General features: G+C 39.8%; 1 protein-coding gene across 2 annotated transcripts; it reads right to left on the bottom strand.

The window, feature by feature from the left end:
• Nucleotides 1-7,687: 7,687 nt before the first annotated feature.
• Nucleotides 7,688-51,991, bottom strand: LOC107801477 (protein TIC236, chloroplastic). 2 transcript variants are annotated; one of them, XM_075246016.1, is made up of 24 exons: nt 51,693-51,991; nt 48,569-50,774; nt 47,919-48,117; nt 47,730-47,789; nt 46,940-47,044; nt 46,466-46,606; nt 45,847-45,909; nt 44,308-44,538; nt 44,147-44,230; nt 39,353-39,510; nt 37,900-38,428; nt 27,431-27,598; nt 27,290-27,349; nt 26,572-26,694; nt 19,666-19,941; nt 19,079-19,144; nt 18,838-18,969; nt 17,212-18,036; nt 16,719-16,999; nt 15,390-15,646; nt 10,096-10,334; nt 9,747-9,938; nt 8,979-9,251; nt 7,688-8,093 (listed from the first exon to the last, which is right to left on the bottom strand). In XM_075246016.1, exons 2-24 carry the CDS (start codon nt 50,665-50,667, stop codon nt 7,947-7,949), a joined length of 6,708 nt encoding a protein of 2,235 aa, XP_075102117.1. In that variant the 5' UTR covers nt 50,668-50,774; nt 51,693-51,991; the 3' UTR covers nt 7,688-7,946. The 2 variants fall into 2 exon arrangements, with proteins under 2 accessions (XP_075102117.1, XP_075102118.1); XM_075246017.1 differs by lacking the exon at nt 39,353-39,510 and having other exon boundaries at nt 44,147-44,169.
• Nucleotides 51,992-72,089: the final 20,098 nt, after the last annotated feature.

Genomic DNA, 72,089 nt, shown 5'->3' on the forward strand with positions numbered 1-72,089 from the left:
GAATTCGGACAATCTCGCGAATATAAACCTAAGCCAGGGCTCTAAAGAATAAGTAGTCACCACTGGATTGAAATGAGCCGACTTGGTCAACCTATCCACAATCACCCATACTGCATCAAACTTCTTCTGAGTCCGTGGGAGCCCAACAACAAAATCCATGGTAACCCGCTCCCATTACACTCGGGAATCTCTAGCCTCTGAAGCAATCCACCTGGCTGCTGATGCTCATACTTCACATGCTGACAATTTAGGCACCGAGCTACATACTCCACTATGTCTTTCTTAATTCTCCTCCACCAATAGTGCTAGCTCAAGTCTTGATACATCTTGGAGTCACCCGAATGAATGGTGTACCGTGAACTGTGGGCCTCCTAAAGAATCAACTCATGAAAACCAACTATATTGGGCACACATAGCCGGACCTGAATCCGTAACACACTGTTATCCCCAATAGTGACTCCTTGGCATCGCCATGCTGAACCGTTACTTGAGGACAAGCAAATGGGGGTCATCATACTGATGCTCTCTGATACGATCATATAGGGAAGACCAAGAAACCACACAAGCCAAAACTCGAATCGGCTCTGAAACATCCAATCTAACAAACTGGTTGGCCAAGGCCTGAATCCAATGCTAATGGCCTCTCCACTGCCGGTAGATATGTTAAACTGCCCAAGCTCTCCGCCTTATGACTCAAGGCATTGGCCACCACATTGACCTTCCCGCGATGATATAAAATAGTGATATCATAGTCCTTAAGAACCTCTAACCATCTCTGCTGCCGCAAGTTAAGATCCTTCTGTTTGAACAGATGGTGTAGACTCAGGTGGTCGGTATAGACCTCACAAGGGACACCGTACAAATAGTGCCACCAAATCTTCAAGGCCTGAACAATAGCTGCTAACTCAAGGTCGTGGATAGGATAATTCTTCTCATGTACCTTCAACTGTCTAGACGCATAGGCAATCACCCTACCGTCTTGCATCAACACCGCGCCAAGGCCAATCCACGATGCATCACATTACACAGTGTAAGAACTCGAACCCGTAGGTAATACCAACACTGGGGTTGTAGTCAAAGAAGTCTCGAGCTTTTGAAAGCTCTCCTCACACTCCTCGGTCCATATGAATGGAGCACCCTTCTGGGTCAATCTGGTCATAGGTGCAACAATAGATGAGAAGCCCTCTACGAAACGACGGTAATACCCCGCCAAATCAAGAAAACTCCGGATTTCAGTAACTGAAGACGGTCTGGGACAACACTGCATTGCTTTAATCTTCTTCGGATCTACCTTGATCCCCTCACTCGACACTACATGACCCAAAAACGCCACCAAATCAAGCCAGAATTCACACTTTGAAAATTTTGCATACAACTTCTTTTCTCTCAAGGTCTGATGCACAATCCTCAGGTGCTGCTCATGATCCTCCCGGCTCCGAGAGTACACCAATATGTCGTCAATAAACACAATGATGAATGAGTCAAGATAGGGCTGGAATACACTGTTCATCAAGTGCATGAATGCTGTTGGGGCGTTGGTCAACCCAAATAACATCACAAAGCACTCGTAATGACCATACCGAGTCCTGAAGGCAATCTTCAGAATATCTGAATCCTGAATCTTCAACTGATTATAGCCTAACCGCAAATCAATCTTTGAGAACACTCTGGCATCTTGTAGCTGATCAAATAGGTCATCAATGCATGACAATAGATACTCGTTCTTCACTATAACCTTATTCAACTGCCGATAAGCAATACACATGCGCATAGAACCATCCTTCTTCTTTACTAACAAGACCGGAGCACCCCAAGGTGATACATTGGGCCAAATAAATCCCTTATCAAGCAACTCTTGCAACTGCTCCTTTAACTCCTTCAACTTCGTTGGGGCCATACGATATGGTGGAAAAGAAATAGGCTGAGTACCCGACAACAAATCAATACCAAAATCTATATCCCTATTGGGTGGCATGCCAGGAAAATCCACTAGAAATACATCTGGATAGTCCCTCACTACCGAAACTGACTCAATGGCAGGAGTATCAACACTGACATCTTTCACAAAGGCTAGATATGCCTCACACCCCTTCCCAACCATCCGCTATGCCTTAAGGAAAGCCACCACCCTGCTCGGAACATAATCCAAAGTACCCCTCCACTCCAACCGCGGCAAGCCTGGCAAAGCCAACGTCACTGTCTTGGTGTGGCAATTAAGAATAGCATGTTAGGGCAACAACCAGTACATTCCCAAAATAAAATCAAAATCTACCATACTGAGCAACAATAGGTCATCTCTGGTCTCAAAACCACCAAGAACAACTAAACACAACTAATACACACAGTCAACAATAATGGAATCCCCTACTGGCGTGGACACATAGACAAGAGTACTCAAGGAATCACGGAATATACCCAAGTATAGAGCAAAGTAATATGATACATAGAAATAAGTGGAGCCTGGATCAAATAAGACTGATGCATCTCTATGACAAATCGGAGCAATACCTGTGATGACTAAGTCGGATGCAACTGTATCCGTCCTAGTCGGAAGAGCATAACATCTGGCCTGGCCTTCCCCTCTAGGGTGACCCCTACTTGCCCGACCTCCACCTCTAGCTAGTTGTGCAGTTGGAGTGTCAACTGGCGCGATAACCACGACCTGAGAAGTCTGGGGACACCCTGTGGAATACGAGAAGCCTGAGTAGTCTATGGAGGTGCACCCCTACTGAGTCTGGGGTAGTCCCTCACCATATGACGAGTATCACCACACTCAAAATAAGCTCTCGGAGGACGTGGCTGCTGAGACTGGCTCGGGCCTGGTCAGCTGGACTGACCACTGAAAGCACCCCATGCAGGAGGTGCACTAGATAGTGGCAGTGCATAATCGGCGACCTAAGACCTGGGAGTAGCCGGAATACCACTAGAAGTTGGAAGTATTGAATAAACAAGACAGCTCGCATAACCTCTACCATGACGGGCTGCAACTGGGCACGGACACCACTATATGTGCCAGAATCTCGAGGCCTTTTGACCTCTCTCTCCTCTCTCTCCCATCCCCACATACCCTCCAATCTCTGAGCGATCTCCACCACCTGCTGGTATAGGGTATCAGTCTCCAACTCTCGAACCATGCTAAATCTAATACTGTGGTTGAGCCCCTCAATACTCGCTCTCTGACTTTAGAGACTAAAGGTGGTGCATGTCTGGACAACTCTCTGAATCTGACGACATACTCCGACACGGTCATAGTACCCTGGCGCAACTGCTCAAACTCTGCGCGCCATGCATCCCGAAGACTCTGGGAACAAACTCTCTCATGAACATCTCTGAGAACTGAGCACATGTGAGTGAAGCTGCCTTGGCCGGGCTACCCAACTCGTACGCTCGCCACCACTGATAAGCCGCTCCCTTAAGCTGGAACATAGTGAAAGCAACCCCACTCGACTCCACAATACCCATAGTATGGAGGATACGGTGGCACTCCTCAAGAAAACCATGTGCGTCCTCTGTAGCTAGCCCGCTGAATGTAAGAGGATGGTACTTCTTGTACCTCTCGAGCCTGATTTGCTCCTCCTTAGATGTTGTTGCCCTAACCTCAGGCTGAACTGGGACAACCGGATGCACTGGTATGACCTCTGGGACCTGGTCAACCTGGACCTACTGCTTTGGGGTACGGGCTGCGTGAGTCTGTGATCTTCCCCCATCCTGAGATATGGCTGATGCCAGTGGGATCAACCCTGCCTGAGCTAGAGTACCAAACATGCTCAAGAACTGGGCAAGGGTCTCTTGAAGTGCAGGGGTAGTAACAGGCGTCTCAGGTGCCTACCCCCCCCCCAACTGGAGCTACTGGTGGCTCCTCTGTAGCACCTCAGGCAGGTGCTCTAGATGCACCACTTGCCCTTCCTCGGCCTCTGCCCCGACCTCTCGCGGCTCTAGCAAGGGGCGCGGGTGTCTGATCATCCGATCCAGCTATATGTGTCCTCACCATCCGGGAGAGAACAGAAAGATAGAGATTTAGGATTTCGAAGTCAACAAATTCGCACGATAAGGAATCAAAGAAGTGAATTTTTTTCTAACAGTTCCATAGCCTCCCGAGGATAAGTACAGACGTCTCCGTACTGATCCGCGAGACTCTACTAAACCTGTTTGTGACTTATAACACCTATGAACCTAGAGCTCTGATACCAACTTGTCACGACCCCAATTTTCCTCTGTACGATGTCGTGATGGCACCTAATCTCTAAGACTAGGTAAGCCTAACATACATGCGGAATATAACAGAAATAATAAATAACTCTCAAATACTCAACAACTATAATAAGAAAACTCCGCAACTCAGCATATACAACTTTCTCAAAACATGGTGAAAACAAATCACAAGCTCTACGAATAAGTATTGATCATCCATATACAACAATGTGTCTATAAAGGAAAAGAAAATAAAGTAGACTAGATAGAGGGGGGCACCGGCAGGTATACCTTGAAGTCTCCGAATCTGAGCTCGTCTCACCTGGACTGATAGGAGGTACCTGGATCTGCATAAAAATATGTGTAAAAGCGTAGCATGAGTACACCACAACGGTACCCAGTAAGTGCCAAGCTTAACCTCGGTAGAGTACTGACAAGGTTAGGTCAAGGCCCTACTAGAATAAATAAGAAGTTGAACAGGTATATAGCAGTGAAATTATGACAGCAATAGAAAGGAGACAATAAAGAAATACACCGAGATTAACTACATTGAACTAAGGCAAATAATGCATCACGGAAGGAAGACAAGGTAATGCTATGACACGGAACAAAGCAACAAAACACAAGTGAGGTAATGGAAAAGTATCAACAAGAATCACTACCGAGATATTGTCTCGTAGTCTCAAATTACAAAGCATTTCACAATCTTTCCTTATATCACTGCGGGAGCTTGCATTTAGTTTTGAAATTATTTTTTTCGAAATAGCTTCCCGCGTTTTAGCCCACCTTATTACACCGCATGGCTTCAAGTAGTTCCCCTACTAGCAACACGCGTATCAAGCTCACCTTATCTCACTGCATGCGTTTCAACCCTGAAATCTTATACCACCGCATGCATATCACTATCACAACGTATCATAAATCGCACCTCAAGTGCCCAATATCATAACTTGCCAAAGAAATCAACAATAACGGTATTTTCACAATAAACAGCCCATGACTCAACCACAATATACACAAGTCTCAACAATAACAACCGAAAGTGAATAACTCAACAAGAATAGTATTTCACAACTTAACACTTTGTCTTAATGTGAATCATAGCCTTTATAACTCAATACCAATTTCAACAACAAGATATTCCAAGAATAACAACTTCAAGTAAAGAATTCAATGGTTAAATAATGAATAAGGAATAGAGGAAACCAAAACTTCAACTAAACATGTAGATCAATTAACAAGTAACAGATAAGACAAGTAGATCATGTGAAGATAGACTAATGATAATGGATATAACATGTTATAGTAACTCAATTAAAGGCATGAAATGAATCTACATGGCTAAAATTGGGCAATTACCATATTTAGCCCATGTACACACTCGTCACCTTGCGTACACGGCTTTCACATATCACAATTAACGCAAACCAACACTAATCATAAGGAAAAAAATTTCCAGACAAAGTTAGGCAAGACACTTACTTCAAAACACGCTAACTCAATCCACTAGTAAGCCCTTTCCTCGATTATCTAACTCCAAACGACTCGAATCTAGCCAAAACAACTTCATACCATAAATAAACTATAGGAAACTATTTCGAACAATAAAGTTACGATCTTTACAAAAACAAAAAAAAAAGTCAACCCGGACCCACGTCTCGGAACCCTACCAAAATTACAATATCCGAACACCCACTCGATAACGAGTCCAACCATACAAGAACTACTCAAATCTGACCTCAAATTACCTTTCAAATTCCCAAAATTTAGCCTAGGAAGTTTTCACTATTTTCCCCAAATTTTCAACTCAAATCACTAATTAAATGATGAAAATAACAATGGATTCGTGTAATATTGTCAAAACCGAGTTAGAATCACCTACCCCAATGAATTTCGAAAATCTCTCGAACAATCGCCACAAATCGAGCTCTCTAGGTCCAAAAATGGATAATGAAATGAAGCCCTCGAACTTAGGCCTTTTCTGCCCAGGTGTTCCTCTTCGTGATCGTAGAAAGTCCCTCGCGATCGCGAAGAACAAAATTCAAGCTGCCCTCAAAGTACTCTTCGCGAACGCGAACCAACAGTCGCGAACGAGATACGCAGACACCCCGACCTATGCGATCGCGAACCACCTCACGCGATCGCGAAGAACAAATCACGTGAACTCCAGTCTCCCTCTTTCTTCTTCGCGAACGCGGCCCAGCTCACGCGTTCGCGATTCACTGACTCCCAAAGCTTCGCAATCGCATACACCTATTCACGAACGCATAGCACAAATTTCCCCATCTGCCTGCAACACTCTTAGCGATCACGATCGATCCCCCACTCGCGATCGCATATAAGGTAACCAGCACAGAAAAATCAGCAGTCCCCAAGTTCAAAATGCGCCGAACATGATCCGAATCACACCCGAGGCCCCAGAGACCTCAACCAAACATACCAACAACTCCTAAAATATCATACGAACACGATCGAAGCGTCAAATCACATCAACAACATTAAAACCACGAATCTCGCATTTATTCAAGCCTAATTAACTTATGAACTTCTAACTTCCAAAACTAATGTCGATTCATACCAAAACAACTCCGATTGACTTCAAATTTTGCACACAAGTCATAAATGACATGAGGACCTATTCCAACTTTCGGAATCGGAATCTGAATCCGATATCAATAAAGTCAACTCCCGATCAAACTTCTTAGCCTTCCAAACTTTCAACTTTCTAACTTTCGCCAATAAGCCGAAACGACCTACGGACCTCGAATCAAGTCCGGACACGCTCCTAAGTCCAAAAATCACCATATGGAGCTATTGAAACCGTCAAAACTCCATTGCGGAGTCGTCTACACAAAAGTCAAACTACGGTCAACTCTTTCAACTTAAAGCTCCCACTTAGGGACTATGTGTCTCATTTCACTCTGAAACTCACCTGAAACCGAAACCAAAACCAAACACCCCCGGCAAATCACATAACCATAATACAACATAGAGAAGGCAATAAATAGGAGAACGGGGCTAAAATGCTCGAAACGACCGACCGGATCGTTACAGGGAGCCTTGGTGCAACGGTAAAAATTTGTCACGACCAGGCGGTCACGAGTTCAAGCTGCGGAAACATCCTCCTAAAAAAAATACAAGGTAATGTTGCGTCTAGCAGGACCCAATGAGGTTTGACCCCTCGAGAACCCCGCAAATAGCGGGAGCTTAGTGCACTGAGCTGCCCTTTCTTCCAATGTAGCCGAATTGCCGGTGAAAATAGTGTGGGGGTATTGAAAACATATTTTTCAATGATTGGTTTGAAATCAAATTGGGGAAATGCTTGAAGCTTGTCATAGTGATAGCAAAGAGAGGAGGAGAAAGTATTGTCTTGGTTGCATCTACTCCTCTGAACCGAAAGTTCTGCTCACACCAGAAGATTGGACAAGGAATAGCTCAGGGGTCATTAAAGAGAGATGCTGCTATGGTGCTATGTATGTCCTTCAACTCAAAATTATTTGGGATGAACAAAATGACAACAGTCATCTTGCATATATTTGAACCAAAGTAAAATTTACAACCTATAAACATGCTCATTTGTTCCTTTTTCTGAGCAAAGAATAATGGAATTTACAACTTACATCATTCAGATGCTGCAATGAAATCTGCTTTACTAGTAGTTTGCTGGTGGGTGACAAGGCGAGTGAAGGTGTTTTGTTCTAGATTCCTAGGCTCCTATAACAAGAAGAAAATATTTACAATGTTGAAAACCTAAGCTAGTCTTGTGATGTTGTTGAATATTCGAATAGAAGACGTTTGGATGGAGTAGACTGTAAAAGCACCCGGAGCCGGCTTGTGAGCTGATATATCAAAGTCCATTGCATTGCCATCTCAGAGTCCTTCATCTGCCTTACTACAGAGGCCTGGAAAGCAGAGTAGAAATGTCTTGGTTAATGATAAATTGGTACAATCAATCAACATAAAACTGAGTATGACTTAAATAGAATATTTGCAGATAAAAGGGCATTTACAATATTATCCCAGAGTATGATTAACATGATGTTCTCCAACCCTTACACTTTTCAACCCAATGCCATAAAAAGTAGCACGAACGACCAGAAGATGTTAAGAACATACATTTTATGGCACCACCAACGCAACGGTAAGTTCAAGTGATTCCACAAAAAAACACTAGAACTGAATGATGAATTAGCTATTCAGGCTTTCTTTGCTCATTGTCTATCAGCTTAAGAATTTGGAGTATGACAGCTTTCGTATATAATCATAATCCTACAACTACTAGGTGTGCTGCTTTTGCCATGTGAACAGCTAGAAGCATGTGATGATATATGTTCCAAAGTTTCATTGTACTCATAAGTTGTTTGATAACCTTTCTACTAAATGAAATCAAAAATATATAGTTCATCTACCTCCTCTAGTTTGGACTAGATTGAATATACAGTGAATGGTTAATTTGTTCTGTCATAAGTTCTGCTCATCATTTAAAAGCGAAATTTGTTCTATTAAAGGTTCTATTAGTGTCCTAAAAAAAGGACTCCAAGGAATCAGTTTTTTCATGATGTCCAGAACAGAAGTTTATAGTTTCATTTACTTTCACATCAAAATCATCTTTAATTGGACCAGTGGCCTCCACTTATGATGCATATAGCATCCATCTTCTGAAATTCTCAACAATGTTCATGCTAATGTAATTTATCTTGAATTATAAAATCGTTTATGAAAAGATCTAGCACAGAATCCACTGACCGGCAAACTCAGAAATGGAAAGAAAAAAAAATAATTCTAACCTGGAGGCGCTTCCCTAGTTGAACTTCAACCTCTGTACCAAATGAAATATTGCTGGCCAGAGACTTTAGAGGATCAACACTGGGATCAACAGAAAGCAAGTTGGGGATCTGTGGTGCATAAACTAGCCTCCATCTGGCCTGTCCAAACTCTCCTTTCCCCTCTATTCTTGGCATCAATGTTTCAAGTGTTGCAGCAGCAAGCTTCTTAAAAGCAAGCTGGCCATCACCTTCTAAAATGGATTCAGCTAATTGACTCTCGAAAACTCTAGCAGCCTGTTCAGCCAGAACAGTTTTAAGTTAGTTTAGCCATGTATCAATACATCTCTTGAGCCATTTAAATTGAAATATTTAATTGTACATATAGATGTTTGTAGTTGTATTCTGCAGTTTATCTTTCCCAAAAGCATTAGATATTTGAACTAAAGTATTCAGCAGCGCAGGTAAAACATGACAGCATGGATGGATGGAAGGATATTGGCATGTTCATTCATTTAAGATCCACCAGCAATGCATGCCAAAGTAATATGATTCTTTAGCTCGCTGTAAAATAAACCACTAGAAAAATTGCTTTTGTTTCCCTCCCCCAACCCCTTTCCAACTCATTCTTGTGGAAGCATGCTCGTCTATTTAACCTTTGCAAAATTAAGATTGTCGGCATCCAATTAAATAAATTTCTAAATAATTTAACGTAAAAAGTCCGCCAGCTTTTCAGTGTTGTATTATTAGATTGATTGTGCATTAAGAAAACATTGGCATCAAAGTGACAACCTCAGTAGGTGACAAGACATCTTGCTCCACAGAACGTGTTGATGTGACCACTAAATTATCCTGCCATTTGCTAGCACGACTTTGTATCCTGAATTGCCACTCTGATCCAACCAAAGCCAAGTCTAGCGTTGGATCAAGTCCATTATCAGGCTCAAATTTGGCTATGTTTAGATGATCTCGCTTCAGTCTCACCTGGATTTGAAGACAATATAGAAATCAGATGAAGAGAAAATGGAATCTCAGAATTCCACAAGGAGCCTACACCCACCCAAGAACAAAAATAAAAATAAAAAGGAGACAAAATCAACTCAGAACCTGCCAGGACGAGAAAAGAGTTCAAAAGTTTAACCTGTGTTGCAACAAGATTGACATCTCCATTCTCAAACATTAATATGCCTTTAGGCTTTATCCACTTGGGATGAGCAACACCATTTAACTCAAGTTCTCCACTGACAGCAAAATTGAGAATTAGAGGATAAACTATCCTCAGTTCTGGTCCCAGAACAAGTTTCAGGTCACTGAGGCGGATATCCAGCTTAGGTTTGCTCTCTACTTGGACGCTTTCTTTAATATCTTCAGCATCTTTACCTGCATATTACAAAAATTGGATTTAACATTCCTAATAATGAACCCAGCAATATCACCTCATCTTAAGCAAGAAAGTGAAAAAGCCATAGGCAGCTGCTGGACCATTTGATATCAAGTTTTGACGTCACAACACGTGAAAATATTCCCACATTTTCTTCAAAACCAAACCAAAACACCTTGGGAAATTCTAAGCTTCTCCGACACGACAGTTTAGATGCCGCACCCGTGTCGACACGACACTAATGTGGGTGTGGGATCCGTATCGGAACTGGTCAAACGATTTTGGGTACTTTGACCATGACGGGCGGAAAAATTCGAGACAAGATACAATTTGATTCCCAAAATCACAACCAAAACTAGGGGAAATTTCAATAAAATAGCACCTTATCTAGGAAATCAATCATTTACTTATCTACAACTTGAGAATAAAAAAGAAATCCACACTTTACAAGGCACAAGCTATATCTCGAAGGATCCGACCTCTAGATCCACACTCTAGCAGCTTAGGGGAAATTGAGACAGCAGTATATCTTAGTACATAGTTTTCGAAACCAAACACAGGTGTTCGGCTCCAAATCCAACTTGGATAACCCAGTTGGTCTGTGAGATTCTCGGTTTTAGTTTCTGATTTCCGAAATTTTGAATCTGGTCCCGTTTCTTTTTTTTTTTCACTTAGGCTTTCACATTTATAAACTGAATTTTCTTTTGCTACAGGCTGCACGAACCTAATAGCTGAACAGCCCTTCTCCTTTTTTCTATTCAGCTATTCAAATATAGCTTTTTTTAGCAAATAGAGATATTTTCTCATCTTTCTCGTAACTTTTTTCATATGAAAGCGTCTAAAACACTTTAAGGTAATTATAACCAGAATCCAAACATGTCAGTTATCCAAAACCAAAAATCCAAACAAGACTGTTTCCCAGAAACAAACATAAACTGACTCTTTCAAAACCACCTCCAAAACCAGACATTGGTGTAGCTAGTCAATAATAACTAGAGTCTCTAAGAGCTTTTATATGTGTTCCGTTGTGAAAGTGACTATTCGAATCGAATGTTCTCCATGAGCAAAACAGAAGAATTTGGATTTCACATAAATGCTAAATCTGGCAAATATTATTACCCAAAGATCAAGCGTTTAAGAAACACTACAACCGTTAAGGTCAATGAATTGCGTTTAACAGTACCTTCTGCAAAGCATCAGACACAGAGTTAAGTTTGGACTTTTTTTTTTTGAGAAGGTAACATATTTGTATATTAATAACAAACCACACAAAGGGTGTGTAGTCCCCCATATTTATTGGAATCAAAACAAACTCCTAGTCCTTAGTCTTCTCATAAGGATTATAATACATCAAAAATAGATTCAGGTTCTTCTAAGAGCCTGTTTGGTTTAGCTGAATTTAAGCAGTTTTTAAGCACCAAGTGCTTAAAAGCACTTTTTAAGTGCGGCAGTTACGTGTTTGGATAGAAGTGTTGGAGCTAAAAATAAGTTGTTGATGTGTTTGGTAAAAAGTGCTTGTAAGCACATTTTTATGTTAAAATGACTTTAATATCCTCAAATCTGTTAACATGACAGAAAAATTTATTACTACATTTTTAATTTTAACTTGATCTGAATGCAAAATAATTTAAGTTTAAACTGATTACATATGATAATAATAAATTATTTAAAGTGATTGAATTAGAAAGATATCTAAATATAAAAATTGAGATTTCTGATAAATTTTTTTTAGTTTTTACATATATAATTTAAATAATATTTCAGAGCATGTGGGATTGATGATAAGAGGCAGCAATGCTTGAATACTGATGAGAATGACAATCAAGACTACAATGCATGTTCTTACACTCAAGCACTAAAGTTCACGCCCCTTTATTTTTTTACGCCTCTTTATTCCTATCTCAAGTAAAAATGTAAAATAGCACTTTAAGTGGACCGATTTAATAAAAATGTTGTTGAAGAATGAATAGCTAAAATATTTAGAAAACAAATAAAATCAAAAAAGATATAAACAGAATTAACAGATGTGCAACAAGGAAGAAAGGGAAAAAGCTTCGCATAATAATCTAGAAGCACCAAATTAGCAATAGCAGAAATAAAAAATGGAGAATGATAGCATAGAAATAGAGATGTAGGAACGAAGACAGATATGGGTGAAGAGATGGAGGAGACGCGGAACAAAGAAGAAACCAATAGAAATTAGGGCTTTGTACCGAAGGGGTACTTTTGGAATTATAAAATATTTTAAGGGATAATATAGTAAAATGATTGGTCAAAGGCAAATAAGCTTTAAGCCAAAAAGCAATAAGTTGGGATTACCCAACTTATCACTTTTGGCTTATTTGGGACCTTTTATTTTTACCCAAAGATCAAGCATTTAAGAAACACTACAATCGTTAAGGTCAATGAATTGCGTTTAACAGTGCCTTCTGCAAAGCATCAGACACAGAGTTAAGTTTGGACATTACTCTTGTAAGATCCCTGTTATCCGTAATGAGGACAGTGGTTTATATCACATAGAAAATAGAGCGTTAAAGACATCAAACACTGCTTAAGATTGACCATATCATAAGTCAAAAATACAAGAAAATGATAGCTCAAGGGTAAACTTAGTAATGGTGAAATATTGGGGAAATTCTCCATTGATTAAAGTCATTCTTCACACTTCTAAGATGGTATGAAGCATACACATTTCCAGAAAGCCGACATATCCTATGAGGCCTTTGTGCTTACACCTCGTCAACCAATATAGGAACTGTATGAAATGTGTCGGGGTGTTGAGTTGTCCCACATCGGATTTGAGGTCCTTGGTCTCCTTATATGGTCTTGGGCAATCGGCAATCCTCACCTCATAAGCTAGCTTTTGGGGTTGAGTTAGGCCCAAGGTCCATTTATCACTTAGTAATGGTGAAATATTGGGGAAATTCTCCATTGATTAAAGTCATTCTTCACACTTTGAAAATGGTACGAAGCATACACATTTTCAGAAAGCCAACATATCCTATGAGGCCTTTGTGCTTACACCTCGTCAACCAATATAGGAACTGTCTGAAATGTGTCTGATCATATTCAAAATCTTGTTTATTGTCAAAGATCAGAAACATAAAGATGTTCAGTTCATGCACCAAGATTGGCATGCATCCCCTTTCCCAGCCGCACATCTTCTTTCACAATCCTAATACAGAGTCTATGTAGTGCTTGAATAGGAGGCAAGAATATTGTAGTTAATATCAAAGGATAATAAGGGTTGACTGTTTTGTATTGTGCCACATAGTTCAATCAATTATTTATAAATTAAATATCACTTATCATAAGTATCTGACTAATGTTCCTAAATAATCAAGAGCAGTTTTCATACTCTAGATAAACACGCGTGAATAATATTATTTGAGTAATGTGGACCCTTAATAAGTTATATATGGACTGTTAGCAATAGCAAAAACAATCACAAAATAATTGGGTTGGAAATATGAATCCTCTATATCCATTGCGCTCCATTTGGGCATGTTAGTGACAACCTCCAAGTTTAGGAAGAAAAAAAATAGTCACAAGGCCCTTTCCAACACTTGGCTTCATTTCCTAATGCTCTTTATGGTCCTATACACTCCCTTTACAAACTAACCTTTTCTTTAATTTTTTTTTTATAAACTACAAAAATAACTTTGTGGCAGATGCACAAAGTCTGACCTTCATTAACTAACAGCAATTAGCAAGTATTTTCATTTATAGCATTGTTAAAGACTCGATTGGAATGTGCTCAAGTCCTAAAGCTCAGTAACCAGGTCATGTGCTTTGCCTCACTTAGGTGGCGCTAAGGTGCTGTGTCGTGTCCCTCGCTACCCATGGACCCTGTCTTTAAGAAGATGACACTAGACAATAAACACAGTTCGTAAACTGATATATTAATAGTTAAGACGACACTGTGGATGAAGAAGTATTAGTCACTAGGAATTATGAAACTAAATATTTAGCATAAGAAACTTACCCATCATTTTATTTAAATAAAAAATTTAAAATTGCCTTTTAACTTAATTTCCTATTTCACCCAATTATAGTTTTTTTAATTTTAAAATCCTTTTCCCAAATAATCATTGTTTGTGCTTAAAGTTATTTTGTTGCATTAGCACATTATATAACTATATAGTATATTTTTTCTTCATTAGCGCCTTTTTGTCACTAAAGCCCACGCTTTGATTCCAGCGTGTGCTTGTCCCAACGTACTTTGGTGCTTTTCTAAGCTTTTTGCTTTTGACTACTTCTGTAATTATGTAGAAAATTATAATAACTAAATCTGCTAGGATATAATTCTTATACTTGAAATCGAGCACCAAAAAGACTCTTATACTTGAAACGTGGTAATTCTATCTATTATCCACTTTCTGGTCCACTCAAGTCATGAATCATGGAAAAAGGACTTTGATCTCAAAGTCAAAATCCCTGTATGACAATGATGTGGGAGGATGGATGTGCTTAAAATGAACAGCTCATAGAACTTTCAAACTTTAAAGAGAGCAAACAAAATTGATATAAAATAGAAGCTAAAAGAAATAGAGCTGAAAAAAGATAAGAAGACTGATATTTTATTATTGGGGAAGGGGGAAGGACAATCCAATTGTAGAGTTCCGGCTCAGCCACTGCACATCCATGCAAGGATATATTTTTTGTTGTTAACAAATGATATATACATGTCTTCATTTTTCCAAAACAGCAAGCTGTTTCGATATCTGGTTCTTTCCACAAACTAACATCAACCAGGCTCTCATCAAACATGACACGATAATTTTATATCAGTATATATATAACATTTCAATACTAGTCAGCTTAGGCTCAGCCCAAGGGCAATTAGTGAATGCACACCGAATCATGCTAAACAGTGTGAGCTAATGTTAAAAAAGCTTTAGTTTGACAAATCATCAAGTTGACAATCAAAAAGCAATGAAGTACCTACCACGTAAATAGAACATCTGGTTCAAGCAAATAACCTGAACTCAACCAGGTTGCTCGAGCAAATTGATGAAGAAACCCAACTATATAGACTTTCATACTGAAATTACCTGATGATTGATTGAACTGAATGCTTGAAGCAGCGGGCTTTAAACTGAGGAAGCGCGAAACATACTTTGATGCAACTATACGATTGTAACCTCCAGCTGGAAGTCTTGATTGATCGGATGTCTCTCTATTGAAAGGAGCTGTTCCACTACCCTTGTCGTGTGGCAGGTATGCTTCACCATGACTCAGCTTCATCTTCCCGGAAATGTTTGGTTGCAATATGGACCCACTTATTTGCAATTGAGTATCAACTTGCCCGCTTTTATTTCAGAGATCAAGTTTTAGAAGAAAAGAAGAGATGATAAGATTCAAATGTCCTGCTTGAGCTAAAAAATTCAAAAAGGAAAATAACGGAAGAAAATAGGAAAGGCTGAATGTAAAATGCAGTACAAGCAGTGTAATGTCTACATAGATTCATCAGGAAAGCAGGAAATGGTTTTTAAAAAGAAAACTCCAATATAAGGTGAGCAAAGGAAATACTCTATGTCATTTAAAACAAAGACTCGAGAAGATGGAAGAGTGACTTGAAGCAGAGAGAAAGCAAGTCAACAGGCTGAAAAGTGGGGCTGGAGTAGAGAGAGAATTGACTCAATAAGTTAAAGACGGAGCCACTAGCAAAATTAGTGGCTTGACGAGCTAAATTGAGAGAGAGAAATCCATAGAGACTCGTTGAGCTTGAATTGAGAACGAGAAGCTCAGAGTGATAGAACTGTTAAGTGCCCACATTGGTTGACGGAATGGATTATTGTCTCCTTATACGATTTCGGGCAATCCTCACCTCATGAGCTAACTTTTGCAGTTGAATTAGACCTATGGTCCATTTCTTAACATGGTATTAGAGCCAGAACCCTCCATATTTTTGATTTACCCAAAGTTGGACCCCCATGTTACATTGTTTAAGATACATGTAAACCCTAAACCCTATATCTTCAATGCGCCCTCTCACGTGAGGACTTAATTCTTACCATGGCTCATGCACACCTATTTTTTAACTAAGGATGACAATGAGATTTGAATAGGACCTCTGCTTGGCTCTGGTACAAACTGAAAGAATCTGAGCATCTAATCTATACGTTAAGGTAATGGGTAGAGTAGCCCATGACCATTATAAACCCCTTTGATAATCTTACACAACTGATGAGGGAAAAATATATTCTCTAACAAGATGAAACAGGAAAAAAGCTCCATGTGTCTTAGAAATTAGAGATGCAACCAGTGCCTCAACCAACTTTAACAATTTGCTTGTTAATTCACCTAGACAGATGAAACACAGAATCCTGCATAGTAACACATTTAAATATTTCCTATAGATAAATGCACATAAAATATACCTCAAGATATTCTTAGCTCGTACTTCCAGAACTTCACATTTCAAATCAATTTTATCACCATCAGATGCCTCAACTGTTCTGAGTGGCAAATTTCCCTTCACGGAAAGTTTTCCTTTTCTGCTTACCCTACCTTCCAATGAACTAATACTTAGTCTGTTTGAGTTCACTAGAACTGAGCCACCAAAGTTGGTCAGAGGTTTACGAAATACAGGTGAAGATACAGTCGCCCTATGGAAAGATGCAGATCCATCGAGTACCGGTTGTTCAACGGTACCTCTAACCTGTATGTTTGAACAAGTGACATATATCAGCACTAAGAGAAAGGGAAACAGATACATAATAAAGAGCAACTCCCACTTTTCTCTCTTGTTTTTTCTTTCTTCCTTTTTATTTTTTTGAAAATCAACTTTTACCCAACTTGAAATAGTCTGTTGACGCTTCACACTTTCATTTTGACATTTCTGCATGTAATCTAACAATTAACTGACCCTACCTGAAGCACAACTTCAGCATTTCCATGGAGCCAGTTTGCATATGGAGACAAAGCCGTCAACAACATCATGCCAGAGTCTTTAATATCAGCATCAATCCGGACTTCCCCGGCATCAAGTAGGTTCCAGTTCAACCCCTTAAGGTTTTCAGCTAGCTGAGTGTCCCAACCCTCCTCATTTCTCTCTCTGGAGCTTCTTTTATCACTAGCTTCATCAACAGGCGCTTTGCTCTTCTCCGCACCCCAACTCCGAACCCACAATGCTTCACTTTTGTCCCTTTCTGAATTATCTTCCTCTAGAACATTATTTTGGACAAAGGTCACAGGAACACTTCCTTGAACGTGTACATGACCATTTTGGATGATTGGTTCAAATTTTGCATTGAACAGGAAACGGCTGGTTGGGGTTAGTGAAGCAACAATTTCAGCTCGACCAAGCTCAATACCCCCAATGGCACCATCTAGGAGCCTTACTTGTACATCACATTCTGGTTTAGCAAGATTTCCTCTAAGATCACCTTCCATATGCAATATGCCTCTTATTGGAGACAGAAATTGCCGCAAAGAATGAACTGCTTCAGTGGCAGTTGATTCAATAACCTGAACCACTGTAGGAACTAAACTAACAGGAAAGTTTAGAACAGCAAAATGTAGGTTAGTCTTTGCTCCAAAGAGAGTTCCATCTGCATGTATCGTAGCATTATCCTTTTGAATAAAGATTCTCTCAAGACGCAAACCATCATCATTGCTGTATGCACCAGCTGCCAGAACACGCTGAGTCTTATAAGCACCCCATTCCCATTCCTCCCCATGAAAGTCGAACTCGGCCTAGAAGTTACAGAAATCAGGACAAAAAGTTAACAATAAGAAGCAACCTGGAAGTATATTGTTCAAACATCTTATGCTGTATTGTAGGCATTAAAATCATTTCAAAAAGCTATAGCTACATATCAACTACATGTTTCTTGAATTTCGCAATCCTACTTAAAAGAAAATATCTTGAAGGGGAGCCTTGGTGTAACTAGGAGGTTACGGGTTGGAGCCGTGGAAATAGCCTCTAGCAGAAATGCAGGGTAAGGCTGCGTACAATAGACCTTGTGGTCCGGCCCTTCCCCGGACCCCGCGCATAGCGGGAGCTTAGTGCACCGGGCTGCCCCCTTTTTTTTTTACTTAAAAGAAAATATCTGAGAGGTTTGGCACTGTTTTCAGAGGAATAGGCTCCATAACTGTCACAACAAAGGATGGAGTCCATAGCCCACCCTAATAAAAAATAGATCAGGTGGGGAGGCAATTAGGTTAGAATATTTGCATGTAATACAACCAGCAAATCGGAAGGGTAAGGTCACAAGTGTAGAATCAAAATAAAGAAGCAAAGATTTGCATGCAAATTAGGGATGGAACCAGAATATATTCAGCTAAACAACCAGCTCAAACTTAAATTTTAACACAAAATCAAAATGCTACAGCATAATAACTTTTAGCAGACATTACTTTGGAAACAGACTGAATTGCACTATTTTAATGAGTTTTGTGGCCTTAATTAAGGTGGGAAACAATATATTGCAACGCAAAGACAAGCAGGAATATTCCATATCAGAATACCATGACAGAAATGTAGACTTATTTTACCATTGTGTCTCCGTTTCCTCCACCACTTGCGTCTAAAGAGCCGCTCCAGTGACCCTTAAGTTCAGCTAAACCAGGAAGATTGAATTCTTCAAGGATAACTTCATCTGAGAGAGTAGAATGACCCCGAATTTCCTATGTTTTTTGCCATCAAGAAATGAAAATTTCCATTAACTGAAAATCCAAGAGTAGCAGAATTAGCAAAAGTTTCCAAAACCTATCATGGTATTTTTTCGATAAGTACCTCGAGCAGCTTCTGAAGGCTTTCAGTATACAATCCAATTGAATGCAAACTTTGGATGAAGAGGTCCTACAAACAAGTAAAAAAGAGGGTTAAAATTTGTATTTAGTGGAAATCATTCTGCAACCAATTCAACCAATTCCATGCCCTCCAATCCTGTCTTTTTTTCATTATTTCTTTATGAGAAACAGATACAACAACAACAACAATAACAACCCAGTGTAATCCCACAATTGGGGTCTGGGGAGGATAGGATGTACGCAGCCTTACCCCTGCCCTGGAGGGAGACGGGCAGGGAGACTGTTTCCGATAGACCTTCGGCTAAAGAAAGGATGAAAGAAGCACTTATAGCAAGTAATATCAATACGAGGTATTTAGAAAACAGAACCCAAGAAAGCAAAAGAGAGTATGAAAGAAGCACTAATAGTCAGTAATAACAGTACAAGATATGAAATGATAACAAACTAAGGGCGTACGGAAGGCAAGTAACAACAGTGCAAAATATGTGGTAATAGCAAACTAAGAATAAAAGGGATACCAAACTAACACTAATACTTTATGAGAAACAGATAATTTCATTATTTCATTACCTTTGACCTTGACTGAACAGCAGGGTCAGAACTTCGAGAGAGAAGCCTTGCAAGTGGAAGCATCTCAGCAATCTCAGCTCTTGGAACCTCAAGCCTCATTCTCCATCTACCCATGGAGGATATAACGCTACCCAGATGTCCCGTCATTGCTCGGTGAAACAAATTACCTCTCTCCTGGCCAGATGGCATCCGATCTCGTGTGCCTGGCAGTACATATTCACCTTGAAGCTCATATTTACTATTGCTTTGCTCCAAAATGGACTTCTCAATGGTGATCTAAGAAACAAGGTATCAACCAAATTGCATTACTAAAACTTGGTACTGGTAAAACCTTAATCATGATACTGAAATAGATAACAGAATTTGTCATTCTACATCATTAATAACAACAGCACATATAAGAATATGCATTCCATAAACCACACCATTACACAGCTGAAAGGATTTATCCCCTTTTTAAATAGAAGAAAGCAGACAGTTTTCTGTTGTCATTGAAATAGTCCTTTTGAGCAATAAAACAAAAAGATATGATATATTAGTACATCAATCAGAGGTGGACCTACTCACAGGGTAGAGGGGTCACCAACCCCCAGTAATCTCGGAGTATGTATGTATGTATGTATATATATATATATATATATATATATATATATATATATATATATATATATATATATTTTATTTTTATTTTTATTTTTATTTTTTTATTTTTTTATATTTTGCACTCCAACTCACGAAAGTTGAGCAGCTGCATTGGTTTGTTTGGGGTGCACATATTGACCTTTAGCATGCTAACTTGGGTTCAATTCCCACTGCAGCATTCGCCAGTTTTTTTTCTTTGTAGCAAGTAATTGATATGTCTGTTAAAAATAGTGGTGCCTCCACCACTTTCAAATTTTGGGTCCGCCTCTGACATCAATGAACTAACACTTGATTATAACCGTCCAATGATTTATGACATTTAAGCTTCAAGCCTTTATCCATCACACAAAAAACAATTACCTTAAAGTTTTTAGAGCCTATGAATTAAGTAGGTTCATCTTATCTAAAGCTTACGCTTGTCAGACTTTAATTATGCCATCAAAACATGTTCTCACATATGTAGAGGCAGATCCAGAATTTGAACTTGATCGTAGGACCTTTAACTCAAGCACTGAACTCACTGTACTTTTGAAATTATGGGTTCAGAATCTAATATAGCTGAAATTTTGTGCTTTTTCACATATATAACTATGTTCCATGTCAAAAGTACTGGGATCGGTTGAACCCGTAGCTCAAAAGCTACATCTGCCACTGCACATATGAGAAGTATTCTTTTATGTAGTGGGACAAATGCAAACTGTTTGATGGTCTGATGAAAGGTAGAGTAAAACCATGAAATTCACTAGCTTTACTACTTTCTTTCAACAAAGTTGTTTCATGTTATACGAGTTCTATAGAAAGGACAAAATTTTTAAAGAAATAAAGTGAAGTGACCATGAGTTGACATTTAGTTCTATTTAACAGGCGAATGAAGAAACGTATGCATAAATATACTTGCAATAGTCAAAAAAAGAGGTTAGACAAGTTTGAAGCAGCAAATGTGCATGATTGAATATTGATACAAGAAGAATCAGGTGTATATCACAAATAAAAGGAGGAAGAATAGTAATCAGTTAATACCTGCATCTAGAGAATCTCAGAAAGTGCTAGGGTTGGGTTTATCTTAAATGGCTCAGAAAAAATCTTTTATAGTAGGTCTTCCTTCTCAAGGAATCTCCATAACCATAAAGTTGATTTTCTTCTAACAATGTAGAGAATAACTTAATGGAGTTGGATCAGATTTCTTTTTCCATATGAATTTTCTTTTGTGAAATCAGTAAACTGTATTAAGCACTTCTCCCATAGTACTTGGCTAACTACCAAAACAAAATTCAGCGTCCATGTATAGCCACTCTTTATAGACTTATCAGGATCCACATTAATCCTGTGTAGGCTAAAAGAGGATCAAAGTTTATTCTCTGCATATTCTATGCTCAGCAACAGTTTTAGCTTAGCAGTAACATAATCTGGTTCAACTGTAAGATATAGGAAGGAAGGAAAAGAAAGAGGTAAGTGCGAAGACCAGTGTTGTGAAATGCGCTCGCTTCAGCGCTTAAAGCGCGAAGCGAAGCGAGGCGGGCACGGGGTCGCTTCTATGTTGTGAAGCGTAGCAGGTGAGGTGACGTGTGCGCTTCTGCCAAAAAGCGAGAAGCGACAGTAGCGAGAGCTTCAGTATTTTAAGTGACTACAACGTTAAAAATAAAAAAACTGTGTCTTTTAACATCATCGAGCAGCAGAGTAAAACAGCGACTAGGGTTCCCAATTTAGCATTTTTCAAGTTCAAGCCCAGGTATGTGATTTTCTCAGCGAAATGCTGCCAATTTTTTTTTTCCTTCGATTCTTCTTTTTCTCATTCTCTTCTTCTTCTTCTTTTTATTTTCGTTTCAGTCCTTAAATTTACAGCGAAATGCTGCCCAATTTTTTTCTTACTTACTGCCATTTTTTCCGTTTCACTCCTTCCGTTCTTTTTAGTTCTTACTGCCATTTTTTTGTGCTATTCAGTTTTTCTTTTAATAGCACTAAAAGAAGATAGGAAAGACTCGGCTTGGGCTTATTCTGTAAGAGCTAGCGAAACCAACAAGATGGCAATTAGATGTCTTTTTTGTGACAAGATTTTGAAGGGGGGAATCTATCGTCAAAAATTTCATCTAATCGATGGTGATCCAAACACCGCATCTTGTCCTAAAGTTCCGCCGCATGTGAAGGAAGAAATGAAAGCATACCTTAAAAAAAAGAGTTAAGGACTCAAATGCATCATGAACAAGTGCATAATCTTGATAATGACGATGATGAAATAGAAGAAGGTGCTCCTTCATGTAATTATGGATGGCTACATTGGTTTGGTGTAGTCCATCTTTTAATTAATATAAATATGTTACCTTTTCAAAAAAAAAAAGAAATAGAAGAAGGTGACAATGGTTTGTCACTTCCATTAAAATCATAAAAGTGGGGAAGGATACAAACAATGTCTTCAAGTTGTGGATTTACTGGTAAGACTAAAGGTCCTATAGATTGTTATTTCCCGAAAAAAAGAGGAGATATGGCAGGGAAAAGTGGTAATCGTCAAATTGATGCCAAAGCGATTTTGAGGGATCGTGCGGTTGCAATGTTTGCGCGGTGGTTGTAGGATGCAGGTCGTCCTTTTAATTTTGTTAATTATACTGACACTTTATCTGCTTTTATTGTGGCCGTAGGCCAATATGGTCCAGGAATGAAGCCTCCAACTTATCATAAAGTCAGAAGTCCATATCTAAAAAGAGAGGTGGAAGAGACTAACAAAATCGTGGAGGAGCACAAAGTAGAATGGAACAAGTTTGGTTGTTCCATTATGATGGATAAGTGGACAGCAAGTAATGGAAAAATGATCATCAGTATCTTGGTGAATTCTCCTAAGGGAAGCTTGTTTCCCGAGTCCGTTGATGCAAGCAACCCTTCTACTGATTCTTTAAAAATGTACTCCTTGTTCAAGAGTACAATAGACTCTATTGGAGCAGAAAATGTTGTTCAAGTTGTCACGGACAACGCCAGTGAAAATATTAAAGCAGGTGATTTGATGTCTACAAGGTACCCACATATTTATTGAACTCCATGTGCATCACATTACATTAATTTGATCTTCGGTGACATTTTCAAGGAAAGACTCTTCAGTACAGTCTTTAATCAGGCAATTAGAGTGCATTCCTATCTTGTTAAAAGGCCTTTGTTATTAAATATGATGAAGAGATTTACTAAACAAAGAAGCTTGGTGAAACCTGCAAAGACAAGATTTGCTACAGCTTTCTTGACTTTGAATAGGATGTATGAGCAAAAAAGCAATTTGAAGAAGTTGTTTGTTTCAGATGAGTACACTAACAGTGCCTATGGAAAGGAAGCTCGAGGGAGAGAATCTGCAAATAATATGCTTTCTAATGCATTCTGGAATAATGTGGTTCATGCATTGAAGATTGGTGGTCCTTTAGCTAAAGTGCTTTGTTTGGTGGATGGGGAGCAAAACGAAGCAATGGATAGGGCAAATGAGGCTATTCGAGACTCATTTAGTGATAAAAAAATATAAAAGTGTCTTTGAGATCATAGATAAAAGGTGGACAAATCAGATTCATCGCCCTTTGCATGCAGCTGGACTTGTTTCGAACCCGGAACTATTTTATGACAATGAAGAGAGGATTATAGGAGATGCAGAATTGTGGAATGGATATATTGAATGTATTGAGAAGTTGATACTTGAAGAATCCGAGCAAGATAAAATAACAGAGCAATTTAGTACTTATAGAAATGATGAGCAACTTTTTAGAAAAAAACATGGCTATTAGACAAAGAAAGACGAAGTCACCGGGTGAGCGAGTGCTTATATGTTGCTTTATAGGTAATAAGTTATTTCTTTATAAATATTATGTTTTGAATATTTGTTCTACTTCTACAGTTGAATGGTGGAAGCAATATGGCCATTCCACTCCAGAATTACAAAAGTTTGCCATCAAAGTTCTAAGTCTAACTTGTAGCTTATCCGGGTGTGAAAGGAATTTGAGTGTGTTTGAATATGTAAGAACTAAGAAGAAAGATTTAGTATATTGAGATAATTAAATTATATCTCAATTGTCCCAATCTTACTAATTACTTATTATTTGCAGATTTATACCAAAAAGAGGAATAAACTAACCTTGAAGCGTCTCAATGATCTAGTCTTCATTAAGTACAATAGAACATTGAGGCGTCATTACAATGCTCGCAATATAATTGATCCAATTAGTTTGGACAACATTGATGGCTAACTGGAGTCCCGGAAGATCATACAAATGAAGTATTTGAGGAAACTTCTAATTTTACTTGGGGTGATGTTGCGGAGGCACGTGGAATTGGGGAGAGGATTTATGGTTTGAGGGGGAGTACTTCAACTTCAAGCTCACAGAGGAAGGGAAAAGAAGCAGCTACTTTGTCGCTAGTCGATGAAAAAGAAGAAGAAGATGAGCAATATAATAATGATAGTGGAATACAAGAATTTCACAATCTTGTAGAAGAATGGGATGCTCATTTTGTGCTTTCATTGATGCTACTCTTTAGTTTTTACATTGAAGTATTGAACATCTGCTTACAGTTACATGTGTTGTCTATGCAGTATTTATTTTAATGTTTTTTTTTTAAATTCCGCTTCACTTCAAAAAAGTGAGCGCTTCGCTTCTCGCTTTAAGCGAAAAGGGACTTATCGCTTTTCCTCGCATCACGCTCTTCACAACACTGGCGAAGACCTAATTTAAAATAACCAATTGAGTTCTACATAGAATCAATAGGCAGGAATGATCCAGCCAACTTACCGAGGAACAAGACTTGGTGGGACATGATCCCTGCATGTATTTGGTGGATAATTTGTAACGAGAGGAATTTAAGATGCTTTGAAGGGATAGTCAAGTCTGAACGGAAGATCATTATGAATTGTATATTTTTGTTTCATATTTAAGACAAGATGGGTTGCTCTGATGGTAAGCACCTTCCACTTCCAACCAAGAGGTTGTGAGTTCGAGTCACCCCAAGAGCAAGGTGGGGAGTTCTTGGAGGGAAGGATGCCGAGGGTCTATTGGAAACAGCCTCTCTACCCCATGGTAGGGGTAAGGTCTGCGTACACACTACCCTCCCCAGACCCCACTAGTGGGATTATACTGGGTTGTTGTTGTTGTTGTTGTTTCATATTTGGTGCAAAGAAGCACTAGTAGAAGATGTAGATTTAGTAGTTGACATGTTGGGGTCTTTGTAACTAGCACAGGACTAACTTTTTGTTCTTTTTTGGGGTCCTGTAACTCAGGTTCCTCTTAGCACTGTCTTTGTGCTAAGGACTGCTTTCATTGTTAATAATATAAATGTTATCTTGTTCAAAAAAAAATATAATAGGTAGGAAGAAGGTTTGGTCATATCCATTCTTGAAGTTTTAAACAATGTCTTAAAGACACTCTAAGAAGTTACCGGACTTCGAAATTTGAAACCTATTTCCACCATTTAAAAGCCTTCATTATAATTTTTTTTTTTTTTTTTTTTTTTTTACATCCTGATAAGAAAGAACATGTATATGATCATAAAAGAACAAACAAAATCACCTCGGAATCCCCAAAACAGAGAAAGTAAAAGCACCAGGAAATACACATCACCATTTTATTTTTAAAGAAAGAAGAGTTCATTTGACAAGCCAAAGACTTCTACAAGAAATTATAACTGGAGAAGTCTAAATAAAACAAATAGAAAATATTAATTTAAAAAGACAGAACTGTGGTAATTCCAACATAAAGATTGAGAAGAAGACAACAACAAGATGAACGCTTTGGACTCTCTCTTGAAAAAAAGAAGGGACAAACATCACAAGACCCCTTTTCTCTTGCCGAACAAGAGGTTATAAAGTCTCTCTTACCCCATACAAACTAAAGAGGCATGTAACATACTCCCAAATATGCATTGACAACTTGATAAATATTTTTATTTCTCAAACTCACACTTTTTAGCAATTTAACATTAACATTCTACACTCTCTGACAGAAGTTTTCAGTTCGTGATGGTTATATAGATCACAGAGCCACCAACTTTGTAAACTAAAATTAAGCTTAACGGAAGATAAGTAAATACAGCTTTTTCAGTTCTTGCAAAAACATTTTCTTTTCTCGGTTAAAAGACAACAGCTTTTAAAATTCAAAGTAGTTCAGAGTTGATTGTAGTATTAGCACTGCAAAAATGCGAGCTCAAGAAAAGACCAGATAACTCTAATGAAGACATAGAAGAAAACATAAGCACTTGCAACATCCCCACTTCACAATAAACAAATAAAAATTAAAAAAAGGATGTACTCACAACATCCCCACTCCACCTAGCAGCAACATCTAGAGCTTCACCTAACAAGCCGCTGAATTTTGGCCTGAGTACTGACAACTCCCCATGACCTCTTCTTTTCTGAAAGTTGAGTTGAATTTCTGCCTGAGAGTAAAAGTAAAACTTTAAAATGCAACTATTTGCTAAATTGCGGATCCTCTAAAACAATACTCCACTCACTGCTTTATTACTTGAAAAGACTAGTGTGCTTACTAGAGTAAGTCAATTGCATCAGTCTATTAGCATTAGATCATTTCGGAGTTTACAGTGTACAAAACCTAGAGGGGAAAAGAAAAACAATTGATGGGGAAATGTTGGAAAGAATGGTTTTGGATAAAAAATCTTTTGATATTCTAATAAAAGGACTTCCGAATCACTTCCAAGTACTGATGGTAAGAACACCTGATCCAGGAGATGAGAAACAGCGAGCAGAAAAGCCAGATAAACATAAACTCTATTTGAACCTCAACACCTAAGGCATGACGTAACTTATTTTCACGCAAAACTTCAGTTTTCAGTTTCATTAGTTTCTTTTTACCTTTTATCAAAAGAGAAAAAAGAAGCTTTTATAACCCTTTTCTTTTTGAGACTTGTGAAGGATGATGATTCAAAACTTCCTTAATATGCAAGTATGACAACCAAAACTCTTGACCAGGCAGTCAATCAAAGAACAAATTATTTCCGCTGGATGACATATTACCCTTTGAATCGTTCCACGAAGCGAAGCCAGCTCCAATTCATCCAAAGGCAAATGTCGCACCTGGTATGCAGGTAAAGGCAGTATAAGTCATTTAATCAAGCATCTTTATGATCATTAAAGACATGGAATAAATGGAAATACCTCTAAATTAGCTGAGTGCAGCGGCAGATAGCACATGTTAGCTTTTAACTGTCCCTTCTGGAAGGAAAATGAGAACATTTTGCCAATCATATTCTCTTCAGAAAGAGGATGAAATGGTCCTCTGACCTCCAGATTAAGACTTTCATCTGGTCTACCCATGGCATCCAACTGTTAAAAAAAATAGAATCAAAATTTATACACTACAAAATTCATCTAATGGGTATAAATAATTAGAATTAATAACGAAAATGGACCTTGGCATAACTCAACTCCATAAGCTAGCTCATGAGGTGAGGATTGCCAACGGCCCATTCCCTCAACAAATGTGGGATATTCTATATTCTAAGAGAATTAAAGCAACCTAAGAGGCGCTAAACAAACCTCGTTCCCATACAAAAAAAGGCAATAATTAAAAGAGACTAGAACCTAAGTATTAGCAGTCTAACTAATCTCGTGTATTTACAGTAGACTTTACTCACTTTCTTCGGGCAATCACTCATGATTAGCCACCAATAGCTTGCGGTTATGAGCAAGATGGGTTCTTTACCCACTAAATACTTGGGATTGCCCTTGGGTGCTTCGCATAAGGATCTTGCAATGTGGAATCCGGTTATAGGAAAGGTTGAAAGGAAACTAGCAGGTTGGCAAAAGCAGTACTTGTCGAAGGGTGGGAAAGAGTACTCATAAAAAGCACTTTATCGAGCATTCCCACCTACTATTTGTCTTTGTTGCAAGCACCAGCGAGACTCACAGAAAATTGGAAAAGATCCAAAGAAATTTCCTGTAGGACGCGGCTGATGGCACTAGAAAGATACATTTGGTAAATTGGAAAGCCGTTACAGCACCAAAGAAGTGGGGTGGTCTAGGGGTGAAAGATATGAGGGTGTTCCATAGAGCAATATTAGTAAAGTAGCTATGGAGATTTGGGGTGGAGGAGCATGCCTTATGGAGGGAGGGAGTAGTAGAGAAATTTGGTTCTATGGAGGGGGGTTGGAGGACTAAGACCAATACAGTTCCATTTGGGTGTAGTATGTGGAGGAGCATAATGAAGGGTGGGAAGACTTCAGCGGTCACATTACATTTAAGATTAGGGACGGCAGAAGAATTAGCTTTTGGAACCACAAGTGATGCGGGGAGGATACCTTGAGGACCTCTGATAGTAACCAGAAGTAGATAATAGAAGAAATAGAACAAAGAAGTTAATATTATTGGCAATAGTTTGTGCAAGAATCTTAAACACAACTATACCAATAAAATTGTCCGTATGGAGAGGATAATGCTCCAGAATAAAGTAGTATAATTCTGATAATGATACCTATACATTACTAGATCTATTACTTATATAATAGGCTGACCATAACTACTCTATAATCTATTATGATAAAGATAGATGACTTCTAATAACCATAATAAAACTGTTAAACAGATAACTTCTAATAAACTTCTAATAACTGAAAGCTCCGGGAATTTGAGAAGAGATAGATCATTATCTTCTACCAAATTTTTTTGCTTCTTCCCCGTTGAATAAGTATGGAAGTTACGTGGCTTATTAGTACACCCCTCCTGGAAAGACGACTTGTCCTCGAGGCGAAGTTTAAGAAATTGTGCCCACATCAGTAGGAAACATGTCATTTTTGTTGTTATCTTTCACATCGTGTGTGTCGTTCTCTTCTTGCATCAACTCCAGATGAGCAAAAGTCCCAGGTTGCAGCGATGACCAGGGCTATACTTTTCTCCACAACGATAGCAGAGGCCTTTGTCTCGCCGAATTTGTTGTTCAGGAGTCAACGGACGAGTGTTTGGAAGTGATGGTGGTTGAAAAAGACGTGTAACTGGTTGGCGGGATGATAGAATATCGAAGGATTCTCGAGCCGACGGAGATGATGTCCCAATTGAAGGAGGTCCTGATACAGAAGGCAAAGTGGGTGCCTTACTGCACCGCCTGTTTTCCTTCATATTCTAAAGCCACGCTCATTGCCTTGTACACAGACTCCACTGTTCCTTGAGCCGAGGGCCTATCGGAAACAGCCTCTCTATCTTTATAAGTTAGGGGTAAGGTCTGCGTACACACTACCCTCCCCAGACCCCATTTATGGGAATACACTGGGTTCGTTGTTGTTGTTGTTGTTATTGCGTTGTACACAGACGCAAAGGTCTTCTTTGAGCCCACTGAGGAAAACTCCAAGCAAACAGTGTTCTGGCCAATTTTGCACACGCGCTGCTCGTTTTGCAAATTCTTGCCTATACTCGAGCACTGATCCAGTTTGTTGGATATCACAAAGATGGTCATCAGGGTTTTGAAACTCAGCAGGTCCATAATTTTCTTGCATTACTTTCACCAATTCGTCCCAATAGTAAATGGTTCTCTCGTTGTTGATCCAAGCGAAAAGATCCAATGCATCTCTTTCCAAGAACATCGAAGCCACATCAACCTTGCATTCCTCGGGAGCTTGATAGTACTGGAAATACTTCTCTGCTTTTAGAATCCAGCCTCTAGGATCTCCTCCCTCATACTTTGGAAATTCCATCTTTGTCCGTGAACGTCGGAAAGTTTCTCGATGCCAAGTGTTGTTAACCTCACCCTCTTCTAGTATGGCTTTAGCTTTCCCTTTATTGTTGTAATCTCTAGTGCGTTGCGCTTTTAATGCAGTCATATCAGCGGCTAAAGCATCTATGGCTTCCAATTTCGTTGCTATAGTCGTCAATTGTTGGGAAATCAGATCAAGAGTCGGAATGGTGGGTTCGCTGTCGGAAGCGTTGGTCCGTGTGTTAACCATGGCAGATCTTACTGCTCTGATACCAAACTGATAGTAACCAGAAGTAGATAATAGAAGAAATAGAACAAAGAAGTTAATATTATTGGCAATAGTTTGTGCAAGAATCTTAAACACAACTACACCAATAAAGTTGTCTGTATGAAAAGACAATGCTCCAGAATAAAGTAGTATAATTTGGATAATGATACCTACACATTACTGGATCTTTACTTATATAATAGGCTGACCATAACTACTGCATAACCTATTATGATAAAGATAGATAACTTCTAATAACCATAATAAAACTGCTAAACAGATAACTTCTAATAAGTGAAAGCTCCAGGAATTTTAGAAGAGGTAGATCATTATCTTCTCCTAAAATTCTTTGCTTCTTCCCCGTTGAATAAGTATGGAAGTTACGTGGCTTATCAAACCCATTCCCTACTATGTACACATTTTCGAATCATAGACAACTGACAGTCCACCAGATTCGTAGAGAGCATGAACGGGAAGTTCTATGGGACCTCACGTTTAGGAGAAATCTGCAGAAGGAGAAATCTGCAACACTGGAGATTGGGGAGTTTCAAGGGTTGATGGAGCTACTCTACAAGCAAATCAGGCCCCAATTTATTAGTGACTCATGGAGATGGGCGTTGAAGAGTGATGGTCTATTCACTGTCAAATCTTCCTACCAAAGTTTTCTGGTGAGGGAGAAAACACACTTTCCACATCTATCGATTTGGATTCCAAGGGCGCCTAGGAAAGTATGCTTGTTTGCTTGGTTGGCAGCAAGGGGAGCAATTCTGACAGCTGAGAATTTGAGAAAGAGAAGTATTATCCATATAAGCTGGTGCTATGTGTAAATATCCGGGCGAAGAAGTTGATCGTCTATTGGTGCATTACGTAGTAGCATGGGATTGTCGAGGGTGGTTTTGAACTTCTTTGTTGTTCCGTAGGTTATGCCAGGTACTATTAGAGACGTATTGCACAGCAAGGATGGTAGGCGTAGGAGAAGAAGACAAAAGGCATGGGACGTTGCTCCGTTAGCTCTTATGTGGGTCAGAGAAAGAAATAGGGGAGCTTTTGAGGGGATTGAAAATAATTTTATACACTTGAGGAATAGCCTTTTTGTCTTTGATTGCTTTTTGATGGACCCATGAGATCCCTACTTGTTTAGATGATTGGGTGCCTTTTTTATGTTAAGGTAAGTTGTATTAATCAAAAGGGAGAAAAAAAAAACTCTCGTATACAAGAAGTATACCAAAAAGTAGAGAATTTACATCAAAACATGATTCTCTACCAAAGACGCCCAATCTTCTACACAAGTAGGTGCTATATGGGTGCACCAAAAAGATCATGTTTTGTTGTAGATTCTCTACTTTTTGGTATACCTCTTGTATTAAAGGATTTTTCCCATTGCTAATAATGTCTTTTACCTTATAAAAAAATGTATGTCATATCATCCTTCCATAAACATTAGAACAGAATGTTTCAGATTCATAATGTTCATCATCTCTAAGATAGGAAAACTTCGTTTTGACTCTTGATTTAGATCCCAAGTGTTAGAAGTAGGAAAGAACTGTATATTTATGTACACATTCCAGTAGATTCTACGTAGTTACTTTAACGCCATGAGAAGCAGCTCATGAGAAAGAGTAGAGAAAAAACCCTAGGTTGCACTGTTGCTTCAATGGCCGAGACTCTTCCCTCTCTTCTTCTTCCTAAGATTCCACCACACCCATCAAGAGCCAAGCTTCCCGCGTCCAAACCCCAGTAAAGTTCTCCGGCAACCGATCCCTCACGCGCCGCCAACTCGCCTGGTTTTCCAGCGACATCTCAGCCACGCGCCGACGCGTGTGGCTTTTTCCGGCGACTTTTCAAATTTTTTTCTTCAGACAGCCTCTTCTCGAGGCTTTTCCGAGCCTTCCCGTGTCGGTTTCACCAAATTCCGACGACTTTTTCTTTTTCCGGCCATTAAACCTCAGATTCTGGCTATTGATTCCTTTGTTCAGCACGAGAAAACCTTCCTCCCTTCCTATATACTGCTTTCACCCACTGTGATTACTGTTATTACAACTATTGAGGCTTTTTCCGGCCAGCTTTTTCGGGACAGCCGCATTTAGAATATGATGGATTGTACAGAGAGAAGCTCTTTCTTCTCTCTATAATCTAGAAAACTGAAAAACATGTCTTTTATCAAAGCTGTCTCTTGGCCAGCCCTAGAACTTAGGGGAAGATGCCATCGCAAGCTCGACGTAGGGCAGGAGCCGCACTTCTCGTTGTCCGAGGAGCACACTCTCAGGCGTAAGGGTTTCTTGGAATCTAGTCTCATTGGGTCTTTCTCCAAATGGGTTGGTTCTCCAGAGGTTGTTAGGAACTGAGCAGCAGAGGCATGGAACGTCGATGACGGGCTGAAAATATCGCAACTGGGGGACACTCAATATCTCTTTCGTTTTGTTGACAAGTCTCAAGCTTCAGAAATTCTTGTCAAAGAAAACAGGTGGTTCGATGGGAACTTCTTAAATTTAGACAGATGGGTGGAGCATGATGGGTGTCTTGACCCTCGCTTCACTGGCGAAACATTGGTGGTCAACATGGTGGGACTCCCGGTGCATCTTTGATGTCTTGACCTATTCAAGAAGATATGGAAAATCTGTGGGGGTTTTATTGATGTCACTTGCAGTTTACACGATCTCTCGCGAGTGAGGATTGTGGTGAGTAAAAGGGGCAAAATCCACGTCTCCACTGTGGTGGAAGATGGCTACTTGAGTTATAGGGTTTGGTTGAGCCCTGAATTTCGCCCTATCTTTATACTTGTGATAGTGGCGGAAGAAAAGGGAAGGTCAAATAGAAGGGAGGGGAGGAGAAATCAGTCTCTGAGGGGAGGGGAGGGCTCACCGGATCACTGGATTAAGCCGGAATCAGACGTTAGATCGAGAAGAGACGGGAGGTTTGAAACTGGGGGAGGAAGACAAAATTTTAACAGGAGGGGAAGACGTGAATGGGTTAGTGATGCGGGCTGGAAAGATAGAATGGGCCGATCCTCTTCTAATTATCATAGGGTCGGGCAAGTTTTCAACAAGTATAGGCCTGGGCCTCCTCACATGGGCCCCGCAACTTTCCCCAATTCCATTAGAATTGATCCTAAGGGGCCCAGATTATTTCAAGTTGCGCATGATAAGGCTCTTAAGCATATGGGAACAGTCGTTCCTCCTTCTTCTGGCCATGGTGCTTCACACAGTAGCACTCCTTCACCGAGCTCTAGTGACATGTGCCCCTTTACAATGGCTGCTACTGCAGGGGTAGAACCGGCTAAAGATGGTGTTGTTAATCCACGGCCCCCCGCCTCTGATGGACCCAGTTCCATCAACCCCTCACCTGCTCATAGGCTTAGTTGTGTTGAGGTCACACTTAAAGTTTCTTCTTCTTCTGGGGAGATTGTTAAGCATGCCCCAATTGATGTTAGTGTCGGACCAGTACTTTCAGTTAACATGCCGCCAAGGGTTCCATGCTCTCTTCCTCCATGCTACCCTACTGATGGTTCTGGACATTCCTATAGCAGCGGGGTGTTAATTTCATATGTTGCCCCCCCTCAAGGAAATGGTGAGACCCTTTCGGAGGTTAAAACTCCTAGTGCTAGCAATGCTATGGTCTTGTATTCCTCTGGTAGTAGCAAGGGAAGGGTACATATAGAAGACGCCTGCCCAATTTCGTCACGGATTGGAGGAGAGGATATGTCTTTCTGGATGGAGGATAAACTATTAAACTTTGGGAAGTTTTTAGGTGTTTCTGTTGAAGGGAAGGAAGATAGGGTGTTAGAACTGTTGAGGGAGATTGAGCAACAATCTCTTTACGATGGTGCAGGGAGGGAGTTGGGTAAAGGTGTTAAGCAAAATAACTTGGGGTATGTAGTGGTGTATCAGAGAAGGGGGAGAGTGTGTGACAGACAGAAAGGGACCTCGGCTAGGGGGGTGGGGAAATGGGGGTTATTGTCGCTTATGGAAGTTAAGATCCTTTCATGGAATGTGAGGGGATGAATGACCCGAACAAAAGGGTCATCATCAAAGTGGGAGTTAGGGAGTGGGGTGCCAACCTAGTTTGTTTTCAGGAGACCAAAATGGAAGATTTGTCGGATGCGATCATGAGAAGTGTCTGGGGAGGTAGTTGGGTGAAATGTGACTGGGCCCCAGCAGCGGGAAGTGCCGGGGGCATTCTGCTTATGTGGGATGATAGAAGCTTAGAGGTAAAGGAGATTAGGAAGGGAGTTTTTTCTTTGGCAGCTCTCGTCAAAGATAGAGTGAGTGGGGTGGAGTGGGGATTTGGGGGAGTATACGGGCCGGTAGGGGAAGAGTCCAAGGTGTCTTTCTGGGAGGAACTGGCCAATATTATGGGGGAATGGGACATTCCATGGGTTTTAGGGGAGACTTTAAGACTATTAGATTAACGGAGGAGAGATTAGGGTGTAGTGTGATTTCGAGGGCCATGGAGGAGTTTTCTGACTTCATCAATGATCACTTTCTCATTGACCTTCCCCTGTCAGGGGAAAGGTTTACTTGGGCCAGGGCGGAGGATTCCAACTCAAGGTCTAGACTTGATAGATTCCTGACATCTTCCTCATGGATGAGCTGGTGCCGAATGTGCTAGATGGATGCAGAGGGAGGGGGTGCGTGCTCCCTTCCGATTCGAAAACATGTGGTTGAAAGTGCCAGGATTCAGTGACAAAGTGAAAGAATGGTGGACAAGCTACGGGGTATCAGGGACACCTTCATTCCGTCTTTCGAAGAAACTTAAATTGCTCATGGAGATATTATTAGGTGGAATAAGGAGGTTTTTGGGAGGGTAGAGGTTAAAATGAGGGAGTTTATGCATGAATTGGGAGAATTAGATAGAGGGGAAGGGGCGAGGGAGTTAGATGAATCTGAGAAAGCGAGATTGAGGGAGGTTAAGAGGGAAATAGTCGAGTTAGCAATAGCTCAGGAGACTAGTTGGCGGCAAAAATCGAGGGCGCTCTGTTTAAAGGAGGGGGATTCGAATACCAAGTTTTTCCATAGGGTGGCGGTTGCAAATCAAAGGAGAAACTTCATAGAGTCCTTAGTTGTGGATGGGGTGAGGATTGAGGGAGAGGAGGAGGTAAAAGGGGCGATAGCGGGGTTTTATGAGAACTTATATAAAGAGGAAGTTAGTTGGAGGCCGACTTTGGGGGAATAGAGTTCAACCATACAGGGGAGGGAGACAGCGAGTGGCTAGAAAGGGCTTTCGAGGAGGAAGAGGTGCACGAGGCTGTGTCGAGTTGTGCTGGTGATAAGGCTCCCGGGCCTGATGTTTTCTCCTTGGCTTTCTTTCAGCTCTTTTGGGACACCATCAATGGGGAGTTGATGGAAGCCATTGAATACTTCCATGTGAATGGTGTTTTCGAAAGAAGTATCAATGCTTCCTTTATTACTATTGTGCCTAAGAAAGAAGGTGTATCTTGTATCAGAGACTACATGCCTATTAGTCTCGTGGGGAGCATTTACAAGATTATTTCTAAAGTGTTTTCCATCAGACTTGAAGGTTCTTGACATGACTGTTTCGTCCTCCCAGAATGCGTTTGTGGAAGGTAGGCAGATCCTGGATGTTGCTTTGATGGCAAATGAACTTGTAGACTCCAGAAGGAAAAATAGAGAACCCGACTTACTATGCAAGCTGGACCTTGAGAAGGCTTTCGACCATATCAATCGGGAGTTCCTGGACTTCATTATGATGCGGATGGGGTTTGGGGCAAGATGGAGGGGATAGATCAAGTTCTGCATTTCCTCAGTCAGATTCTTTGTCCTGGTTAATGGTAGCCCGTGTGGTTTCTTTGGCAGCTCCAGGGGTCTCAGGCAAGGTGACCCTCTATCCCCCATGTTATTCATACTAGTGATGGATGCTCTGAGCAAAATGATGGATCGTGCGGCGGGCGGAGGCTTCTTGAGAGGATTCTCAGCTCCGATTGAGGTGCTCAGTGCCCGAAGAGTATCACATTTGCTTTTTGCGGATGACACACTAGTTTTCTGTGATGCCGATATGGATCAGTTGACCTACCTGAAGCAGGTCCTACAGTAGTTTCAGTTAGTATCAGGACTCAAAATCAACATTGGCAAGTGTGAGATTTTCTCGGTAGGTGAGGTTGCTAATATTGATGCCTTGTCTTATGTTCTCAGATGCAAGGTGGGCTCCCTTCCCACTACTTACCTGGGCCTCCCATTGGGCGCTTCATATAAGGATACTACGGTTTGGAATCTAGTGATTGAGCGGGTTGAAAAAAGATTAGCAGGCTGGCAAAAATGGGAGGGGGTTGGAGGACCAAGGCAATCACAATACCTTTCGGGTGTGACATGTGGAGGAGCATCATGAAGAATTGGGAAGCATTCAGTGGCAACATCACTTACAGGGTGGGAGATGGAAGGAGAATCAACTTTTGGAATCATAGGTGGTGTGGAAAGGATACTCTGAGGGTCTCCTTCCCCCACGTCTTCAGAGTTTCAAACCAGAAGGAACCGATGGTCCAACAGATTCGTAAGGAGCATGAAGGGGGTAGTATGGGACCTCTCATTCAGAAGGAACATGCAAGATTGGGAGATTGCGGAGCTCCAAGATTTGTTGGCACTGCTATATGGGCAAGACAGGCCTCGGCCATACTGCGACTCTTGGAGATAGGGCTTGCGCGGCGATGGTTTGTTCACCGTAAAGTCCTTTTACCAGAGTATGTTGGTGAGAGAGGAAACCACTTTTGCATACTCCTCGATCTGGATTCCTAGGGCGCCCACGAAGGTGTGCTTTTTTGCATGGCTAGCGGCGAGGGGAGTGATCTTGACTGCTGAAAATCTCCGAAAGAGAGGAATTACACTTGTTAGTTGGTGCTACATGTGTAAAAGCTCAGGGGAAGAAGTTGATCACCTTTTGTTGCATTGCCCTATGTCCTCTGCTTTGTGGAGGGCAATCCTGAATCTTTTTGGTGTTCAATGGGTGATGCCAAGCACTGTAAAGGAAATGTTATATAGCTGGGCCGGTTTCCGTAGAAGAAGAAAGCAAAAGGCGTGGAAGTTCGCCCCGTTAGCTCTCATGTGGATAGTATGGGGGGAGAGAAATAGGAGAGCTTTTGAGGAGATTGAGTCTCCTTTTTCACATCTTAAGAATAGTCTTTTATCTTTGATCGCTTTTTGGTGCACTCATTTAACCCCTACTTGTATAGAAGATTGGGCGTCTTTTGTAGAGAATCATGTTCTGATGTAAATTCTCTACGTTTTGGTATACTTCGTGTATACAGGAGTTCTCTCCCTTTTGATTAATACAATTTACCTTATCAAAAAAAGAGATGAGAACCAAGATACTAAATCACGCCAAGCCGGCGAGTCAGAAACCTTTAAACAGAATCCCCACAGACCACAAAACCTTGGTCCAAAAATAAAAAAGGACAGGCATATAGAAAGATTTGCAATTTTCTGTAATTAATTTCCTATTAGGATGGATGCATTCTCTTTTCCAACCAACAACTCAGGTGTTCAGAAGATAACAAAGATGATTCCATGGATTCTTCAGATGAAGACAACCTTGTCCACCAATATTTTAGGTAGGCAGAAATTTATGCAAGAGCTGAGGACTAAGTTGTAGCAAGGAATATTCAAATGCTGTTTCAAACATAAACTTGGGGTATACAAAAATAAGAAACAAACTAGTGGGGCATACCTTAAGACCCTGCTGTGTGATGCTCAATGCTCCAGCCATCTGAGGTGCCAGCATCAATTGATTGAGTTTGAGTCCAGAGATTGAAACTTCACCAGAAAGAGTATCTGTAGCATCATTACATTCAACTGGAACATCTTCTGATCTCTTTTCAGAATGCACAAAATGCTGGTCAGCAATGCTGGAAGCTTTAACAACCTTTCCTTGAAACTTTATCCTTCCAGTTGCTTTCAGGTGAACAGGTTTTGGAGAATCCAAAGCATATGAAGAGACTGAACTGAAAAATTCGAAACTGCGCATTCTCAAATCCAGTTCAACTCCTTCCACAGTAAAGGGCAGGGGAGCATTCACGTGATAATCTCTCAGGTTTAAGCAGTAATCATCACGATAGGAGGTCAGAACTTTTGAATACAAGTCAAAAGCAACTGATGAAGAATTAACAGTTATATGATCAGGTGAAATTATGATATCTCCACGAGCATCTGTGAGTGATCCTTCAGCTTTGGGTGCCGTCCATTTGATATCAAACCGTCTGCAACCAGAAAATTGGTCTATCAGCAATGTCATGATAAATTTTTATCAAACTAATAGAAATACAACCTTCTTAAAAAACATAAAAGCATCAAATAGGGGAAAATTACTTACCCTTTTTCCAAGAAAAGAAAATTTTATTAAGGAGGTTAAACAGAAAACTAAGATATCTTCATCCCTGAAAAACGTCTACATCAGATAAACAGAGCCAGGATCCTTCAGCTCTCATGCGAAGATCACAAGCGGTAAAACATGAAAAGAGCCTATTGCCTTTCTTTTGGGACAGTAAGACCCAACCACAAAGAAGCAGGAAGATCACTCTATCTCAAGCATGATTTATCCTGAGAAACCAATCTTTGGTAACAATGATGCAGTCCGAGAAACTACTCGGAAATGCTAGCATTACATTACATTCTACCAACAACATAATAGGCAGTGAAACACCTTGCTAGACAATCTTTTCCCTCTTCACAACCAGTAGACCCAATAATAACATTGAAAAATTTACAGACTGACTGTGAAATCACAAAAGATTCAGCAAACCACCCAAACCATCTCCACCACAAACCTCTTGAAAACGAGCAACGGAGAGAAGATCTAGTTGTTCTTGCACATAATGCACCAAACTTGACTTATGGTTTTCTAGAGTGTTCTCAACTGTAAAATTCTATTGGTGCTATGGAGCACAGACCAATCAAAAGCATTGGCTCAAAGTCAGGAAAATAAAAGAGGCCTGAGGGGGACTCCTTAAGGGTTGTCGGTGCCCGCGAGGATGAACGAAGATTTTTATCTGAAGGTCACAGCTGAATCTAGATACCAGATGTGTTACGAATACAAAATATTACCATTCAGAAAGTAGATACAGAACTGTCTATCTAAAGACATATGACACCACCATTAAGAAAGATGTGACTAGAAATCTTACGGTTTCAATAAAGACCCAGAAATTTTCGTATCTCCATTTAAATGACCCAACTTAAGAGGCATCAGCTGAAGGAAACCAGGTAGATAGCGATCCATGGTCTTATCAAAGCTTAAATTACCAGAGAAGTTCACATCCATAGCCGTGTCATCAACCTCTCCCTGCAAAATTGAAAATGTCAACACCAAGGCTATGGACATGATCAAATTTGAGAAGTTGGACATTTAAGGTAATTTACTGTTCCTTAAGATTTAATATGGTGTCAAAAAGTCAGCAAAAAGTCAAAAACATGTTTTCGTGTTGTATAATTTGAATGAAAAAAGGCCCTATTTTGAGCTTGTCTTCCTGTGCATTTATCAGGAAACTACTATCCAGATATTAAAGTTGAACTTATATTCTTCAAAAGTTAATCCCAAGAACCAAAAGTTTTGGCCTGTGTAAACACAAAATGGGGTGAAAAGGCGAGAGATCCTTTTTTTTGTTGGGCAAGATGAACAAAAAGCAAAAAAGAGATACTTCTCAAATACAACCATGATGAGATAACTTGTTCAATTCAATTGAGGATGTTGAAAAGAGTTGATCAACAAACATTGACTCAGAAGTAGTAGACATATTACTCAATACTCAATAGCACTTTGTGAAGAGGGGCACATATGCTCCAGTGAGGAGGTGCTAGAGGTTGGCAGTGATAGGTCTAAAGAGAGGTGGAGGTAGACCGAGGAAGAATTAAGGAGAGGTGATTAGACGGGACATGGCACATCTTCGACTCACCGAAGACATGACCCTAGATAGGAGAGCATTGAGGTCGAAGATTAGGGTAGAAGGTTAGCAAGTAGTCGAGCAATTAGGGTAAAAGCCTAGTAGGAAGTCGAGCGATTCCTCTCCTTTAGGGTAGAAGGTTAGAGTGACTCCTCTCCTTAGTATGTTAGATGCTCCTCTTCACCTTACCAGTATTATTGTTATTACGCTATATTTATCTTGCTCTTCAATTTTATGACTACTGAGCGAGTGTCTATCGGAAACAGCTTCTCTACCCTCACAAAAGGGGGTAAGGTCTGTGTGCACCCCACTCTCCAAGACCCCACTCGTGAGTTCACACTGGAATGTTGTTGTTGTTGTTGTACTCAATAGCGTCCTCTCAAGTTAGATAATTCTTATTTATCAACATAACTTGGTTAATTAATTATCATCCAAGAAAGACAGATTCATACATACAGATATCTACGTCTCTCACAAGATATGTATGAAGATTGATTTCTTGTCTTTCATGGATTATCCAGATTTAAGAAGACATATGCTACTAGTTCTCAATTTTACTTGATCTAATTAATGTTACCCTTCAGACCACTATAAATTCTAGTTTGGACAGGGTTTTGAAGGAACTTCTTCTTATTGTCCTATCCAGAAAACTAATGTTTTATGCTATCACAAAACCAACACTGTCTCCTTCTTAGACCTTCATAGATTAGCTACTTGACCAAGTCGACAGGAAGTAACTCAGTTTTGCACTTTCCTATCCTAATTACAAAGCAAAAAAGCAATGTAAAATTACCTCTCAAGTAAAAGCTGTCATGGTGGGGCCATGTTGTGTCTTGCAGATTGTTGGAGCACTCCCTATCAGTAATTTAGCATAGATGACTGGTTTATATTTTGCTCTAAAATTCTCTATGATTGTTTACACCTTTCATAAGGGTTGTTCCCTCCTTAATAAATAAGAACTTTTTACTTTATCAAAAAGGGTTGCCTTAGGAAAACCAACCCTCTATTCTTCTGATCCAAACATCCTACCATTTTCCTTGTTCTTTCTTCTCACTCAAACTACCTACGGATAGTGTGATTAGCTCATTCATCATTGGAGGTCTGAACCTATCATGAGCATGGTCATAGTTTGTCACGAAACGTATCTCAAGTTACTTGTTTTAACTCTAAAGGTCTCGACATGTGCTTTCAATCTAGAACGTTAAGTGACTCTTCCATATCCTCAAGAGGGAAAAAGGTTCTGTCATCTGAAAACCACATTGATTATTTACATTGCATTCTTCTCTTTGTAGAAACGGCAGTGTCTTTTAATAGCAAAGGAACTGGGATAGCCGGACCATAACATGAGAAAGGGATCCTTTCTGAAACCCTCTAGGATTGATCATCCCACCTGATACTGAAGTATCTTTCATAAAGAAGGGTTCGGGACCCAAATGCCCAACCAAGCTTCTATCTACCACAAGTAAATCTCAGGCCATCAGAAAATATGCAGAGCTTCAAAACTGCCAGTACATGATAGGTAAATGTGTAAGACCTAACAAGAGGTAATTATGCGATACTCCATCCATCCCATTAAGTGTGACCTAATTTGACTATCTGGAGTTCAAGAGGAAAAGGTTTCGATGAGTTACTAGGTAGATATATGTTAATATAACGGTTAGCAAATATAAAAGATATAAATTCTACTGATCATGATTAAAGAACAGGTACAAATTTCACATCAAATATAAATATAATATAAAGTAGGTCCTTATCATTAATTCGGTGTTTGAAGTTGGAGGATGCTGCCATTCAAAGAGGTCATATACTTTAACGAAATAGGATTGTGAGAATGAATGCACTGGAGAAAAATCTATTTATTAACAATGACACAATGAGCCCTATATATAATACATATTCTACTCCTACTACATATAGGACTAGGACATATTCTACTCCTACTACATATAGGACTAGGACATATTCTACTCCTACTACATATAGGACTAGGACTATTTACACATAACTATCTAACACTCTCCCTCAAGCCGGTGCATACAAATCATATGTACCGAGCTTGTTACATATGTAATTAATACGAGGACCAGTGAGGGACTTGGTGAAAATATCTGCAAGCGGATAATTCGACATACAAGGCCACTAGATTCCCCCTGAGCAAAAAAAACCAAGTGATTGCTGATAAACAGAAGTTGGCCGAAAAGTCGCCAAAAAAATTTGAAAACAGTGAGACTAAGCCGAATTCCACACTACAGAATAGGTTCTAAAATACCACCAGTATACACAAACTTTTTCTGGAAATTACCGTAGCTCGCCGAAACCCTAGTTCTGGAGGCGCGTGAGGGGCTTTCTGCCGTAGCGATTGACACGCGCCTTTCTGCCGTAGCGATTGACTAGGGTTTTGTCTCCTGACTTTTTCGAACAAGATGGTAGTGTTGGTTTTCGCACAACACTTACCAATCAAGAGATAATGCAAATCAATCTTGAGTCGTCAACCGGAAAGACGCACGGTGACTGACTTTTCTGTTCCGATGGGACTGAGATTTCTGCGGTTTGGTCGCACAAGGATTTCAGATCTGATGGTGGTACTGGTATATGCACAGTACCACTGTAGCTGTGATGAACCCAGGGAACAAGACGAAGTTGTCGGAAAATTGCACGGCGATGAGATCTTTCTTCCCGGATGTCGCTGGAATGACGCACATCGATAATTTTCTCACTGAAGCTCTGATACCATGTGAGAATGAATGCACGGGAGAAAAATCTATTTATTAACAATGACACAATGAGCCCTATATATAATACATATTCTACTCCTACTACATATGGGACTAGGACATATTCTATTCCTACTACATATGGGACTAGGACTATTTACACATATGGGACTAGGACATATTCTACTCCTACTACATATGGGACTAGGACTATTTACACATAACTATCTAACGAGAATCATAAAGTAAAGAGAGAGAGAGATCAGATGAGTGGAAGGGGCAGAGAAAACACGATAACCAAAGAGTTAAGAGGCTGAAAACCTTGGGATTGCATCCACTAGTATTATCATTTTCTTTACACTTTTAAGGAAGCACCTATTACAGACAAGCAAATTGTAAAGAAAATGGACCTTGGACTTAACTCAACCCTGATAGCTCATGAGGATGAGGATTGCCTAGACCATATAAGAAGACAACAACCCACTTCCTCAACTAATATGGGACAATCTAACATCTCATCCCCGATAGGCCCAAGGCTGGATGTCTGGAGTGTAAACAATATAACATTGGGGTGGGGGTCGGGGGGGGGCAATTAGGTAAACCAAGCATAAGGATGGGTTTAGCTTTGATACCATAATAAAAGAAATAGACCTTAGGCCTACTCAATCCCAAGGGCTAGCCCATGAAACGAGGAACACCAAGACTATATAAGAAAACAACAACTCATTCTCTCAATCAATATGGGACAATTTAACCCAAACGGAGATCTTCCTAACAATTACATCCACACTTCAATCCTACATAAATGTCCCATAAATTATGTCCCTAACCAAGATTTTTCTATATATATTTTTTTTTTCTTAATAGATTTTTCTATATAAACATCCAAGCAACACAAATTTAAGGAAAGTATACACCTATTTTGGAGCAAGGATTGGTTATCAAGGGGTAGAATCAAAAAACCACGTAGCACCTCCTTGACCATAAAGCTATCGCACAATTCTATCAACACCAAAACCTGCATAACCAGGTACTTATAGGATCAAAAATTGTAGAACTGATAAATGCGGACATCCCTTAGATATTCATCTGCAGCTGGCCAAAGTTACGTGTAGCAAGTTCAGGCTAATTTTTCTGGTTTAATATTTGCACCCTCAAAAATTGAAATATTCTGGAGACAAATAATTCTCTCCTTTTAGACACACATTATCGTGTATATCTTATATAGTGACTTGAGAATATTATTGAACTTTTGGTTACAGAACATAACCATATTTACTTGATCTTCAAGCCAAAGTGAATTGTCTCAGATATAAACAAGTACCTCAGGGCATATCCACGCATTTCCTGCACCACGAATTTCACCGCCATCAGTAAGGCTAGCTCTAATGCCGTACAAGTCAGCCACCTGTCCCAGACATGATGAATTCTATAGTACAGAAGCCTTACGAAAAAATTGAAATATTTATAGCTGATTTTGCTTACACAGTTGTCCGTGTTGAAAGTAAAGTTGGCTGAAATGTAGGAGAATGGAACACGATCAATTGCTGCCACTGCACCAGCCTCCTTATTACTGATCACAGCTTCATATGCGGCAGATTTAGGAAATTCATTGGCCAAATTGGCTATCTTCCTTGACACCAATGCACTCCCCACGAATATGGGAATGTCCAAGGGGCCTTGACAGTTGAATACAGCTGTAACTGAACCAGCCAACTGAGTAAATCATCAAAGGATTTTGAGATCAATAAGGAGAAAGAGGTCAAAGAGCAGCCCGATCACAGTGCCCTCTTAAAAGATACAAGAAATCACAGAGATCTAGAACACAGTTCAAAATTTGATCACAAATGGTTGTGCAACGCCTCTCATTAAAATAGGAAAGGACCTGTAAGAATGTTTACAGTCCTCTTAACAGAATAATGAAGCACATTATTTGGCAACAGAAACCAGGAATCAAGTCATAAATAATGAAGCTGAAGCCTGAAGGACATTTTCCCATTAATTCTCAGTTTTCACCGACTTGGGATGCAAAAGAGTTAGTGTGTTTCAGCAAGAGGGCAGGGGACTAGTTATTGTTTATCCTTTGAAGCACCACTTACTCTTGCTCTTCATCAGAGTAGAGCAGAGCTTCAGTCAAAATTGTCTTTTGATAAAAAAGTAACATTTCATTAAATAAAACACGACGAAGTGTTGCACCTGTCTAAAGAAGTGCATACTATGAAATCCAACCAGTAACTGAAAATGATTCTTTCCCTCAATACAATTTCATACCCTGTTAAAATTCCTTGGAATAGGAGAAACATTCTGATATAGAAAGGTCTATTATTAGATTCATGCTGCCATAGCACATTAAGCATTAAGCTATTCTATAGCACATTTTTCAGTTAAGTCTGCAACACTAAAAGCACATCCCTGATAGATGATAGTTTTTTAGATTACAACCAAATATACTATCAAGTATCAACAAACACAGAACATCTTTGTCAAAGCACTTTGCATCTTTATAACACCCGAGCCCCAAGATGACTTACTACCTTATTCAAAACACTTGAGATACTTATATAGAGGGGATATATTTGGTTCTTTTTAAGGCAATAACTTTGATAAATATAGCACTCAGAAATGGCTAAAACGGCAGTTTATTTAAAACAAAAATATAAATGTGGAGCTACATGTTACTCTTTGTTTGCAAAGAATAAAGAGTAAGCATTCATTTTATTTATTTATTTGAGTATTCATAACTTAGGGAAAAGCTGTGAAATTTACTTTATTTGCTGCTAGTTACCAGAGTAGATATTATTTGGATGAGAGGCAAAAGAAGATCAATCTCTAGTTCAGATAATGAAGTTTGGAACAAGAAGGGGCTCATAATTAATACCTATGCATCCCAAAATACGAGGGTTACTAGCCCAATGATATAAAATGTAAATTTATGGGAATAATTGGAGGCAAAAATAAACCTAGAGTTGCAGGGCTCAAGATAGATGAAAATATGTAGCCAAGGGAAGGTGAATAGAAACAAACCGGAAACAATAGGGGCTTCATCTTGAATGTTTTCATTAAGGCATTCACTTCAACAGATGGAACCTGAAAAAAGTGTCCATACCAAATCAGAATTATATGAATGAGAAATTTATTTGGCGGAAGAGAAGAGAAAGACCACCAGACAGGCAATACCACCTTCCACATTCCCATCACATCTGTTTCAAACACTTATTGGTAGTGCTTCTAAAACTAAGACAAACAACATTTAAGAGCGTCACATGACTGCTAGGAAAGAATATCTTCTGCTGTAATGTATTGATACATTACATAAGCTACTTCGAAGATTTCATGAGGCAAATATAAATATGTTAAGCAATGGTGATCAAAGATCAAATGATTTCTAGTAGAAATTAATAAATCTACTTTAAATTTCATATGGCAACTTAAATTCTGTTAAGCAATGTTGACAAAGATCAAACTAATTCTAATTAAATGATTTCTACATCTTGATTTGAGTTCAAATTCGTTTCTGCTACCACTAACGCAAATAGGATGCAACCGTTCAAGTTACTATGAATACATAACCCAATGTGGATAGCAGCAGAGTGCAGCCCGAGAATGTTGTATAACTAGTAGCTATTTACTTCATAGAGTATACCTGACACATGAGATGGAATTCTCCTTCCTCTGGATTGATGCCAAAATCTCCAGAAGCTTCTAAAGGAACATCACCAAACCAACCACTAGTATTATGCAAGAATATACGTTGAGCGCGAAAACATAAACTGGCAGACATATCCTACATAAGAGAAGGAAAGAGATGAAAATGCATAAGGGCATCAACCATCATACATTTCAGATGGGCCATCAACACACTTCACCACGCTTATGTCTTTGTATTAGAGCATGTAGGACTATGAAAAAGTCGCCATTTCTATAAAGCTACTCAAGAATAAAAATGTCTACACAGTTCACAAGTTAAGAGAAGCAAATAACTAAAAGTACTTCCACTACTTGTAAGTTTAATAGCAGACAACTCAATACAAATAATAGACAAATAAATATATAAACTGTTGAAGAGATCATAAAAAACTGTTTGGTTTCCCGACTCCAATGCCGAAAGATAGCTTACCCAAAACCCAGAAGGAGCATCATATATTTGAAATGCCAACCCTGTGACATCAAGCTGCCCATGAAGATTTGGAAAACTTTCCCCCTTATCCATGCACATGTGCACCTACAACAAATGATAGCAAACTCAAAATCAAAGTAATTGATCAGACATAAAATTAGTCAACGTATACGATCTTCCACAAAGGATAATGTCAACCATATCCAAGGATAACATACAAAAGGAAATATACATATTACAAATAAGCGCACATGCAAATATTTGGATCTGATAAAAGAAATCACCAAAAGCAACCCTGATACACACAGTCAGAATTTAGCTTTATGAATGATAACACGAGGAATTCACGACAACAGTATGCGTCCAGCTTTAGTTTTATGGGATACGTGAACTATGGATCCAGCTTTAGTTAAGCAAAAAAAAGTTTCACTCCTATCACAATGGTCAAGGGTAAAAGGATTGTGCATTAGGATAGTGTTAAGTGTTAACTAATCTCCGACGTTCATTACTGGACCCTTTTTACTACATTTATTGTGTGATATGAGAGAAGAGGTTGGAAGAGAATCAAAACAAATGTCTTACATCTATGTTCTTTTATAGATACTTTAAACAGTATACACAATTCATTCTTCCAATGGTACAGCGATACATATTTAAACATGTCATTGATGTGATTAATTCTAATCTAACCAACTAAACTAACATAATCAACTCATCTTGCAATTGAGCTGACATAATGTGTTAACGAACTGAAAAAGGTTTACAGGACACATTCAGAGTTAGGAAATACCTCGCCACTAGCTCTCCCTTTGGACCATGTGATTGGAATTTCCAAAATTCTCTCAAAAAGCTGCATCCGAGATAAAGAACAATACATGACACATAAAACAGTAAGAAAACAAGCATTATTGCAGCAGCTTCCTGTGGACTAGGAATCTTTCAAATTTTACAAATCAAGTAACATGGCAGTGCACCTTACCGGAACAAAGAGGTTCACAATCTTCAAATTCGCATGCCATATCTGCTCAGTCATATCAACATAAACATCTGTTGATAACCAGCCACCATTGTCAGATCTGATGTCCGAACGCCACATCTTACAATTACCATTTAGTTGTACGTGCACCCGTCCATAGTGGTTTTGAAACTTGATATGCCCCGTGACATTTTCCATCTCTCTATAAACACAGACAAAGATAATACTGAATGCATAGACCAGCATGAAATAAACCTAAGAACGAGAAAAAAGATTGCCATTAAGATAACTTCAGTAGCAGATCATTCTCAACAAACAAAAAATAATAACTCCAGTAGCAGAGCATGCACACATCAAGAATGTATCTACCAAAAGATATTTAATATTCCCATTAACAACAAAAGAAACGCTGTCCAAGACAAAACAAAACAGATGAGGATGTTAAAATCCCTATCAACCAACTATACTGGGTGGAGCACGAGAGAGAGAAAGAGAGAGAGTAGGACAGAAAATATTTTTTTTGATTGGTAAGAGTAGGACTGGAAAATATTAAAAGGAAGAATTTCAAAATTAAAAGGAGTGTTCACAAGAATTATTGTTTTGGGCAGGATTCAAAACCTTTAACCAGGAGTTTTAGCTGTTTTGAAGCTTACCTTGGCTCTGTATCACCATAGGCAAGCAGCATCAATGAGCCCCCACTGAAATGTACAGAATCCAGAATTACTGGAACCATCTTTTCAACACTAGAGATATGTTTTCCGTAATCACCATCAACAAGTTCAGCAACAATATCCTCCACTCTTGGACTCATCTCAAACTTCAGCCTTTCCATAGGCTTTACAATTGAATTAGCCCCGAGCTGACCTAGACTCTTCACAAAAGAATACAAAGCTGACTTTGGGCTCCAGGACTGTAGAGTTTTTGATGGATGCTGCAGAGGTAATGGCTCAAGCACAGTAAATCCAGAACCACTAGATGCATTGCCTTGTCGAATATCTAGAGCCCCCCAATGAGATTGTTGTACCTGCTCCTCAAATCGATGTGAATCATCTCTGCTATTGGCACCCCTATTCATGATATCAGCTGCAATTTCTTCACTACTTTCTCCAGGCCCATCAGCTGTTTTATCCCCCATGTTGGTGCAGGATAATTTTTCACTGAGACTTAAAGCTTTACAAAGTCTAACCAGAGTAAAAAGAAATGGATCACGTAGAACAGCTAAACCATCAATGCAATCACTACCGCATTTCTCTACAGGCAAAGGATATGTTCCCAACATTTTCTGACACATAAGATCAAGCTGGCATGTTTCTACTTTGTCAGAAATTCCTTCACTTGAAGAACCACAATCGAACACGTTACGTTTGGCATTGCTGGTAAATAAGTTCCCCTCAGAATTATCTACAAGGTTTACAACTTCTTCAGATATTGTTGGTGAAGAAACAGAGGGTGAGGTATCACCCTCGCTTTTGACAGGAAAAATTGCAGGATTTGCAACATCATAAGCCTCAGATGGCGGACAACAGACACCAAGATTTGCATTTGATGGACCCTTGAAATACAAACAGGCTGCTGATGCACTACGCTCAAGAATTCTTCTTCTAGCGGCAATACCAGCTGCAGATAAATCTCTCCCATTAGCCTTCTTGAATCGTTGTCTTAGCGCGTCTGGTATGATTTTAGACCAAAACCTAGTCCCAGAAGGTGGAACTTTTGCACCAAATGTTTTCTCTAAATCTGCGTGCTTCAAATCATACTCCCCTCCAGCATCCATGTGATGCTGATCTCTCCAGTGCAGTTTCTCATCCATACAAAAGAAGGACTCTGAAGTTACTATCCTCGCAAGAGTAGTTGCAGCGTTCTTTGAGAAGTCATCATCTAATAGAAAAGAATTTCCTTCAGGAAGAAGATAACCCTTCTCAGCTGCTTCCCTTGCTGCAACATCTCTCTCCCTGGCCCAGCGAGTAGCTGCTTCCTCTCTGGCAATCCTCCTAATTTTTGTCCGCAAATCAATACCTTCCTCATCTGACAAACGGCTTAGCGGACTGCCTTCAGAAAAGGGCAGTCCAAGCCATGTATAGTTTTGCTTTTGCACTACCAGAATACTTGGATTTGACAAGACCGCATCAACCACAATCTTTCCCCTACTCAGACTCGAAAAAGGACGAATTCGCAGCTTAACAGTTGGTAATTCACCACAGGAGAACTCTTCACTATGAGGACCAAAAGAGCATGACTCTAATGTAATACTTAAAGGTGATATTCTTCGAACCCTACCAAAATCAAGTTCGCGCTGAACATATTCACTCAATAATGCACAAACAGAAGGCAAAAGCTTTGCTTCAATGTAACTCTTTGCTTTCAACTGGCCATACCATAGAAGTAAACACACCCCAGATATTACAGCACCAAAGATTGAACACCGGACAAAGAATAACCCTTCTTCCCAAACTGGAACTAGTGACTTCACCAAGCCTTTACTTCGAACTAATGGCTCTCTCACGGAGCACACTAATGTGCCACTTCTCAGTGCAAAACTCTTCCATAATAGCTCCACGTTTCTGCCACAAGAATGTGTAAATTTGACCCCTTGAGTTATCCAGTCTCCTTTCTTTGAACATCTACAGTTGTAAACACCTCTTCTTGATGATCTTACTCCACTAATATAATTTCCACTTTTCCTTCTGTTAAAGTTGCATTGAAGTGGAAGCCCAAGAAAGGGGCTATGAAGCTTAGCACGCATTATCTCCATATTATGAGTCTTCACTTGATATTCAACATAATTGCAGGGGACCAAGAGCCTACTCTTAGTCCCCCTAAAAGCTTCAAGCTACAAACCAGTTCCCAAACATTCAAAGCCTGGTTAAGCATAAAAGAAGATTAACACTCTTTTCATCACTAAATGCGTAAGTATCAATATTTAATAATTCATGAGGAGACCAACTTCACTAGCTAAAAAACATGGTAACGAATTACAAAAAGATTTTAAAAAAGAGTCTGCATCCCATCCCACTAATTGACCTGAGTTGATTTCCAAGGAATTTATGAAGAAATGGAGCTTCGGCCAAACTCAACCTCAAAGGCTAACTCTATTCAACAGTTCAAGACTATATAAGGAGGCAGATAATCCATCCCACCCATGATTGGACATCTGGAGCATGGACAATATAACATGACGGCCCAACATCAGGTAAACCAGGAATTGGGGGTAGGTCTGGCTCTAATACCATGTGAAGAAATGGACCTTGGGCTAACTCAACCCCAAAAGCTAGTTTCGGGGTTGAGTCCGGCTCAAGGTCCATTTCTTATCATAATTTATAACTAAGATGTTTGCGCTGATATTTTTATTGTTTATATTCTTATATCTACACATAAGCGTTGTAGTTATGTATTTATTGAATTTCGCATGAATTATGAAATTGTTTAAAATGTGAAAAATAGAAAGTTGATTGAAAAGTGGTCATATCAAATTTTTAAAATGACACAGTTTAGTACTCCTATTTACTTCAACTTGTTTTAAGGGGAAAAAACTTGCCACTTTAGAATAGTTCATAAACTTGGAGCAGATAAAATCAAAATTAGGTCAATTAAAATCGGAGAGAGATAGAATACAAATTTTATTCTCACAGCCTATTTACTGAACAACCATGTTTCAAACTATGAACTTTCTTAATAGAAGAAAAGGCAATTATCAATATTAAGAGTTTCACAATTCAGAAAACTGAAAATGAAACAGTGTATACAAAATTAACATGAGTTCAAGGAGTTGAGTCTTACTGTGTATAAGCACATAAAATATGGAGTAGTAAGAACTTTACTGAGGCAAATTAAAGGAGGGCAGAATCCAAAACAGGAAACTCTTTGTTTGCTATTTTTCAAATTATTTTGATGAATCCTGAGATTGCGTGTGGCTATCGTTTTTTCCAGTGCGCAGAAGGGAAAAAATAGAGTTTTCGAGGAAAGCGTGGGGCGGGGATTTGCTTGATTGCATTGGCTCGCTCTCAGTTCTGAATGGAATGATATTGCAGATTACCCTGCAAGTCCTCTGAACTACTTCGAAATGTGCAATCTAGTCCAATAACAAATCAATTTACTTCACAATATTTTGTTCCTCCTCGACGTACCCCGTACGTTGGAAAATATTACTGTCTCTTTCCAGTTTATGTGACGTTCTTCTCTATTTTAAGATTCCCAAGTAGTTAACTTTAGTTCTTCAGCAATTTTCATAGTACTATCATGATTTTAAAGAGTTCAAATTTATTTAATTATTTAAATATTAAATTTTGATATGGTGTTATTTCTATCAAGCTTACTTTCAATCGCTAATTTACGATTTTCTTCGATTATCATTGGTATAGTACATAAATTACATCTTAAATTTTATATCCAATTAAATAAAATAAAAATAGGATTGTACTATAAGTATTATAAAATTAATGTTAACATTGATCATAATAAGGCAAAATACATAATTACCACATTTGGATTGTATCACTTTACCAATGCATTCTCAAACTTTGTGGGGACCCCTATCATTGCTCGAAGTGAAATAAGTCTCCTCCCCCTCCCGGTTACTAGTACTAGTTTTAAAAATAATTAGTGTACAACACATACCAATCACATTTTGCTAAGTAATTTCTTTTTTTTTTATGCTGGCTTTTCTTTATTACTCAATCTTGTCCACCATAAGTGACTTTTTGGCCTTTTTATTTTGGTCCAAAATTGTCACTACCTCAATTTTTCTGCTTAGGATGTCCTCACGGCACCTAGTCTCTAAGACTAGGTAAGCCTAATACTTACTGAATTAATAGCAAAATTCAACCAACAACTGTTAAATATGAAATAGAAATCTCTACTCAAAACTTTCAATCTCAAAATCGGTAGTACAAGTCATAAGCTCTACTGAGTTTGCTAGAAAATCCCTAAATACAAGTATTTCGAAACCGAAATAAACAGTACAGATACAATATCAGAAGGTGACTTCGAGGCACGAACGCGAAGGCAGGTTTACCTTGAGTCTCCACAACAAAACCCGAACAGCTAGCTATTAATCAACCAACTCTGAAATACCTAGATCTGCACAAAAATGTGTAGAAAGCGTAGCATGAGTACACCACAGTGGTATCCAGTAAATATCAAGACTAACCTCGGTGGAGTAGTGACGAGGGACAGTCAAGACACCTACTGGATTAAATAACCCGAACAAGTATAAATGTAGAACTAACAAGGGACAATATCAATATAAAGATAAGCATGTTGACAATAATAAAATAATGCTTGTAATAGGAAACTAAAGCAACAATTAGCAACGAGGCACAACAGGTAACAACGTTGTAGAGTTAGTTGAACACAGTCTAAGTCCGGTGAGACCAAATAAAGAAAAACAAGTAACAACTCAATAAGAACCACCACTTTCACACCAGATTTATTCAAGGATTTTCCTGAGGTACCAAACCTCATAATCACAAATCACGGGTCCTAATTCAGGAACCCTAATCATTTGGCATCTTGTGCCCACATTATAATTCATAACCGCACGGACGACTCACGTGCCAAAAGAGTGACAATATTTAATATCTACATAGACACCCACGTGCCAACAATAAGAATGACTCATGATTACACGAACAACTCACATGCCAATAAAACAACTCTCACACAGAAGGCAAGTAGACGAGAGTACATGTAAATGGTCAATAACATTAGGATTCATCTTCTTAAACCGATATAGGTGATTAATTACGTGTATGCTTGTGCAAGTGTTCTACCATAATTCAAGTCAACAAGTAAGAGTAGAGACAATGAATGGCACATAAGAAACGATCACCCAAAAATATACACGGTATAACTCACACAAGGTAGGCACACCATTACACAAATATCAAACATAACAATGCCCCTAGGCCATCACAAGTAATCATGAATCATTCCCCGACACAGCCCACCTTGTCTCGCCACGTGCGCAATAATAAAGTAAATGCACGTATTGTCTCGCCGCACGCGCACAATAATATTCTCAGCTTGTCTCGCCACATGCGCAAACCCACATATATAGTCCGCCTTGTCACGTCGTATGTGCAAATATAAATAATAACAACAACACTGACCTCACGTGCGAACACTCTGACAATCCTCACAACAATACCACGTGTGCCAAAATATAACATCACAATAAAATGACTTTCACAATATGTGACCATTTGCCACAATATTTCCTCAAAACAGTTTGAATACAACAACCACGTATAGCTCTCGGCTCAACAACACTGAGTACAATAACAACAACAACCATAACACGAGAATACGTCAAGTAAATCAACACAAGAACTTCAGAACACAAAGGAACGGAAGAACGAGCTCACAAAGAAAGACACAACAGGGAATAATGGTCTCAACAAGAATAGCTCAACAATGAAGAGATAATGTGTAACAATGATTCCACAAAAGTACAATTCGGCGATAAGAGAGATAGCATGAACCAATGACCCCAAATAAGAATACGTCAACAATGAAAGGGATAACAAACTTCAATTAAGGCTAAGCAATTACAGAAGAGATAATAGTAATTTCAATTAAGGTTAAGCAATTACAGAAGAGATACTAATAACTTCAATTAAGATTAAGCAATTACAAAAGAGAAAATGATAACTTCAATTAGGGTTAAGCAATTACGGAAGAGATAATAATAACTTCAATTAGGGTTAAGCAATTACGGAAGAGATAATATGATAATAAAAGAGGCAACAACTTCAGTTAAGGCACATAAGAGTTTAATTGGCAATAAGGGTATAACATGAACCAATTAATTCCAAATAAGACATGTAAAGGCGGATTTAGTAAATGGGGGATTTAACATGACAAAACAACTTCATATCTAATGAACATAAGAACCTAAGAGCCCTATACGGTCAAATTTTCATAATTAAGCCCAAGAACGTACTCGTCACCTCGCGTACACGACCTTTACATGACACAATTAGCACAAATTACTCAAATCCTAATGGGCAGTTCCCCCACACAAAGTTAGGTAAGATACTTACCTCAAAGAAGCTAGATCAATACTCAAATTAGCTTTTCCTTTACAAATTCACCTTCGCTCGACTCAATCTAGCCAAAGACGACTTAAATACATCAAATAATGCAAGAAAAAACAATTTCAATTAACAAATTTATGATCTTTATACAATTTCTAAAAAGTCAACAAAAGTCAACCCCGAGCCCGCCCGGTCAAAACCCGAGTCGAGGGGTAGATTTCGACTACCCATAGCCCTGCGAGTTCAAATACGTGATTTGTTTTCAAGTCGGAGTCCAATTCGACTCTCAAATCAAGAAATTTCATATTTTCAAATTTTAGACAAAATTCCCAATTTTTCACTTTGATTCTCACTATTTTGATGTTAAAACTCAAATATAATCATGAAATATACATAGAAATTGAACAATGATACTTACCCAATGATTGTAGATGAAATTTCTCTCTCAAAATCGTCCACTCTTGGACCTAAGGTTCAAAAATATCAAAGAATGAAGCAAAAATCCGAATTACACAGTTAAAAACAAGATGCAGATGTCGCATTTGCGATCCAAGGTTCGCAAATTGCGAAACCTCGCAAAAGCGAAGAAGCGTTCACAATTGCGAACAAGAACAGGGTTGGAAAATATCGCAGTTGTGATAAAATGTTTGTAAATGTGAATTGGAACATGGCAGAAGTCGCAAATGCCATCAAATAATCGCATTTGTAAGTCCTGGGATACTACACCAGAAACCAGGAGTCTTTCCCGACACGGAAATGGGCTTAACTCTCTCATATGATGTCCAAATTTGACGATTCTTTTTGTTATGGCTCCGTAATTACAATATGGATCTAATGCTTTAATAAAAACTTATTTTGGAGCTCATTTGCTTAATGTGGTACCATAAATGCTTGAAGAAAAGACGTTGAAACATCAAAAACAAGCGCAACACAACCTAAACCTATCCGAAACTCACCTAAGCCCCTCGGAATCCCGTACGAACATACCAATAAGTGCCAAAATATAAAACGAAACTGCTCGAGGTCTTAAATCACATCAAAAACAATGTCGAAACTACGAACCGCACCTCGAATTGAACTTATGAATTTTCAAATCTTTCAACTTCCAAACTCGTGCCGAAACATATCAAATCAATCCAGAATGATTTCAAATTTTATATGCAAGTCCCAAATGACATAGCAGAACTAATCCAACTCTTGAAATCGCAATCCGAGCCCAATATCAACCGAGTCAACTCCCGGTCAAATCTCTTAACCTTCCAAAACTTTGACTTTCCAATTTTTGCTAAAATGCTTCAACTTATCCTTCGAACCTCCAAATCCAAATCCGGGCGCACGCCTAGGTCCAAAATCACCATACGAAACTATTGGAATCATCAAAATGCCATTTCAGAGTCGTCTACACAAAAGTCAAATTTCGGTCAACTTTTACCGCTTAAGCTTCTAAAACAAGAATCCTTCTTCCAAATTGATCCCAAATCATCCGAAAACCAAACTCGACCACACACGCTAGTCATAACACATAATGTGAAGCTGCTCGAGACCTTAAGCCACCGAACGAGATGCTAATTCTCAAAATAATCGGTCAGGTTGTTACATTCTCCCCCTCTTAAACAAACGTTCGTCCTCGAATGTGCCAAGAACCATTGCGAAGTCCTCAAATCACTGAATGAACTTGCCATACATATACTCGCAGGTGATCATATGTCACCCCAATCCACATAAGCCCGACGATACCATCCCAACTGAAAATTATTCCTTCCACTCACACTGATAACCTTAAAATCAAATTTCTCACCTTCTGATCATTTTTAAAAGACCCGATTCCCACACCGACACACGGTATCAGCCTCAACCTGTTGCAAGAACTCATACCTACACCCACCAGGTACAACCACCCGACGTAACACATCACACATATGCCCATAACAACATCTTTGATCACAATAGCTGCCCATAATCAAATTCAGCACCGGTTATTAACCTCATATCCGCTAGAACCATGTTCCAAACCATCACAACACTGACAATGATGCAAGAAACATGAAGACCTCATAACTATTCACCCAAATCAATAAGTCACATCTAACGCCACCTAGGCACACACCTCGAAAGCTACAACCCAATAAGCACAACACGAATATGACTGAATATACAAGGAAACACATGGAAGAACTATCAAACAAGCTCGACGGGCACAACTCCCTATCAGTATCATACTACGAATTAATTCCACGAGGGAGAATCAAAGTATATGAACAAATCACAAGGATCTCATCCTAATATAAATTAATCGCGGTATGCAGCCCGGTCCAAACATAACAAACCTCATGAAAACGCGAGGATCCCATCCTCAGCTCTGAATCACAAGTAGAATACACATCATACCAACCGAAACTTTCCACTAATTCAATTTCGCTAACAAAAATCACAATATATACTAGACCCCACACCTGTAAAGCATCTAAATCACAAATCGTGACCAACTACCCAGAAATCACATCAAAACATACCGTAATGGGTAACAGAAAGTCACCCGTATGAGAAGCAAAATAAGAGGATTCACCCCGATAAGCATAACCAAATCAAAATAAGAACGACGCCCCTCTATAACAATCAAAACCATATATGTAACGACATCATCAGATGCAGCGGCCTCAGCCCCACCATAGAAAGCATATAAATGGGCTAGGCCTCCCCCTCTAGGGCGCCCTCTACTGGCCTGACCTACACCCTAAGCTGGCGGTGCAGGGATATCAGCAACTAGAGTAGAACTCATAGCCTGAATACCTCGATGTGACATCTTTGTCCAGAGTCTGGGACAATCTCTCACCATGTGGTTGTTATCTCCACACTCAAAGCAACCCTTCCGCTGGCGTGGCTACGAAAACTATCCGATACGGGCATGCTGAGACCCATGGATATCTGAAGCATCGCGCGAAGCCTGAAGTGCAAACTGAACTAGCTGACCCACAAAACCTCTACCATGGCATACCTTGCCTCCAAAATAGGGACTAGTAGATCCTCCCAGTCCACGAGGATTCTTAGCCTCCCTGTCCTCTCTCTCATGACCCCGCATGTCCCCTCTCTCCTTGTCCCGCATGCCCTCTAATCAGCGAGCGATCTCTACCACCTGCTGAAATAGAACATCTGTCTCCAACTCCTGAGCCATGTTGAACTGGATATCATGACTGAGCCCCTCAAAGAACCTGCAGACTCGCTCTCTAACTATAGAAACCAAAGCAGGTGCATGTCTTGACAAATCACTGAATCTAACGGCATACTCTGACACTGACATAGTGCCTTGACGCAGCTGCTCAAACTTCGCGTGCCAGGCAACCTGAAGAGTCTGGGGAACAAACTCTCTCAAGAACATCTTTGAGATTTGAGTCCATGAAAGTGAAGCTGCATCAGCCGGAATACCCAACTCGTACGTTTGCCACCACTGATATGCCACTCCCTTAAGCTGGAACATAGTTAAAGCAACCCCACTCATCTCCACAATACCCATTGTGCGGAGAATACGGTGGCACTACCCTAGGAAACCATGTGTATCCTCTAAAGCCAAACCACTAAAGGTAGGAGGGTAATACTTCTTGAACCTCGCAAGTCTAAGTTGTTCCTCCTCAGATGATGTTGCCCTAACCACGGGCTGAACTGGAACAACATGTTGTGTCAGCATAACACTTGGAACCTTACCAACATGGACTCGCTGCTCTGGAGTACGTGCGGCGGGAGTTTGAGCTCCTCCCCCAGTCTGTGAAGTAGCTGGTGCAACCGGAATCAACCTTGCTTGAGCCAGTATACCAAACATGCTGAGGAACTGTGCTAAGGTCTCCTGAAGTCCGGGGGCAACAATAGGCACCTCTCGTTCCTGTCCCCCCAACATGAGCTACTGGCGGCTCCTCAACTGGTGCTCTGACAGGTGCTCTAGCTGTAGCATGTGCTCCTCCTCGGCCCCTATCTTTGCCCCGGCCTTTAGCAACACCGGCTCTGGGGGCAGCATCATCAGTAACTGTAGCTCGTGTCCATACCATCTGTAAAAGAATAGAATGACAAAGGCTCAATCTCCGTGATCAATAAATTCGCACGATAGGAATGAAAGAAGTGAAACTGTCCTAATAGTTCTGTAGCCTCTCAAAGATAAGTACAGACGTCTCCGTACCGATCTGCAAGACTATACAAAACTCGCTTATGACTCGTAGCACCTATGAACCTGGAGCTCTGATACCAACTTATCACGACCCCAATTTCCCCCGTAGGATGTTGTGACGACACCTAGTCTCTAAGACTAGGTAAGCCTAACACTTACTGAATTAATAGCAAAATTCAACCAACAACTGTTAAATATGAAATAGAAATCTCTACATAAAACTTTCAATCCCAAAACTGGTAGTACAAGTTATAGGCTCTATTAAGTTTGTTAGAAAATCCCTAAATACAACTATTTGGGAAAACAAATAAACAGTACAGCTACAATAGCAGAAGGTGACTCTGAGGCCTACGAACGTGACGACAGGTTTACCTTGAGTCTCCACAGTAAAACCCGAACATCTTGCTATTGATCAACCAACTCCGAAATACATGGATCTGCACAAACATATGCAGAAAGCGTAGCATGAGTACACCATAGTGGTTCCCAGTAAGTATCAAGACTAACCTCGGTGGAGTAGTGACGAGGGACAGTCAAGACACCTACTGGACTAAGCAACCTGAACAAGTATAAATGTAAAACTAATAAGGGACAATATCAATATAAAGCTAGGCATGTTGACAATAATAAAACAATGCTTGTAATAGAAAACTAAAGCAACAATTAGCAACGAGGCACAACAGGTAACAACGATGTAGAGTAAGCTGAACACAGTCTAAGTCCGATGAGACCAAATAAAGAAAAACAAGTAACAACTCAATAAGAACCACCACTTTCACACCAGATTTATTCAAGGATTTCCTTGAGGTACCAAACCTCATAATCACAAATCACGGGTCCCAATTCATGAAACCTAATCACTTGGTATATTGTGCCCATATTACAATTCATAACCGCACAGATGACTCACGTGCCAAGAGAGTGACAATATCTAATATCCGCATGGACCACTTACATGTCAACAATAACAATGACTCATGACTGCACGGATAACTCACGTGCCAACAGAATAACTCTCACACCGAAGTCAGGTACACGGGAGTACATGTAAATAGTTAATAACATCAGGATTCGTCTTTTTAAGCCGACATGGGTGATTTGTTTACGTGTATGCTTGTGCAAGTGTTCTACCACAACTCAAGTCAACAAGTAAGAGTAGAGACAATGAATGACACATAAGAGATGATCACCCCAAAATATACACGGTATAACTCACATAAAGTAGGCACACCACTATACAAATATTATTAATAACAATTCCCCCAGGCCATCATAAGTCATCACGAATCATTCCCCGAAATAGCCCACCTTGTCTCGCCACGTGCGCAATAATAAAGTAAATGCCCACCTTGTCTCGCTGTATGTGCACAATAATATTCCACCTTGTCTCACCACATACACAAACCCACATATATAGCCCGCCTTATCACACCGCATGTACAAATATGAATAATAACAACAACATAGACCACTCACATGCGAATACCCCAACAATCCTCACAACAATACCATGTGTACTAAAACATAACAACACAATAAAATGACTTTCATAACATGTGCCCATTTGCCATAACATTTCCTCAAAACAGTTTGAATACCATAACCACGTATAGCCCTTGGCTCAACAACACTGAGTAAGACAACAACAACAACCATAACATGAGAATATGACAAATAAATCTACACAAGAACTTTAGAACACAAAGAAACAGAAGAACGAGCTTACAAAGAAAGACACAACAGGGAATAATGGTCTCAACAAGGGAGAGATAATGTATAACAATGAGTCCACAAATGTAATAACCCGTTGGTCGTTTTGAGCTATAGCATGTCGATCGGCGGTTTGAGGCCTTGAGTAGCTTCACTTCAGGTATTATGACTTGTATGTGTGTTTAGAATTGAATTTCGGGAAATTCGGAGTTGATTTGGAAAGGAAATTCTAAATTCGGAAGCTTTAAGTTGGAAGGGTTGACTAAGATTTGAATTTTGAGTAAACGACATCGGAATCAGGATTTGAAGGTTCCAATAGGTTTGTATGATGATTTCGGACTTGGGCGTAAGTTCAGGTTGAGTATCGGGTAGTCCAGAAGCATTTCTGCGCATATTATGGAAAGTTGGCATTTTGGAAGTTCTAGAATTTCATAAGTTTGGTTTGAAGTGGATTTTGATATTTTCGATGTCCGTTTGGGGTTTTGAGCCTTAGTTCATGTTCATATCATGATTTATGACTTGTGCGTAAAGTTTGGCATCATTCCAGAATATTTAAGTATAATTTGGATGCGTTTAACGAAGTTTAAGTGTTTGAAAATTTAAAGAAAGGTTTCGATCGTCGATTCATAGTTTTGATGTTGCTTGATGTGATTGAGGCTTCGAATAGGTTTGTATCCTGTTTTGGGATATGTTGGTATGTTTGGATGGGGTCCTGGGGGCCTTGGGTTAGAAATGGATTGAAATTTGGATTTGAGGAAATGCTGAAGACTGATGAAGTCTGGTGTCATCGCAACTGCGATGGTTTGGTCGCAGGTGCGGACACGCAGGTGTGAGCGAGGTCATAGAAGAAGCGGAGAAGGCCCGACAGGGGAAGGGCCACAGGTGCGGAGCTTTGGTCACAACTGCGCAAGCGCAGAAGCAAAACGTTGGGCGCAGAAGCGGGAGAAGGCGCAAGAGCGGAAAAGGCTCGCACCTGCGATGTCGCAGAAGCGGGGAATGTTTCCACAAGTGCGAGGCATCGTGTTTGGGTGATTTTCTGCAGAAGCGTAGGCATGTTCACAAAAGCGACGCCGCAGGTGAGGCATTTTGGCCGCAGGTGCAACACTATCGCTGGGTAGAAGGGTTCTTTAAATCGAGACTTAGCTCTCATTCCTCTCATTTTCCACTTGGAGAATTTGGGGAGCCATTTTGAGGGAGTTTTCATCGAGCAACTCGAGGTAAGTGATTTCCTCCTATTACAAGTTAAATACATAGATTATACAAGGATTTAAACATGGAAACTAGTAGAAATTTTGAGATTTTGAAAGAAAACTAGAAATTGTATTTTTGGACTTTTACCACGAAACTGGACATGGAATTTGGAATAAATTGTATATTTGAGTTCGTGGTGTTATGGGTAATGATTATCGGGCCGAACGCCTCGACATGATTATGTACCACACTCTCATGGGAGCGGGTTGTTCACCTTGGCAGTATAATAGATGCATCTATGGTTCAGGCCGCTCGACCCTCGGCAGTGTATATGTTATGATGGGATCGGGCCAATCGCCTCGGCAGTATCATAATCTTTCTGAGATCTGGCCATACGACCTCAGCATAATCGTGCGTTATATCTCTAGTAGTCCGAATATTCACGAGATTTTTCCTTCCGCTGATGCCTTGCATTTGATATGGTATTTCTTATTTATTTTATATTGGCACTAAATATTTTCTGAACTATTGAGATAGAATACGAGATGAGAAACTTTTGGAGATTGTGTTAGTTACAGATTTACCTCACCACTACTATTGTGCTTCTTATTTGTTTATGATTTACCATATTGATTTATTGGATCACTAATAAGTGTCGATGTCGACCCCTCGTCACTACTTCTTCGAAGTTAAGCTAGATACTTACTGGGTACGCGTTAATTTACGTACTCATGCTGCACTTTTGCACTAAATGTGCAGGATCTGACAGGTTCATTTGGTGATCATCTTGGCACGTAGATGCAAATGTTGAGGAGACTTTATGTGAGTTGTATTCTAGGCTACGCATCGCAGTCCACAGAGTCTCCATCGTACTATTTATTTTATTCTTTCTCATTTACATTCTAGATAAATGTTATAGTATTATTGTACTCCTTAGTAAGTTCTCATGCACTTGTGAAACCGGGTTTTAGGGGTATTTACTGGGTGTTCATTATTGTAGTTCACATAATTATTATTATTTCACCTTGTAATTTATACCTTATACGAAAATTGGAAAATATAATTAAGGGGTTTCTACGAGTACTAGATTTTACACTACTTATTCAATGGGATTCATGATTTCAAAAATAATAAAATGAGTAACTAAGTTGATTAATCACCGTTGGCTTGCCTGACGGCGGCGTTAGGCGCCATCATGACCTATAGTGGAATTTGGACCGTGATAGCTTGGTATTTGAGTGTTAGGTTCACTTAGGTCTTACGAATCATAAGCAAGTCTATTAGAGTCATGCGGATCATTGCGGAGACGTCTGTAATTTGTACTTATCTTCGGGAGGCTACAAGGCTGTTAGGAGCAATTTCCTTATTGATTCCTCATCGTGCGATTTGATTCTATTAAAGCTTATACCTTTATTTCCTTCCCACCCAAACTTATGCGATGTGGGGCACTTGTTATCAATTAGGAATTGAGGAGTTGTAAATGGTACCACAAATATGGTGTAAGATGTTTTTCCCTACGTATTCGAGTGGTCTATTATCGTCACCTTAATGGAAGGGTGTCCTGTCATTTTAGCCTAGTATATGTATTTCCTATGGTTTCGAGGCTATGCACGGATTATTATAAGGTTCATGTGTTATTATCGCACAGTGTTTGTGTAATGGTAAGGTGCTTGTTTATGTCTCGAGGCAGTGAATGACTTAAAAGGAGGATTTCTCAGTGCACGATTTAGAGGTTCGACATTTAAATCCAGCATAGGAATCAGACTATGGATGTTCAGGCTTTGGGTAATGGAGTAACGAGACTTGATATTTTTGAGCGAGGTGGAATTCTTATTTGTGAGGTGGTGTCGTCGTCCTTCTTTGAACGCATGAAGGTCCACCGGGTTATGGTCTTCTTCGATTTGCCTTCAGGGCAGGGTGTTGTGAAATGGTGCCTGAGAAACGGTTGTCAGAGATAGCCGTGTGTAGAGGTTTCAGAATCGAATTGGTGTTTCTAATGTTGATGGCTCAAGAAAGATGATCTTCTAGGAGGTTTAGAGTTGGTAGCAATTTATTAGTTCATGTGCCACATGTAAGGATTTGATTTGAGGCAACATTTGGGCAGTGAAGGATGAGGAAGGTCATGGCGGGAGGTGTCTCGCGGTAAATGAATTGCTAGCAGGTCAAGGTCAACTACGAAAAGCAGAGGCCAAGAAGTTGCTTAAAGGAGATGGTTTAACCGGAGTGAGAGTGGCAGAGTAGTATATGGATTCTGTGGTAGGATATCCACATGCCTCGAGAAAAGTTTAGAGCAATTTGGGAATCGTGGTGGGAAGTGACTAGGTCTGTGGATTTTATTTGAGATGGAGGCTACTACACTGAGGAAGATTGAGTATGGCAAATAGGAATTTGCTTGGAATGAAGAGGGGTGTGAAAACTCGATTACCATTTTTGGATACAACGTAACTTCGAGTTTAGAACGTATTGTAGGACTTTCAGTTGATTCAATAGGGGAAGGAACAGACTTATACAACTGGTGGACTAGCATGGATTCAGGAGGGTTTACTAAATGTGTGGTAGTTGTACCTAGTGCAACATCGATGGAAGATGTTGACATGGAATTCCACATGTGGGTTATCTCCTGTGAGTAGGTTAGCGGTTACGTGATGTTGATGAAGCTTCTACGAAGAATTCTACTTGCTACCCGGTAAGAGGTCGATTATGTGATTGTGGCTGATGATTCGGAATGTTCATGAAACATTTAACAAAAGATTTCGAGAAATTTGGCAGGTTAAAGGTGCGAGATCATGGTAATTGAGAAGGACGAATCTTTGTGGGTTCTAGGTTTATGTAATTGTAGCTTAAAGCTAAGTGGGGGAACCCATCGTCTACGATTAGATCACGTGGTTGTCTGCTTGTGGGTTTTTTGGTTATCGGTGCATTGGTGGGTTATTATGACTAAGAAAATAAAACATCAGGGGTAATTCGAGCGAAGAACTTAATAAATGTGTGCTATACTTCGCCTTACCGATTTATGTGCAGTTTTGGGAAGACTCAGAGTTTATGCTTCTTGTGGATGTGATGTACAAGGAAAAGAATTCAGCCGGTTGCTTCTTTAAGAGGGTGTTCATGTGCTAGCAGGGCATTGGGGTTTGGTTATACCTGGGACCAGGATAGAGTGGGTGACTCTCATTAGTGGTTCTAATGGGTTCAAGGATGTAAGTGCGGTGTCTAAGGATTTTGGGTCCGTTGTGTGGTTAAAGATCGAGTTTTTGCAGTGGGTATTGAGATAATGTGATCTCGTGATTTGGGTCACTCGGGATGAGTGTTGATCGAGTTTCATTATGTTTTTGAATGGATCAATTATTATTTCTAAGGAAGGTCAAGAGTAAATCGGAGGAAGTTCGGCCGGTTGGTAATGGTGTGAATCAACGTGATTGAAGCAATTATCAGTTCCTTCGGCGTGTTAATGTTATACAAGTGATTTGTGGCAGTACGTGCAGTCTTGAAAGCCGCCGTAATTTGATCGATTTGGAGATATTTGATTATAATGGCTTGTTATGTGTAGATGGATCCTGGAAGAGTTATGGTGGTTTATACCGCAACTTGAGGTTTATATTTTCTGCGGTTATGGGAATTCAGTTGCGTGTTGCTATCGTTCCTCTGAAATGTGTTGAGTGAAAGGGGTTATAGATGATGAAGTGTTTATTTTATTGGTGGTTCAGGAGTTATGATAAAATTCTTGTACTCTCACGTAGCGGCATGATAAGTGCAGTGAGCGGCATGGGAATTGGAAGTTGAGGATCAAGGTTGCAGTTCGGTATTGACAAGAATGTCACGAGCTCGGATGAGCAGAAAAGAATTCAGATATTCAGAGTAAGCTAGTATTTTCTTTAGTGTCACCTAAGAACGGTGTCCTGTGTAAGAGGCTTTGTGTGTTGATTTGCAGACTCTTGGTTGGCTTTACTGAATTAGTACAGTTAGTGGTGTGGAGGTGCAAACTTTGCTTCATGGTGCGGAAGGTCGTGAGAGCGTATCCCATAGGAAAATTTGTATAAGTGTGACATGTTAGTCACTTGATTGTTAAGGATTGAAACCAAGTATGGAGACTTTTGGTACCATCGTTAATGTGAGAGTTTATGCCCGGAAGGCGCTCTATTCCTTTGGTTGTGAACTGTGGGATTTTGTTCCGGATTGGGGTAGCTGCTCGTGTGTGTCATGAATAGGGCCATTGTGGATCCTCAAAAGGTTGTTGGCCCAGTGTGGTATAATTAGAATCGGCTTGAGGTCCATTGGTGGATCTAATGTGAATGTGTGCTCTACGTCAGGTCGGATGTGTTCATTCGGCATAACATTGCTTACCGAGGAGTCTTCGGGCATTGGATATTTTTCCCGTCGTAAGCTATTCCATGTAATACTCTATTGTGCCAGGTGGGTTGTGAGATGGCTTGGTTATTCGCACATGTGTTGTGATCCCGTGTAGCTTGTGGTGTTATATGAGCAAGATGGCTCTCGGGATACATGTCATTTATTTCACCTTAGTTGTCGTGGGTTTTGTAGTGTGTGCCGCTATCCGTCTCCCCGGGGATTGTATTATGCACTTGGCGTGCTTGTGGTCGATATTCGGGTATTTTATGAGTATGGGCATTCTGGCTTGGTAGGTATTTCCTTATAGATTGTTATGTATGGATCGGGTGGCTCGCCGGCACGGGTATGTTATTTGGATCGGGTTGCATGCCGTAACAGTATCATGTGTGGATCAAGTTGTATGCCGCAACAGTGAGATGCTGAGTACTGTTCCCTATATCTATTATTGTGTATTTTGTTTCAAATTCTCTGAGAAGGGTTCGTAGCATATGTTCGACCATTTTATTCGCTACGCAGGCTGGGTAGTTCTTTTCCATTGTTCGTTTTTCCTGATGTATTGCATTCGAGTTTGTAGCTTGTCGGCGCATTGATGGCGTCACATGAGATTTTTGGCAGTGTTTGAGATTACTTATTGCCTGAGCAACTTGTACTGGGTGAGATAAGGTTATTGGACTTGGGATCAATGCGATCGGAGTTATGTAGGGTATATTAAATAGCAAATATTGTTATTCAGTTCAGAATGAGGTAATAGTTCTTATCAAGAGGAGAGACTCCATGATTTATTGATTTGGCAGGTGGCTATGAGCTTCTATGCATCGTTTTCATCGTTGCAGTATCACGAGGGTTGGATCAGGGCTTATGCATATATGAGGTATACTACGGGAATCAGGTTAGTGAATTTACAGCTTCTACGGTTAGAGGATGTTATTATGGGCAAATGAGTTATGTGGTGCATGGTGTGATTTTAGCATAGGTGCATGATCATGGTTTGGTACAATGCGTATTGATTGATGCGGTGTTCGTATGTTAGAATCAGGTCTTGTGGAGAATTCCGAATGTTGGAATTTGGTTCTAAGGCTTGTTAGCTTAAGTTATAGGGAGGATCTTCAGTCTGGCTCGAGGCAATGTGCTCACATGGTTGTGGTGGCATGGGTAGGTGTACGAGGTGTTAAATAATGATTTTGGACAACTCTAGAATAGTTCTTGGCACGTTCGAGGACGAACGTATGTTTAAGTGGGGGAGAATATAACGACCCGACTGGTCGTTTTGTGTTCTAGCACGTCGATCAGTGGTATGAGGCCTTGAGTAGCTTCACTTCAGGTATTATGACTTGTACATGTGTTCAGAATTGAATTTCGGGAAGTTCAGAGTTGATTTGGAAAGAAAATTCTAAATTCGGAAGCTTTAAGTTGGAAGGGTTGACTTAGGTTTAACTTTTGAGTAAACGACTTCGGAATCAGAATTTGAAGGTTCCAATAGTTTCGTATGATGATTTCGGACTTGGGCGTAAGTTCGGGTTGAGTATCAGGTGGTCCGGAAGCATTTCAGTGCATATTATGGAGTATTGGCATTTTGGAAGTTCTAGAATTTCATAAGTTTGCTTTGAAGTAGATTTTGATGTTATCGATGTCTGTTTGGGGTTCCGAGCCTTGGAATAGGTTCGTATCGTAATTTGTGACTTGTGCGTAAATTTTGGCATCATTCTGGAATGTTTAAGTATAATTCAGACGCGTTCGGCGAAGTTTGAATGTTTTAAAATTTAAAGAAAGGTTTCGATCGTCGATTCGTAGTTTTGATGTTGCTTGGTGTGATTGAGGCTTAGACTAGGTCTGTATCGTGTATTGGTATGTGTTGGTATGTTTGGATGGGGTTCCGGGGGCCTCGGGTTTGAAATAGATTGAAATCGTATTGAAATTTAGATTTGAGGAAATGCTGAAGACTGCTAAATTCTGGTGTCATCACAACTGTGGTGGTTTGGTCGCAGGTGCGGACACGCAGGTGCGAGGGAGGTCATTGCAAAAGCGGAGAAGGCCCACCAGGGGAAGGGCATCATGTGAGGAGCTTTGGTCGCATCTGCGCAAGCATAGAAGCAAACCGTTGGGCACAAAAGAGGAAGAAGGCGCAGGAGCGGGAGATGCTCGCACCTGCGATATCGCAGAAGCGAGGAATTTTTCCGCAGGTGTGAGGTATCGTGTTTGGATGATTTTCCGCAGAAGCAAAGGCGTGGTCGCAAAAGAGCCGCATGTGGCATTTTGCCGCAGGTGCGAGATTATCGTTGGGCAGAAGGGTTCTTTAAATCGAGACTTAGCTCTCATTTCTCTCATTTTCCACTTGGATGGCCGAATTTGGGGAGCTATTTTGAGGGGGTTTTGATCGAGCATCTCGAGGTAAGTGATTTCCTCCTATTACAAGTTAAATACATGGATTATACAAGGATTTAAACATGGAAACTTGTAAAAATTTTGAGATTCTGAAAGAAAGTTAGAAATTGGTATTTTTGGACTTTTACCACGAAATTGGACATGGAATTAGGACTAAATTGTATATTTGCATTCATGGTGTTATGGGTAATGATTATCTTCGAAAAGTTTCGGAATCCGGGCACGTGGGCCCGAGGGTTGACTTTATTGACTTTTCTAGCAGAGTTGGGAATTGATATGAATTGATTTTTTATGAGTATTAGAGTATATTTTTATTGGTTTGCACATTGTTTGACTAGTTTTGGAGCGATGAGAATTGGTTATAGGTGTTAGAGTGGCGTGGGAGCCGGTTATGGAACTTCAGAGCGAGGTAAGTCTTCTGTCTAATTTTGTGAGAGGGAAACTACCCCTAGGTGATGTAATTGTTATGTGATATTAGTTGTGGGTGCTACGTACGCACGAGGTGATGAGAGTCCATACGTAGCTAAAGCATGTTTATGTCTGGGTAGACTTAGGACTTTATCATGTAATATTTGGAATAATTGAATTCATTTTGCCGGCTTAATTAATTAAAATTGTAATTGAACTTGATTTAAAAATATATACATATATATATATATATATTAGGCTGAGCCTTATTACCTTGAGTTATTGGGAAGTTATTTGATAAATGGTAAAGATTATACTCACCTTGTGTTCATATACTATATGGTAAGCTCGTGTCTCGTAATTCGATAATTCCTTTCCCTTCTTGTGGAGCGGGTCGAACGCCTCGGCAGGATTATGTACCACACTCTTATGGGAGCGGGCCGTTCGCCTCGTCAGTATAATAGATGCATCTATGGTTCGTACTTCTCGACCCTCGGCAGTGTACACATTATGATCGGATCGGGCCGATCGCCTCAGCAATATCATATTCTTTCTGAGATCTGGTCGTACGACCTCGGCATAATTGTGCACTATATCGCTTACAGTCCGAATATTCACGAGATTGTTCCTTCTACTAATGCCTTGCATTTGATATGGTCTTTCTTATTTATTTAATATTGGCACTGGATATTTTCTGAGCTGTTTAGATAGAATACGAGATGAGAAATATTTGGAGATTATGTTTGTTATAGATTTACCTCACCACTACTATTGTGCTTCTTATCTATTTATGATTTACCATATTGATTTATTGGACCACTAGTAAGTGTTGATGTCGACCCCTCGTCACTACTTTTCCGGGGTTAGGATAGATACTTACTGGTAGGGGTGGGCGTTCGTTATTTCGGTACGGTATTTATGAATTATAGTTCGGTACTTCAGTATTCAGTATATCAATTATGCATACCAAATACCGTACCAAAGTAGTTCAGTATGGTTCGGTATTTTCTTGTTCGGTTCGGTACGGTTTCGGTATCACACCGTCTCTATCTAGCGTGACAAGCAGTGGCACTGGCCACTAGTGATTCAGTGAAGGAGTGTCAATTTGCATACCAGATTCGGTAAATAAACACCTCAAATACATACGAAGCATACAAAATTAGAATAACACATGTTATACTCACCTTGTGTTCATATACTATATCGTAAGCTCGTGTCTCGTAATTCGATAATTCCTTTTCTTTCTTGATTTACGTACTCATGCTGCACTTCTGCACTAAATGTGAAGGATCTAACAGGTTCAGTTGGTTATCATCTTGGCGCGTAGGCGCAACTGTTGAGGAGACTTTATGTGAGTTGTATTCCAGGCTAAGAGTAGAGACAATGAATGGCACATAAGAAACGATCACCCCAAAATGTACACGGTATAAATCACATAAGGTAGGCACACCATTACACAAATATTAACAAAAATAATGCCCCCATGCCATCACAAGTCATCACGAATTATTCCCCGACATAGCCCACCTTGTCTCACCACGTGCGCAATAATAAAGTAAATGCCCGCCTTGTCTCGCCGCACGCACACAATAATATTTCCACCTTGTCTCGCCACATACGTAAACCCACATATATAGTACGTATTGTCACACCGCATGTGCAAATATGAATAATAACAACAACACTGACCTCACGTGTGAACACCCCGACAATCCTCACAACAATACCACGTGTGCCAAAACATAACAACACAATAAAATGACTTTCACAACATGTACCTATTTGCCACTATATTTCCTCAAAACAGTTTGAATACAACAACCGCGTATAGACTTTGACTTAACAACACTGAGTACAACAACAACAACAACAACCATAACACGAGAATACGACAAGTAAATCAACACAAGAACTTCAGAACACAAAGAAATGGAAGAATGAGCTCACAAAAGAAAGACATAACAAGGAATAATGGTCTCAACAATAATAGCTCAACAAGGAAGAGATAATGTTTAACAATGATTCCATGAAGTACAATTCGACGATAAGAGAGATAACATGAATTAATGACCCCAAATAAGAATACGTCAACAATGAAAGGGATAGCAAACTTCAATTAAGGCTAAGCAATTACAGAAGAGATAATAGTAATTTCAATTAAGGTTAAGCAATTACAGAAGAGATACTAATAACTTCAATTAAGGTTAAGCAATTACGGAAGAGAAAATGATAACTTCAATCGGGTTAAGTAATTACGGAAGATATAATATGACAATAAAAGAGGCAACAACTTCAGTTAAGGCACATAAGAGTTTAATTGGCAATAAGGGTAAAACATAAATCAATTAATTCCAAATAAGGCACGAAAGGATGAATTTAGTAAATGGAGGATTTAACATGACAAAACAACTTCATATCTAATGAACATAAGAACCTAAGATCCCTAAACGGTCAAATTTTCACAATTAAGGACGAATACATACTCGTCACCTCGCGTACACGGCCTTCACATGACACAATTAGCACAAATGACTCAAATCCTGGGGGTAGTTCACACACACAAAGTTAGGCAAGATACTTACCTCAAAGAAGCTAGATCAACACTCAAATTAGCTTTTTCTTTATAAAGTCACCTCCGCTCGGCTCAATCTAGCCAAAGACGACTTAAATACGTCAAATAATGCAAGAGAAAATAATTTCAATTAATAAAGCTATGATCTTTATATAATTTCTAAAAAGTCAACCCCGAGCCCGCCCAGTCAAAACCCAAGTCGAGGTGTAGATTTTGACTACCCATAGCCTTACTAGTTCAAATACGTGATTTGTTTTCAAGTCGGAGTCTAATTTGACTCTCAAATCGCGAAATTTCATATTTTCGAAATTTAGACAAAATTCCCAATTTTTCACTTTGATTCTCACTATTTTGATGATAAACTCAAATATAATCAT

Source organism: Nicotiana tabacum, chromosome 23 (assembly GCF_000715075.1).
Source record: "Nicotiana tabacum cultivar K326 chromosome 23, ASM71507v2, whole genome shotgun sequence".
NCBI lineage: Eukaryota > Viridiplantae > Streptophyta > Magnoliopsida > Solanales > Solanaceae > Nicotiana > Nicotiana tabacum.

What these genes read in the sequence shown, in the direction of transcription:
- LOC107801477 (XM_075246016.1), bottom strand. Translation starts at nt 50,667, where the DNA reads ATGGAGATAATGCGTGCTAAGCTTCATAGCCCCTTTCTTGGGCTTCCA. An exon ending in ATGCTCCTTCTGGGTTTTGG is followed by an intron (nt 46,607 to 46,939) that starts GTAAGCTATCTT and finishes TCTCTTATGTAG; the next exon opens with GATATGTCTGCCAGTTTATG. An exon ending in ATGCTGAAGTTGTGCTTCAG is followed by an intron (nt 17,000 to 17,211) that starts GTAGGGTCAGTT and finishes TCAAACATACAG; the next exon opens with GTTAGAGGTACCGTTGAACA.